At 42.6% G+C, this 72,089-nt stretch overlaps 3 protein-coding genes across 3 annotated transcripts; all 3 read right to left on the bottom strand.

Annotated features, from left to right (window-relative positions):
- Nucleotides 1-15,206: 15,206 nt before the first annotated feature.
- On the bottom strand, nucleotides 15,207-50,769 carry LOC311237917 (kinesin-like protein KIF20A; the record flags this gene model as incomplete). The annotated part of the gene is made up of 18 exons (XM_084325891.1): nucleotides 15,207-15,437; nucleotides 17,173-17,292; nucleotides 20,458-20,528; nucleotides 22,222-22,363; nucleotides 22,631-22,796; nucleotides 24,293-24,432; nucleotides 24,751-24,930; nucleotides 25,449-25,614; nucleotides 28,925-29,071; nucleotides 29,798-29,860; nucleotides 29,953-30,064; nucleotides 32,717-32,899; nucleotides 34,436-34,532; nucleotides 37,513-37,697; nucleotides 44,801-44,939; nucleotides 45,952-46,071; nucleotides 49,625-49,720; nucleotides 50,587-50,769. The coding sequence occupies 18 exons, from the start codon at nucleotides 50,767-50,769 to the stop codon at nucleotides 15,207-15,209; spliced, it is 2,541 nt and encodes an 846-aa protein (XP_084182017.1).
- Nucleotides 50,770-53,473: 2,704 nt separating this feature from the next.
- On the bottom strand, nucleotides 53,474-57,168 carry rps20 (ribosomal protein S20). Its single transcript, XM_084326034.1, has 4 exons — nucleotides 57,031-57,168; nucleotides 55,531-55,630; nucleotides 55,250-55,323; nucleotides 53,474-53,695 (listed from the first exon to the last, which is right to left on the bottom strand). Exons 1-4 carry the CDS (start codon nucleotides 57,031-57,033, stop codon nucleotides 53,513-53,515), a joined length of 360 nt encoding a protein of 119 aa, XP_084182160.1. The 5' UTR covers nucleotides 57,034-57,168; the 3' UTR covers nucleotides 53,474-53,512.
- A 2,543-nt stretch (nucleotides 57,169-59,711) lies between these two features.
- Nucleotides 59,712-60,728, bottom strand: mos (v-mos Moloney murine sarcoma viral oncogene homolog; the record flags this gene model as incomplete). The annotated part of the gene is made up of 1 exon (XM_084325890.1): nucleotides 59,712-60,728. One exon carries the CDS (start codon nucleotides 60,726-60,728, stop codon nucleotides 59,712-59,714), a length of 1,017 nt encoding a protein of 338 aa, XP_084182016.1.
- Nucleotides 60,729-72,089: the final 11,361 nt, after the last annotated feature.

Raw genomic sequence — 72,089 nt, 5'->3', positions numbered from 1 at the left:
ACGTGTTGGTATTGCTTGTAGTAGAAGTAGTAGTGTATATTGTGTATTTAGACTTTGTGTAGTATTAAGTATATTTTGTTTTGTTTATTTGTTTTCTCTTTTTCCACTTTTGTTAGATATAGTAAGTATAGGGTATTTTGGTTTACGTTACTTTCACTTTTTCACATTTTTTGTAAAACTATATCACCTCTGCACTTTGGGAGGCGGGAAATAAACACCCACCAACGAGATCTTTCGACTACGCCTGTTTATGAGAGAATCAAAGGAGTTCGGGAGAGGACCCCGTCACAGTTACACAATCAGACCTATTATATACCAAGAATAACTTCAGTATGAGTACAGGGCTGTACACATATTTTGCATATTGTTAAACGAGCCAAGGCTAGCTATTAAACTATCGATATGAATCGAAAATCTGGGACCCTGATGTAAACAAGACAAACGTCTTTCTCTGGTCTGCATCCCCTTAACAATTGTGTGTATTGAGCCGTACTGTATTGTACCCATTCTGCAATCTGTTAATAAAGTTCTCATTCATTCATTCATTCAAACATAGACGATATTGAACAAGCCATAATCCACGTATTTTCAATCCGAGAGAGCTGCAGTAGTTAAATCAATGAGCCATCGACACAGTCAGTGTGGTAACGTTATTATTGCATCCAAGATTGATACACGGCTGGCTAGGCAGTTGGTAGTCATAGTCTTGTGTTATAAAATAAATAAACAATCAGCAATGTCTCGCTTCATGAATGGCCAGCAGTAGCCTAACAGTACTGCTCCTAAAAAAAACTATTTACAAACGTTAACGTTAACCACAGAGAGAGAGAGAGAGAGAGAGAGAGAGAGAGAGAGAGAGAGAGAGAGAGAGCGAGAGAGCGAGAGACTCACTGTTTAGTTGACACGTCCAGGGCTTGCCTTGATAAAGTGTATAATCCACTGTTGATTCCAGACCACTGTCCACTGTGTCCAGACTGCATCCGCCATATAGCTTGTTAGCCAAGTGTTAGCTTGTTAGCAGCACCACACAACAGTCACAAGTACTTCATTCCTTTGTCCATTTCCGCTCGAACAGACTGCAAACTACCTGACGTTCTATCGCCATGCTCTAAGACAAACTCTAACCTTAACCAACTTTGAAAGAGTGCCTAAGCTTAACAGTCTAAAGAACTTGCAGTCACGGCACGCTATAAGACAAACAACCTAGGACCAACCTAGGAACCAACCTAGCCGGAATAAGCTAGAATTGGAACATTAGAAATTGGATTCGGCCAATCAGAGATCGTCTCTGTGAAATTCTGCTACGGAAAAAAATACTGGCGTCGGCCAATCAGAGAGCGTCTCCGCGAAATGCGGCTACAGAAATTCTTGACGCTACTGGCTAGACCGCTTCAAATCGCGCCCGGATTCCAACATAGTCATATTTCAACGCACAACGCGTTATGCACTGATTGGCTGTGACGGATACAGCAATCAAACTGTGACGCGCACTCAGAGCGCTATCGCTTCTAGCCCGGGCCGAGAAATACGAAAAAAAAAAAAAAAAAAAAAAAAAAAACGTGATGTCACTTCCTGCTCAGGAAAACGAGTGTTTTTTTATTTGAGATAATAACGTTATATTGTGCATTGGAAATACAAACATACTTAAAATGAGTAAATATTATTCATTTTAAACATGTTTATATTATTTATAGGGCTATAAAACAAAAAACTAAAAGGTTTTATTTTCTTCTTCTGTGATTTAACAGCAGCTGGCAGCAGGTGGGTCGGCGCCCTTGCGCCCCTAGTGGCAGAGCCGCCACTGTAGTAGAGACAGCTGGTCTGACCCAGACCCCAGACTTGCTCTGGAAATATATCTCAAGAATCCTAGTATTATTTATCACAACTATATCACATTCATCTGACTTATTAGATAAAAAGGGATATTTGAATGTCATTAGAATTTCAACTGTCTATGAAGATAATAGAACATGTTCTTCTACTTCTCTGTTAAAATGTTTATATATATAGTATGGAAATCTCAGTATCCATAAGTTCAGTCTGGTAAATACAGGTTTTGTGTCATCTTATATAGAATGTCTGGTATTGTATAACTATAGGTAACAAATACATTGTTTTAATTCTGGATATATATAATTCATTACACTAAAGATACACCTTAGAAATGTTTTATTATTCAAATGGTACACAAGAAATGACTGACGAATCATCCTCTCATGGGGGGAGAAGCCAGCAGAAGCCACAGACAGCAGACCCCCTCAGGTGCAGACAACACGCCTATATATGGGCAGAGAGGATTTGGAGGAAGAACCCAGAAAAAGCACAACTCTTGTTGTGTTTTGAAGACATCTCATTGGTAAAGACAATGTTTTGGATGTAACTCTGATTGGCTGAAAGTAGTCTAACCCGTGATGTCATGCTTATTATAAAAGAGAAAAACAGTATTAAATCGGGAGGCCAGGTAGAAACCCTGCGCCTCCTTCACCAACCATTCTTCAGATGACAATATGGCTATGTGTGAGTACTATTCTGCTTTGAATGTAATAGACCAGCGAATTGGAAACCATGTATTCATATTTGCTAAATGATTAATCCCTGTATGTGTGCAATCCTCTTCTCTGCTTGGGCCTCATCAAATAAAGCAATGGGTTAATTCAATATCTGTTGTGGACTGCCAACTCATTTGGGGGGAAAGCCTATTTCACCATTCTTCTCTCCATTCAGCAAACTGTGTATACTGTAACTAACCTAATATGTTTACATAAGTTACGACACAAGCTCAGACCCATTCCCAATGATAACATCAGGCTGGATGGATGAAAAATGAATGGATATCGCTAATAAAATAAATATGGATTAAAACCAGAGATATCTTTGGTTTGGCCTCCAGTGAGTTAATGAAGGTTTTTCCTTTATTTAATATCTCTATTTTCACATACTGTACATTTTACATTGACATTTAACCTCTTCCACCCGTGCGGACCGCAAATGACATCACGTCATAAATCATTCTGTCTAGACTGTCTGACATAATTATAGTTTTTCTTTTCAAACGTATTCAAGAGTAAACATCCTAACCATGTCACACCAGCAGTCATATTGTATATTTTCAGTAATACTTTTGTTTACCAATAGGTAAAAGTGTTATTAGTGAGATTTTAGTTTTTAAAATGCGTTGTATTTTTCGCTGAAATCCGCCATTTTGAATTAGCGGCCGTTGCTGAATGATGACGATTGTAGTCATTGTCATGTACGAAGGTCAAACGACCGCACCAAAGAGAATCAGGAGTAGGCTGTACATGAACAGAAACAGCCTCTCTCAGTAAATGTTTTCAAAATAGTCCCGGGCAGGTAGGTAATAACAAACACAAGACGTTTTCAAATGGTAAATTAAGGTTTTATTCAAATGTGGGGGTTTCAACCCACTGCCTTTTCCCAAAGGGAAAAGGGGATGTCGTCGGTGGGGATTTCAACCCACAACAATTAACAAACAGGGAGATATAAGGGGAGAACAAACAAGGGAAGTATAATAGTAAACAAGTCTGGACAAACACAAAGAACCACCACTCTAACCATGCTCCGGTTTAGGATGAACACCAATCCACCTCCTCTCACAGGGAGTGTGGGATGAACCACCGCTCTAACCGTACATCTCACGGCTTAGGATGAATCTAGGAAGCCAACAAGATCTACATACATATACTTAAACATACAAGCTCACCTTCTTAAACATAGAAACACCACTCTACCCATGTGCAGGATGAATCCAAGGTGGCCAACGATATATACATCTCCCACAAACATGTAAACATAATGGCAACCTCACTCTACTCAAAGACTGAGCAATTGACTGAGAATGAGGCGCCGAGATGTGTGTGTGCCGTCAGGTATTTGACTACCCATCCCGCTTGAGCTGATTGCCAATCAGCTGTCATTCATTAGCAATCAGCACTCTTCAGTAGGGATGGGCAGCACCTGACAGGGAGAGAAGAGACAGCATTAGCTCTCATGTTTACACACACACACATCATATACAAAACAACACATTAAAATATACTAACCTGATGTTCAGAAGGTGTCATAAATACAGTAATAATGGTAATGACCAACCCACGTACCCAAGGTACGTCACACCTCCCCCATAAGAGCGAACCTGTAGGGTTAGCAAAACATTATTACTTATTACCCAACATCCGATTAGTACCACCCACCAGGAAAAACCAAAACAACAACAACCTCTACTTTGACAGGCCGCACTGCCGATAACGTCCTGTCAACAGGAGACAACAAACTGGAACTTCCTGGAAAAACAAATAAACACAAAAAATCATCTCATCACGCTCAACAGGACAGCACACAGGGAAAATCTTCTCTCCTGTTGCGTCACAAAAATAACATAGTCAGGATCAAAAATGATGCCACTCAAATTAGAACCTCGGTACCGGCTGGAACAATGACTTTCCTCAGAGGTATCGCCTCCGGGAAACGGGTGGAACCACATATAATTGTCAACATGTAATGATTTTCCGCCCTTGTTTTAGGCACATGACAGACACATGTTCAAAAGGTTCCCCCATGTCCGGAATGGAGCGCAGGGGAGCCGGATGCACCCCCTGATTTGGCGTCCCCACTAGTAAAAGTTTTAGCAATACCTAAATTAGCAGACCACACACTGTCAACGTGCCACCATGTACATGTAATGTCCACATACCATCGGCAACACCATTTGACGCTTTGTATTCCAGTCTTCTCCAGACTGCAAGCCTGTCACACCTGGCCTAGCTACCCAGGTGCGCATCAACACTCCCTTTTCTATCAGAAAGGTGTGTTTCTTACTATCAGCAGTACTGGCTACTGCCGCAAAACAGCATGTTAGTGAAGAATCATTCCGCTGGGCATCAATCAACGCCTGACGTGCCAGTGGCAAGGGCACGTCAGGGAACTTTGACTCCACCCGCGTCCTCTGAACACCACTCACACTCTCCCCCATCGCGCCACTAGATGGCCACCTGTCCTGTGCCTTGGTGACAACACAAGCAGAAAAACATTGGGGTGATTATTTAATCAATACATCAGAACACAAGTCAGTTAATGGAGCGTTTTCAACCTCCAACACAGGGATCACACTCTCCCCAGCCAGTCTGGACCAAACACAAAGAACCACCACTCTAACGCTCCAGTTTAGGATGAACACCAATCCACCTCCTATCACATGGAGTGTGGGATGAACCACCGCTCTAACCGTACATCTCACGGCTTAGGATGAATCTAGGAAGCCAACAAGATCTACATACATATACTTAAACATACAAGCTCACCTTCTTAAACATAGAAACACCACTCTACCCATGTGCAGGATGAATCCAAGGTGGCCAACGATATATACATCTCCCACAAACATGTAAACATAATGGCAACCTCACTCTACTCAAAGACTGCGCAATTGACTGAGAATGAGGCGCCGAGATGTGTGTGTGCCGTCAGGTATTTGACTACCCATCCCTCTTGAGCTGATTGCCAATCAGCTGTCATTCATTAGCAATCAGCACTCTTCAGTAGGGATGGGCAGCACCTGACAGGGAGAGAAGAGACAGCATTAGCTCTCATGTTTACACACACACACATCATATACAAAACAACACATTAAAATATACTAACCTGATGTTCAGAAGGTGTCATAAATACAGTAATAATGGTAATGACCAACCCACGTACCCAAGGTACGTCACAGTCATTATGAGAAGAGGACATCCAGAGTGTTGGAATTTCGAAAAACTACACTACCCAGCGGATTCTAGCTTCCTGCAAGCAAATTACTTGTGTATGAATTATTTTAATTTATCTTATTTCTCTGGATTATATACCACAAAACTGAATGTTATTGGCATATATTGGAGCACAGTTAGTTTGTCTCCCCTATTAGGAAGGTGTAGTGGTTACATCATTGCCGTTTTTCCGTGTTCTACCCTCTGTCCAACGCAATGTATTTCCCCATTGCCCATTTCTAAATCATCTCGTTTACAATAAAGCATGGACATTTACATGGTGTACCTTTCTGTGCGTATTCATCCACAATCTATAGCTCAACATGAAAATATTTGCAATTATCGCAAAGGTAGCAAAATAACAAAGTTTATGTTTTTGTTCACTGAGAAACAGTAGGTTATGAATATAACCGTGTATATATGAGTATAGTGACGCTCAGCGTCATATTGCACATATCTCACTCCAGTGCATGTGCACTGAAATTTTTTATAAAAACTCACAATGTACCTTTACATACCAACATCCGTCTGGCCACACCCCCATCTGCTACCTATATAAGCAGGGGTGTGGCCACACACTCATCTCCTTCTCAATCTTTCACCACAAGGTAAGATCAAGGGCCGCAGTGGCGTCCTGACTCTGAGCGTCACTATACTCATAGAACACGGTTATATTCATAACCTACTGTTCTATGTCGTAGAGCTTCCGCTCAGCGTCATATTGCACAACAGGAGCTGAGCGGGAGCTGACGCTCGACAAATGTACCCCACTGAGGCCCCCCACAACCATCAGAACCGGGGAGGACCGAGCCCCCCGACCCTCCCTAATGTAGGGATACCCTCCCTATTGGAGGACGGGAGGGAGACGGATCCGACCGTGCGAAGAGGAACTCGAGCAACTTAACGCACAGGGTGAGCAGACCGTGGCTTGACCCCACGACTACGCACACGCACAACCGCATGCCACCAGGGAACGAACGGAAGGAACAAACCTCGTTACCGCCCCCAAAATCACGGGGTCAAGAGCAAAGCTCAACCCCGTGGCAAGGCCGTAGCAGCGGAGCGCGAAGGAAGACCCAGACCCAGAAGGGACTGGATCCCCCCGGAAAAAGGGGGCCCGGAGAGGCCAATGACGCCACAGCATAAAGACCTCACCAGGCGGTCACTAGTGACACCGCCCCCCACATCGCCAGCGTATTCGGACAGGGCCCATCCAAGAGCAGGCCCTTCCCCCGACTAGCACGCCACCTGGCTCACTGACCCTGGCATACTCAGGCCGTCAGCATGGCTGTAACTCGAAGCACTCAAGAGGCTACACTACAGCGGGAGCAGGCAGCGCACCGGGGAGACGACCTCCAGAAGAGGCCGATCCCTCAATCCAGGCAGCAGGCACTTGACCCGAGCCTGGAGCACTGCGGACGAGACAGGCGCCAAAGGGGTCAACTGAAAACAGCACCCCGGCGGAAGGGGCGTATGCTGGCATTGTTGAGCACCATGTCAAAGCCTCCACCAAAAATTCCAGACGCTCTAGAGGGGCCGAGGCAGAGAAGGCTGACACGATTGGCAGACGTCATGAACGTGCAGGGGCACACTCAACCGGGTAACCCGGGAGTTGACTCCGCTCCAACACACCAGGGAATCAACCACCCTCTTGGTTCAACATGCGGTGGTTGTTCCTATAACCCATCAGGAAAAAACTCCAAAACACACCTGCTATACACTGGCTATACCGCAGTACAAGGGTTTTAGTTTTCAAAAAGGGGTTATCCCAGGCCTACGGGTCGACGAAAACAACTTCGGACCGGGCCCGGCGGATCGGGACGTACACAGGGATGCGTAAGCAGGAGAAGAGAGGGGCGAAAAGAATGGAGAACGAACATCTCCATAATATCAAACCCTGTGACACCCGGGCCGACCCGGCATTTTCCCCCCTGAAAAAAGCACAAGTCCCTCAGGGTACCAGAACAGCAGATCTGCGTCCCCGGCGGACAACGGGTTAACTGACCTGGACCAGCGTGCCCTAATCACGCCGACATCCCCAACTCTAGGAGGGGGGGGTAGGTACGTGTGTTGATCTAAAACATTATAGAGGGCGCCACCCAGACGGTCCCGTTCGTACCGCGCTCAGTGGCCCACCCCAAGGGCATGAGACCCCTCTACCTATGCTTTGATCTATTCCGTTAACATCCCCCAGATATGAACGAGAATTCGTCGAGACAAACCTAGTAAACTGGCACTCGGAAGAGACAAACTCCATCCCAGTTGCCCCATAAAAACGCTGTTTTAATGATGAGCAACCAAGGCGCACAAGCCTCATGCGTGATTCCTATCAGAAACACCCAGGGCCAGCACTATGTACACGTCGAGACCCAAAACACATCAATGGATAGTCTAACAAGATGCAGATACCGCTCCTCCAAGCCGCCTGGGGGAACGACAAGAAGCCGCTTTTTTTAATTTTACATTTCTTCAGAAAAAAGAAAAAATTATACGGACATGGGTCCCATGCGACGCGGCTGAGGGAAACACCACCCCATCAACCACACTACATAAGATGGGACGGTGAGCGACGTACCCCTATGACGGGGGGAAGCCCATGACTCAACAGAAGCCCATTCCAATCAGGCTTTCGGAAATTTCATTCCACCGAAACAGCCCTTCTTAAGGTTACCAATGACATTGTAATGGCTGCAGATGATGGTAAACACTCACTGTTAGTTTTATTGGACCTCAGTGCAGCCTTTGACACGGTTGATCATGTGGTTATGGTGCGTAGGCTCAATGATGTGTTTGGGATCTCTGGGTCAGCACTGAGATGGTTCTCATCTTACCTAGCTGATAGAAGCTTTTCTGTGTCAGTGGGTCAGTTCATGTCGGACTCTACCCCACTGTCCTGTGGGGTTCTGCAGGGTTATGTGCTAGGGCCAATGCGGTTCTCCCTATATATGTTTCCCCTAAGCCAGATTATTAAACGTTTTAATGGAATATTTTATCAATTTTATGCGGATGACATCCAATTGTATTGTTCTTTTAAGCCCAGTGAGTGTAATCGTTTTTGCATTATTAATGAATGCATCGATGCCATCAAGAGCTGGATGGCTGATAATTTCCTTCAGCTTAATGCAAGTAAGACAGAAGCCCTCATTATTGCTCCCGACCACATCATCCCCATTATAAAAAATTCTATTGAACCCTTGGGTCAGTGTGTCAAACCTCATGTGAGGAACTTAGGTGTAATTTTTGATGACTCTGTCTTTTAACAGCCATGTCAACCAGCTCACACGGTTATGTTTTTATCAGCTCAGAAACATTGCCAAATTAAGATTTGTTGTTTCTAGAGCTGAAATGGAAATGATCATCCATGCTTTTATTTCATCACTCCTGGACTATTGCAATTCAATTTTTACCTGTCTGGATAAATCTGTGCTAAACCGCTTGCAAATCATTCAAAATGCAGCGGCAAGGATTTTAACTGGGACAAGTAGGCGTGGGACCAGGAACCCCCCCCCCCCTACCCTGTAACGTGCCGAACCAGCAACGTGACAGGAAGCCCGAAGGACAGGGGGTTTTAACCCCTGCCCAAACAGAAAAAGGGGGAGGAAGGGTTTACCAGTTCACCCCTTTACGACCCCTCACCCCTGATACGATGTAATGACAAAGTAGAGCCATGACACCAGTCATAGCATGCGACATGAAGCGTTTAACAGCTTCACATAGCTCATGTGCAAACCTGCTATCTGATTTTTATTAAGGAAAAACAGAACAGAGAGGGCCCCTTTAAGAGCCCTGGTAACAGACTTACACATGTGCTTCTGTGGGCCAAAACCTAACCCAGTTGTGGATCTCAACGACACACACAACCCTTCATCACAACAAAAAAGGACAAAAGTACACTCTTACTACAGAGGAACGCCGTTTTTCATAACGAGAGAGACATAAGTCATCGATTATGTATTGGCCACAGGCCTTGCTAAGCACATACGACAGTGACCAAACAACCTTTTCCCTAGGAAAAAAATCGTTTTCTCAAGCAGAAGCACAACCCCAGCAGTTTAAGCTGAGGGTTACATCGTATCCCCACAAACATAGTGACACAATATATTGTAAACAAAACATGTTTGAGAGGAGGGGGGGAAGCCCCAGGGAAAAACCGGGGGTGGGTCACCCCTACCTACCTTACCCTTGATACGACCAGGTTGAACAGGTACCCCTGTTAATATGTGAACACGCTGTTCATTGTCATCACAGGCTGAGAGAAGAATTTATTCCTCAATCACATGTCACTAAGCATAGCTTCACAGGTTAATTAACCCACCTAGTTGTGAGTTCAACCACGTTACTAACGTTACATGAACACACATATTCTCATCCCAACTAAACCAGTTAATTTTTAAACAAAGTAATTGCACGTCTTTACTTTACATTGCGCCCAATTGGCAAGCATTTGTTTTCTAGCCTATGGTATTTTCATATAACCTCATACTATGCTGTTGAGCATAGTAGACGGGTATACGGTACTAGCTACATTATTTGTAGGGCAAATTTTTACAAAATAATGCTCCATTTTGCTCAGCTTGCAAATTCGTTTGGCAAAATGTTTTGCCAAACACATTGTCCGAGGGTGCACCCAATCTTAGATTTTTGATCGAATACGATTTAGGACAGAATTGCATTGTAGGCGGGGAGATAAGAGTTGAGAGTGAAACCCATATCAAAAATAGCATTCTCGTTTCAACTTCCAGTAGAAATTTAGCTGACGCTTTTATCCAAAGAATAAATTAAATGGTGACAGTAGACTTCCTCATTTCGCTGGGGACCCCCTACAACCCAAGGGCCATTTGGAGTCCCTGGAAACACTGCTGTAGTGCAATCAGCAGTCAACAGATGCTCAAGGACCACTCCTAGACCCGACTACTCAAGGACCACTCCTAGACCTGACTACTCAAGGACCACTCCTAGACCCGACTACTCAAGGACCACTCTAGACCTCAAGGACCACTCCTAGACCTGCCTACTCAAGGACCACTCCTAGACCCGACTACTCAAGGACCACTCCTAGACCCGACTACTCAAGGACCACTCCTAGACCCGACTACTCAAGGACCACTCCTAGACCCGACTACTCAAGGACCACTCCTAGACCCGACTACTCAAGGACCACTCTAGACCTCAAGGACCACTCCTAGACCTGCCTACTCAAGGACCACTCCTAGACCCGACTACTCAAGGACCACTCCTAGACCCGACTACTCAAGGACCACTCCTAGACCTCAAGGACCACTCCTAGACCTGACTACTCAAGGACCACTCCTAGACCTCAAGGACTCCTAGAGCTCAAGGACCACTCCTAGACCTCAAGGACCACTCCTAGACCTCAAGGACCACTCCTAGACCTCAAGGACCACTCCTAGACCTGACTACTCAAGGACCACTCCTAGACCTCAAGGACGACTCCTAGAGCTCAAGGACCACTCCTAGACCTCAAGGACCACTCCTAGACCAGACACTCCTAGACCTGACTCTACTCAAGGACCACTCCTAGACCCGACTACTCAAGGACCACTCCTAGACCTCAAGGACGACTCCTAGAGCTCAAGGACCACTCCTAGACCTCAAGGACCACTCCTAGACCAGACACTCCTAGACCTGACTCTACTCAAGGACCACTCCTAGACCCGACTACTCAAGGACCACTCCTAGACCTGACTCTACTCAAGGACCACTCCTAGACCCGACTCTACTCAAGGACCACTCCTAGACCCGACTACTCAAGGACCACTCCTAGACCCGACTCTACTCAAGGACCACTCCTAGACCTGACACTACTCAAGGACCACTCCTAGACCTGACTACTCAAGGACCACTCTAGACCTGTCTACTCAAGGACCACTCCTAGACCTGACTCTACTCAAGGACCACTCCTAGACCTGACTCTACTCAAGGACCACTCCTAGACCTCAAGGACCACTCCTAGACCCGACTCTACTCAAGGACCACTCCTAGACCCGACTCTACTCAAGGACCACTCCTAGACTAGCTACATTATTTGTAGGGCAAATTTTTACAAAATAATGCTCCATTTTGCTCAGCTTGCAAATTCGTTTGGCAAAATGTTTTGCCAAACACATTGTCCGAGGGTGCACCCAATCTTAGATTTTTGATCGAATACGATTTAGGACAGAATTGCATTGTAGGCGGGGAGATAAGAGTTGAGAGTGAAACCCATATCAAAAATAGCATTCTCGTTTCAACTTCCAGTAGATTACATTTAGCTGACGCTTTTATCCAAAGAATAAATTAAATGGTGACAGTAGACTTCCTCATTTCGCTGGGGACCCCCTACAACCCAAGGGCCATTTGGAGTCCCTGGAAACACTGCTGTAGTGCAATCAGCAGTCAACAGATGCTCAAGGACCACTCCTAGACCCGACTACTCAAGGACCACTCCTAGACCTGACTACTCAAGGACCACTCCTAGACCCGACTACTCAAGGACCACTCTAGACCTCAAGGACCACTCCTAGACCTGCCTACTCAAGGACCACTCCTAGACCCGACTACTCAAGGACCACTCCTAGACCCGACTACTCAAGGACCACTCCTAGACCCGACTACTCAAGGACCACTCCTAGACCCGACTACTCAAGGACCACTCCTAGACCCGACTACTCAAGGACCACTCTAGACCTCAAGGACCACTCCTAGACCTGCCTACTCAAGGACCACTCCTAGACCCGACTACTCAAGGACCACTCCTAGACCCGACTACTCAAGGACCACTCCTAGACCTCAAGGACCACTCCTAGACCTGACTACTCAAGGACCACTCCTAGACCTCAAGGACTCCTAGAGCTCAAGGACCACTCCTAGACCTCAAGGACCACTCCTAGACCTCAAGGACCACTCCTAGACCTCAAGGACCACTCCTAGACCTGACTACTCAAGGACCACTCCTAGACCTCAAGGACGACTCCTAGAGCTCAAGGACCACTCCTAGACCTCAAGGACCACTCCTAGACCAGACACTCCTAGACCTGACTCTACTCAAGGACCACTCCTAGACCCGACTACTCAAGGACCACTCCTAGACCTCAAGGACGACTCCTAGAGCTCAAGGACCACTCCTAGACCTCAAGGACCACTCCTAGACCAGACACTCCTAGACCTGACTCTACTCAAGGACCACTCCTAGACCCGACTACTCAAGGACCACTCCTAGACCTGACTCTACTCAAGGACCACTCCTAGACCCGACTCTACTCAAGGACCACTCCTAGACCCGACTACTCAAGGACCACTCCTAGACCCGACTCTACTCAAGGACCACTCCTAGACCTGACACTACTCAAGGACCACTCCTAGACCTGACTACTCAAGGACCACTCTAGACCTGTCTACTCAAGGACCACTCCTAGACCTGACTCTACTCAAGGACCACTCCTAGACCTGACTCTACTCAAGGACCACTCCTAGACCTCAAGGACCACTCCTAGACCCGACTCTACTCAAGGACCACTCCTAGACCCGACTCTACTCAAGGACCACTCCTAGACCAGACTCTACTCAAGGACCACTCCTAGACCAGACTCTACTCAAGGACCACTCCTAGACCTGACTCTACTCAAGGACCACTCCTAGACCTGACTCTACTCAAGGACCACTCCTAGACCCGACTCTACTCAAGGACCACTCCTAGACCTGACACTACTCAAGGACCACTCCTAGACCAGACTCTACTCAAGGACCACTCCTAGACCCGACTCTACTCAAGGACCACTCCTAGACCCGACTCTACTCAAGGAACACTCCTAGACCCGACTCTACTCAAGGACCACTCCTAGACCAGACTACTCAAGGACCACTCCTAGACCCGACTCTACTCAAGGACCACTCCTAGACCCGACTCTACTCAAGGACCACTCCTAGACCAGACTCTACTCAAGGACCACTCCTAGACCCGACTCTACTCAAGGACCACTCCTAGACCCGACTCTACTCAAGGACCACTCCTAGACCAGACTCTACTCAAGGACCACTCCTAGACCAGACACTCCTAGACCCGACTACTCAAGGACCACTCCTAGACCAGACTCTACTCAAGGACCACTCCTAGACCAGACTCTACTCAAGGACCACTCCTAGACCCGACTCTACTCAAGGACCACTCCTAGACCAGACTCTACTCAAGGACCACTCCTAGACCAGACTCTACTCAAGGACCACTCCTAGACCTCAAGGACGACTCCTAGAGCTCAAGGACCACTCCTAGACCTCAAGGACCACTCCTAGACCTCAAGGACCACTCCTAGACCTCAAGGACCACTCCTAGACCAGACACTCCTAGACCTGACACTACTCAAGGACCACTCCTAGACCCGACTCTACTCAAGGACCACTCCTAGACCTGACACTACTCAAGGACCACTCCTAGACCCGACTCTACTCAAGGACCACTCCTAGACCCGACTCTACTCAAGGACCACTCCTAGACCCGACTCTACTCAAGGACCACTCCTAGACCCGACTACTCAAGGACCACTCCTAGACCAGACTCTACTCAAGGACCACTCCTAGACCAGACTCTACTCAAGGACCACTCCTAAACCCAACTCTACTCAAGGACCACTCCTAGACCAGACTACTCAAGGACCACTCCTAGACCAGACTCTACTCAAGGACCACTCCTAGACCAGACTCTACTCAAGGACCACTCCTAGACCAGACTACTCAAGGACCACTCCTAGACCTGACTCTACTCAAGGACCACTCCTAGACCTGACTACTCAAGGACCACTCCTAGACCCGACTACTCAAGGACCACTCCTAGACCCGACTCTACTCAAGGACCACTCCTAGACCCGACTACTCAAGGACCACTCTAGACCTCAAGGACCACTCCTAGACCTGACTACTCAAGGACCACTCCTAGACCCGACTCTACTCAAGGACCACTCCTAGACCAGACTCTACTCAAGGACCACTCCTAGACCCGACTCTACTCAAGGACCACTCCTAGACCCGACTCTACTCAAGGACCACTCCTAGACCCGACTCTACTCAAGGACCACTCCTAGACCCGACTCTACTCAAGGACCACTCCTAGACCCGACTCTACTCAAGGACCACTCCTAGACCTGATGGCTACATGTGAAGTAAAAAAGCTGAACATGTCCCGTTTTCAAACCCCTGAAATCATCGGTAGTTATGCAATAAAGCTTTTCCTGTCGTGTTCAATATGTTTCTGAAATTAAGATTTTAATAAACATACAAAAAATTAAAACAGGTAAAAACACAAAAGATAAAAGTACTCAAGATAAAAAAGGTGTCAACACTGGGTTTCATCTTCAGAAGACAAACATTCTAAACCGGTTGGGGGTCCCAGTTTATTTTAAAAGTAAAACAATCTCAATCCTAAAGTAGTCTCGGAAAGCCCAGCCATGACTAGATGCTGGACTTCTGCAACGCCGTGCTCCTAGTGGTCCTCCTGAGTGATCTGCCGATGGCGCTCGTCCTCGGCGACGTGACGGCCTCCCTGATATTCTCCAGAAGGCCTCGTTTGGACTTGGTCTTTACAGGGGACTTCTGGGACAACTTGGCGAGCTTTTCCTTCAGTGAAGTGATCTCCTTGTCCTTGTTCGTGTTCCCCTTCAGAAGGCCATCAAGAGCATTTGCCTTGAAGGGAAAGAGGGGAGAAACTCAAATGTCTGCAATTCAGTTGTAGACTTGAAAACAAACTAACTTGAAAACTAGAGACTATGTCAACCCTTGTCCCAGTTCAGCCATCCTTTTCACCTCAACAGGAAGTGAGTCATAAGGCAAGCTACTACAACAGATGGCAGTGGTGAGATATCTGCTTGGGCAATGTTGTCCTACAGGCGAGTTTCTTAAAACGTTTCAAGTCAAGGACTCACATTTTTAGTGGGAGCCAGGCTCATTGATACATACCACAACTACTTGTCGTCATGTGGGGACGGGCCAGATGAGGGTCCCAGCCCATAGTAACTAAGGAGTGTCACTGTCCTGACTAATGGCCCTTCTCCACTGCATGGTACCGGTCAACACGCCATTTTTGGATTTCCCATTAGGCAAAAGTTGTGGATAGTGCCCGGTACATTTTTCTTTTTACCAAAAGGTGACGTGAAAAGACAGCAGTCCACCGATTGGCTCTATGGTCACTTGTAACCATCATCTTCTTATAAACAAGGAAATGCGTTCAAATTAATATTTCATTAGAAATTGATAAATCTAGTGATCTATGCACAAACAATTGTTTTTTTCAGCAAATCTCTTAGTTACAACAACATGTGTAAGCTAAGCAGGGTTGTACTTATAGGTGAAGCATTTCCAATGTTCACTATTTGGTGAAACAAGACTACTGCTCTGACCAGACTCCGCACAATATTGATGTAACCAAGATATTTACTGGGGAATAATGTTTTTTAAAGAATGTATATTAACAACAATATGAGGTTCACTACAACAGTGGTTCTTAACTTTGGTATAGATGCATTTTTCTTGTGAAATAATGATTGATTATTTGAAGTCTACAGGAAAAGATTTCCTCAAATCATTAACCAGGTTAAATAGGCTGGAAGTGGAAATTTCACCATTGTGAAAGTGGAAGTTCACCATTATGTCTATGCTCGACTATCGAGGGGGTTGGTCACAAACAGGCATCTCTGTTTTTAGGGGTCACAAATCAAAAAGGTTGAGAACCACTGCACAACAGCATCTTATCAACCAGGAACTGATAAGAGCTATCTCTAAATTACAACAACAGTGTGTAAGCTAAGCAGAGTTGTACTTAGGTGACGTATTTACAATTTTCACCATTTGGTGAAAGAAGGCCACTACTCTGGCGAAACTCACTACACTATTCTACATGATGGTGGCCTAATGGCCAATAATAGTGAAAATTAAATAACTTGAAAACATGAGACTGGTCTGACCGCACAATATTGATGCAACTTGTAAGAGATTTGCTGGGGAAATGTCTTTTTTGAATGCATGTCACAACAATATGAGGTTTACTATGGCATTAAGCAGGTGCCAGAGAGCCGTGTGTGGAACAGAAGAAGCAGTTGGGGCGACCAATGAAATTAGTGTGGGGCATGGCAGTTGAAGGGGGGTACCATCTACTAACTATGTGTCTGGTACCAAAAGTGAGTAGAGTCGAGTCCATGCGGTGGAAAAGGCAAAAGTATTTAAATATACATTTGCGACACAGAATGTATCCCAAATATTACACAAAAATACCCTAATAAGAGTCAGATTTGATGCTGGTTGATGCTAACAATTGTGTGCCAATATACATTTTGTACATCCGCTTATTTTAGCTGTTGCACGCTTGCTCAGAGTAGCAGTGATTTGGGACGTCCCAGGCGTGGACAGTTCCGTTTCACCTCACCTGGTCTTCAGCCTCCCTCCGTGTGGCCTTCAGCTGGGTCGATTTCTCCTGTAAGCCAGAACTCACTTCCTGGAAGGTTTCAGTCAGACCCGCAAGCCTTTTCTCTAGAGACAGGATCAACTGGGAGATAAACTGTTTAGAATCAATAATTCTCAAAGTTTGATCACAAAAAAAAAGAAATCAATAATTCTCTCTTCAGTAGTACAACTGTACTGCAGTTAGGCTAGACTTCCAAACACAGCGATGCATAGAGTGAGCACTTCTGAAAAATACCGTTCCTCATGGCCCGACGCAATGTGGGTCAGATGAACTTCTTCTGCAACACCACATGTAGGGGCGGTTGACTGTTCTCATGCGTATACTGGCTCTGATTCACTCTAATGAGGTTACAGGTCCCAATCGCGTGAATATTAAAGGCAACCAACTTGTGTTCAGCTTTTCGTTCAGCGTTTCTCTGATTGGCCACACGGCCATGTGACCGCCCTAGCACACGCCCTTCGCGGCAGAGAGAGACGCGGCAGCACTGGGTTTTATCACTGGAGATACATTTCATTTCTCACTCACCATTGTATTTTGCGCCATCTGACAATATCATAATGATGTGTTTTCTATATTATATCCACAATCATTCATCTAAAAAATTGTATGGGCGTAAATACATGTTAAGATATTCAAAATAGTCACAGCAGTATAGTTTGTTTATACTTCAGAAGTGATGTACAGTGAATCTGGTAGTTGGTTGTTAAAAACACGAAATAACATAACGTTACAGTTTCTAGTTCAGTCAGCAGCCTCGCGAAATATTATACATTATGCTCCGCGAAATATTATACATTATGCTCCGCGCTTCAATTCTACATTATGCTCCGCGCCGCGCTTCATTCATTCATTTCATAATCAGTCAGCAGCCTGCGTCCTCCACTGATGCAGCAGTTTCTAGTTCAGTCAGCAGCCTCGCGAAATAACATTATACATTATGCTCCGCGAAATATTATACATTATGCTCCGCGCTTCAATTATACATTATGCTCCGCGCCGCGCTTCATTCATTCATTTCATAATCAGTCAGCAGCCTGCGTCCTCCACTGATGCAGCAGTTTCTAGTTCAGTCAGCAGCCTCGCAAAATAACATTATACATTATGCTCCGCGAAATATTATACATTATGCTCCGCGCTTCAATTATACATTATGCTCCGCGCTTCATTCATTCATTTCATAATCAGTCAGCAGCCTGCGTCCTCCGAAATAACATTATGCTCCGTGCTTCATTCATTCATTCAGTCAGCAGCCTTCATTTGGGACCGCTGCCGCTTCCTCCACTGATGGATTTCATTTGGGACGGCTGCCGCTTGCCTGCCGCGTTCGAGGCAAAATGGGGCGGGGGGTCACGGCCAATCAGAGAAAAGCTGAACACAAGTTGGTTGCCTTTAATATTCACGTGTCCCAATCGCGTGAACACTTAAGGTAACCTACTTGCGTTCAGCGTCCCACGTGACCACGCCTAGCACGCCCCCGCGGCAGAGCGCTCTCCTTCGCGAATACGCTCGTTCAGAACGCAAGCCGCCATCTTTAATGTGTGCCATACTGTAGGTCGCATAGGTAATATTAATAGGTTGCCGCGGCATTATGCATTCGTAATCCCCCCTACATAATAACCACGCAGGTTAATCAAGCAACGCTCGCGCAATACCTAGCTTAATAATAAGTAGGCAACTGGCACAAGTGTAAATTATACATTAGTCACTCAGTTTTAATATCGACCCATAGCTCAACTCGTTCGTCAGCTTGCTGTGGAGCCGCTGGTCAGTTGGTGACAAGTTCGAATCACCTCCATTTTTTTTTTTTTTTTTTTTTTTTACGTTTAATTAATTTATCATCCCTCTATATAAACGTAACTAGCTATTCATATCAATCGAAATAACGTTCATCTCCGAAATTTAAACATGGTCCCCAAAATGAATGGAAGCGAATGAGGAGTCTGACACCTGGGAGGAATGGGGGTGTTGCAGCGTTGTTAAAAAATATAATTTAATATATAATATAATAATTTGTGCTTCACCAAAAAATTTGGTCAGCAGCCTCCACTGATGTACAGTGTTGTCACGCGAAATAACATTATATAACGTTGCGTTACAATGTACAGTTTCTAGTTAATCAGTAAGAGTGTACTGTACATACAGAGTTAAGTGTGTACTGTACATACAGAGTGTAGTGTACAATACAGAGTACACTCTGCATGTACAGTACACAATTAACGCTGTATGTACAGTACACTCTGTATGTACAGTACACACTTAACTCTGTATTGTACAGTACACTCTGTATTGTACAGTACAGTACACTTAACTCTGTATGTACAGTACTCACTTAACTCTATTGTACAGTACAGTACACTTAACTCTGTATGTACAGTACACACTTAAAATTGAAGTGATTCGAACTCGTCACCGACTGACCAGCGGCTCCACAGCAAGCTGACGAACAAGTTGAGCTATCCGTCGATTTTAAAACTGAGTGACGAATGTATAATTTACACTTGTGCCAATTGCCTACTTATTATTAAACTAGGTATTGCGCGAGCGTTGCTTGATTAGCCTGCATGGTTATTATGTAGGGGGGATTACGAATGCATAATGCCGCGGCAACCTATTAATATTACCTATGCGACCTACAGTATGGCACACATTAAAGATGGCGGCCTGCGTTCTGAACGAGCGTATTCGGGAAGGAGAGCGCTCTGCCGCGGGGCGTGTGCTAGGCGTGGTCACGTCGGCATCGTGGCCAATCAGAAAACCTCGTGACGAAACAGTAGGTTACCTTAAGTGTTCACGCGTCCCAATCACTCTTTCCATGACTAGAAACCCTGTGTTAACAAAATCAAGTCCTGAAACCAGACTGTTCTCCCGGTTACTGTCTGGCAGAGGGGCTGCACGTGCCAATGACTCTACGACAGTTAACCACCAGGACATCAGGCTTCTCAACTCATGAACCAAAATATTCCATTTTGCATATCCGCTTACCTGCCATCTGCACCGTTCCCATTCCCTCGTGTCTTGTGTGCTACCACTTATGAGATACTGTTGTATACACTTCTTTACACAAAAGTCCTCATTTTCATATGTATAGCGTTATGTTTTACTCATGTTATTCCATTTTTCCTCTAATTTATTGTACCTTTATATGACCAGTGCTCTAATCCGTCTAGTGCTCCTACTGCTGAGCTGACCCATTCTCTCGTCCAACACATTTCATTGTACTGTTGACCTTGTGTCAAAAACGTTTACCTGTTGCTTATCTTCACACAATTTCACCACCGCCCATTTCTCATCGAAGAGCAGCTTGCAACGGTCTGCATCTGTGGGGGAAAAAATTTCCACAATGCCAGTCCACACTGTAAAGAGTGTAAGGGAAATTATAAGAGTATCGCTCCTTTTGCGACACTGCAATTTACCATATTTACACAGCGGCCGTTACGCTCTTAGGTCATTGCTCAGGTTATTAGGTCATTGCTCAGGTTATTAACTATTAACTTAGTTAACTAACCAAGGTTAACCATCATTATTGCATAGTTAGTAACAGCAAGTATAACATAGGGACATAGTAAAAAACTGTATATTGTAGTGTACTGTACATAGGACCCAGTGCCTTTAAGTGATTTATTAACATGTCTATTTTATCACGTCTATTCTACTTATTTTATTACTATTGTATTTTTGCACAAACGTAGCAGGCATGGCCAACCGCATTTCACTGTATGCCCTGGTATGTATGCGATGAATAAACTCTTGAAAAGGTTGGGTTCCTTTCCACCCTGTGGGTGGGAACTACCAAGAGCAAAATGGCCATGAATATATATACGAATATAATGTCAAAAGACTGAACTCCTTGAAAACGAACAATGGCCCAGGTGCCCAAACAGGTGGAGTCCTCCAGGTTTCACACCCCACGCCACAGTGTCCAAATGTCAACACTTGTTGTCAATTAGTACCAAGAGGAAGCAGAGTAGACACTGGGTGTGCATCGCATGACGACATGGGCCCGGAGGACGGCAGTGGTGGAAACTTAATTATTTTTAAGTTCAATTTCGAGCTACTTGTACTTTACGCAAGTATTTTCATTTTAGGGAACTTTATACTTTTACTCAACTACATTTCATGGGGAAAGATTGTACTTTTTACTCCACTACATTTATCTGAAACCATTAGTTACTAATTCATTTGAACAAAAAGATTTAGCATAGAATGGCAGAAATTGGGAGAAATTATGAAAGATTATATACTTTCACAGAGGACATATTCAGAGCAGCATAACTGGACCACATACCACTTTAACATAACATAAGAGGTCAATGGATCGAGAATTGAATGCTCCCAAGCACTGGAATACACAAACGCCTTGTTTGAATGCATACTTTCACTTTAGATACTTAACTACATTCAATAGAAAATACATACCATTAGTAAGGAGAATTTGAATGGAGAACTTTTACACATTTATCTGGGTATTTCTACTTTTACTTAAGTGATAGAAGGAGCATGTTCAGACTAAGACTCCCTAGATGTAACACTGAACGGCACAGGAAGTCCTTCATTCAGAGCCATTAGACTCTATAATGCATCACTGTACCTCACTGCATCACTGAGCACAGGGTGACAGTACAGCATGGCAAAGTCTTCCTACACACTTTACATTTGAACACTTATTACTGTACATTTCTGTATAGTTTATATTTAAGATTTTAGAATGTATATACAAACATACCAGAATGTATATCCCGGACCGTATTCGGAATGGAATACGTATTCCATTTTATTCTTATTTTTTTAATATTATTATTTTAGTCCTCTTGACTACCTAAATGTTTATTGTTCAATGTGAGCGATCTGTAGTGCCGAATTTCCCTCAGGATTAATAAAGGATTTCTATTATATAAAGGAACTGTGTACTTCTTCCACCACCGGAAGACTGTGTGAAAGGCTTGGGGTCAACACGGTGCAGTTGTAAATCAGCCCTGCTGAGGGACAAACACCTTCCCTAGTTGTGCCAACCTGTGATCACAGTCTGTGTACACGACTGTGCTAGTATAGCGGTGTGCGTCTGGCAGGACTGGTCCAGGGTCGGAAGTGGAGCCGGTTCTGCTTCAGTGACCGACACCTGGCTCTGCAACTCAGACAGCCTGCATCTCAGCGCCTGCATTTGCAGAAGGTTAAGAGAAAAAGATGAAGGAACAAGATATATAGGTGAAGAAGTTGCTCTATGGGAAGGGAATACACACACACCATTACATATATAAGCATTACATTAAAAAAAATAGACTTAAACGCCTTTACATATAAAGCCACCATACTGTAGCATTTTAAATTCTTGTATGAAAGGTGGCATACAAATAAAGTGTATTATTATTCCTAGGATAAATTCCTGATATGTATATATACTTGGCAGTAATCCAATATGTACCTCTACTTTCTCCTGCTCAGCAATGAACTCATCGAGGGGCACATAGTCATCTTCCACGCGTTGCATAGCACACTGGTAGGCATGCTCTTTCAGCGCATCCTTGTACATCTCAAAGGTGTGCTCCATCTGCTCTTGATGACGTTCTTTCAGCTCAGCAATCTGATGACTAAACACAAATTGAAGAAAAAACAAACAAGGTTTTTATTATAGTTTTAGTCTTGCAAACAAGATACAAATAGAGTCCGGTGAATATGAAAAGTTAAAGACGACAACAACAAAATCTGTTTAGGAGTCAGCTGTAACGTGCGCTTTAACCCGCTTAAAGTTCTCCCAATTTGAGATTCAAGTTCACCATTATTACCACTAAAAATGGTAATAATGGTGAAGACAACAGAGAAGGAATTGGGAGACATGGCAAGTACAGTGAGACAAAGAGGCCCTGGGGGTATGGGGGGTGATTTGTGCAAAAAAACAGAGACAGAGATTACAGATATGAAGATTACTGATATGTCGATGGAGGCCAATGATAAGGTGAATGATTACCTGAGGGAGGAGACTGAGATGGAGTGGGGATCTAAAGTACACATTGCTTCAAAGCGGACCGAGTCATTTCTCCAAGCCTGGTCATCTTTTTTGAACAATAGGTGCATACTATACAACTAATCTCTGTATGCAACATAGGATTTATAATGGTATTGTGAGTATTTGTGACCTGGTGGTTCCATTAAATTAATTTAAAAAAAAGATATGTGCTCTATGTAAATCCTAAATAACATGTTACTGTATTCAAATCCAGTCTCAACTTAACGATGGTTGAAAGTGATGGACGATTGCTATAACATGCAAAACATTCTTTTGAGACAATGAGTGAGTAAATGGTCATAGAAAAACGCGGTTTTATGACGTCACGCTATGTTTATATTTTTACCATAAACCGTTAGCTTTGCCATGCTAGTAGCCTCTCTCGGTCGGTCGCTTGCCTAGGCAATCCAGTTGCCTAGGTATGTGATTCGCCTGCCACGCCAGATAGATCGCGTCTCAGTCACTCGTCTAGGAATCTCAATCGCCTGCCACTCCATCTCAGTCTCCTCCCTCAGGTAATCGTTCGCCTTATCATTGGCCTCCGTTGACATATCAGTAATCTCCATTGGCCTATCGCTAGGCTTAGTTTCAGCACGAATCACCCCCCATATGGGGGCAGCGGGGCTCAGGACTGAGAACAATACCACAGAATGAAAATAGCGGTTAAGGGGTTATACCTGTTGACATCACCGTTTTGAGTATTATTCTAGATGGTTCCTGGCTTTGAGAGAGGGTTCATGTTCACAAATATTGTATCTTTTTGCCACAAGCCCTCTTCTCTTAAGGTACACTATGTCGTTTTGTGAGAGTAAGATAAGTGAATAACTTCTAAGGTATATTTTCAGAACTGAATAAACAAAGCTTAAGTTTGCTTGTAATCATCATCATCCATTATGATAATGATACCTGCGGAGTTCTTCACTCTCCATGATGAGCTGCATCATGGCGTCTCCCATCTCCTTACCTGCGGAGTTCTTCACTCTCCATGATGAGCTGCAACATGGTGTCTCCCATCTCCTTACCTGCGGAGCTCTTCACTCTCCATGATGAGCTGCATCATGGTGTCTCCCATCTCCTTACCTGCGGAGCTCTTCACTCTCCATGATGAGCTGCATCATGGCGTCTCCCATCTCCTTGCGGATCTCGACCTCCTGAACCAGGTTTTTCCTCTTCTCAGCCAGCAGCTTGGTCCGCAGGTTCTCAACGACACTCACAAGCTCCTGCGAAGGCCAACATGGAAAATCATCATTTTAGTCAAGACATTACCTTGCACACAAAAACACTAGAAACATTTGCCAAATACGATGACTGTACAGGAATTTTTCTTGGTGGTTTAAACCATAAAGAGTGAGGTTGACTAGTACAAATAACCAAAATGGTTCTCAAATTGCAACACAAATGTGTATGAGGCCTATGACTACACTTTTATAGAAGGCAACAACAAGCACAGACAAATGGCCTACTCCGAAACGTGTCACTAGTAATCACATGGATGAACAGTTTGCCAGGTATTAAGTAAAGAGTAAAAGCAGCTGTACCTCCTGGGGCAGGATGGACATGTCTGCCTCATCCCCTTCATCCATCAGCTCGTCTTCAGAAAGGTAACTCTCCAGGGCCTGGCCGTCAATCACCCCGACCTTCACCAGGAGCTTGCCATCCCGACCCACCAGGCGTGGAGTCACTGCCTCCAGAGACTTGGTCGGAATCACCTGCACCACCTGCAGAGAACAGATGTGGCATTTTTTAAACTGTTGCCATTCTGGCCTCGTCAATCACCTGGACCATGATGGGGTCTTGTGTAATGTGGCACAGTTCAGCATTTACATTTAGTCATTTAGCCGACTCTTTTATCCAAAGCGACTTACAAGTTCTGTACGACAAGTCGTCATTTTTTTTTTTTTTTTTTTTTTGCAGAATCAGGCAGCTCAGCTTTAGGTTTCTTAAAAAGGAACACGCCAACATTATGAGAACATTTGTTTACCGTTTTCTCCAGAGTCAAGACAAGAAGATGGATACCAATTTCCTCTAAGTGTTCGGTAGAAAGCTATCCGGCTTCAAACTAGCTTAGCACAAGTGAATGGAAGCGGATACAAACCACAAGCCTATATAGCCGCCCGTCGGCCAAAAGCACCTTTCCTGGAGTTTTAAGCTATAGGCTATAGTGGTCCATATATCCGCTTCCATTCATTGGAAGCGCATTTCCCATAATAATCAGCATGCCCCTCTAACTGCTAACCTGTTTGGCAATGGCAGAAAACTTCATGACGTGGAGAGTCTCATCATAGGTGGAGGCACACTGGTTAATGTTGACGATCATGGAAGCCCTCCCCTTCCCGCAGAAGATGGCTTGGAAGAGCCTGGTGAGTTTGCTCTCTCTGAAGGGGATGTAGCTGCTCTTCGACCTGGCCAAGACGGGGAGACAGACAGGGTTGGTGGTCAGATCAATCAATTCAGGCTCGAGTTCACGTGTGGAAAAACTGAGAGGGTGGTCCTATCCAGCCCACCAACAAATACTTAAAGCGACAATCTTTATTTTTTTTTAATTTTATATATCAAGTACACAGAGCAAATTGAGATCACTGGCGCTTCAACGCGGCACTCACCTTCGCTGCTCTAGCCTCAAATGGTCTGGTGAGACACACAACACTAAGCATGGCTTACTATAAATATCATGTGTTCACGTTTTTGTACAGGCCGAATAATGTAATCCAAGCTACTGAACAAACGTAGCTGCCATTTTCTGAAAAAGACATTCCCTTCACAGTGTTTTTTTTCTGTCATTTCATGGTGTGTTTTATGTGGAAGAAATTGCCTGTACATAATTTTATTTTATCTCTATAGAGACCCAGTACTTGTTATTCATCACATTGAAATAGAAAAATGAACTCTGACAACCTGTTAAGCCCTAGCCATATTGTCATAAAATTCACCTAAAAGTACCCACCAAGCAAATGGAAGATTGCTCCACTTCTACAAGGTCCATTTGCATGTTCTTGGCATCCATGGACCTCAGGGAATGTGTTCCAAGTGTCAGGAATATTGTGTTTACTATACTTGAGTAAACTTTAATGAACCAAAGGAGAATATTTTTGATGGTGAATAACACCATGCCAAGATTAACCAAAAGCAAAAATATGCTATTACCTTATTATGGCCAAGTCATACGTCTATGGATCGGCACAGATTTCCTCTTTCCAATGGCAGAGTTAAATCTGGATTTAGTACCACCAGACGCCGATAGAGGGCAGCAAAGACAGTGAATGAAATCTACTGTAAGTACAGTTACTTTTGTATAATGGCAATAGTAAAAAATCAACGGATTGAGATGCGTTTTTTTCCTAGACGTTCACAGAAAGGTAAAGAAACAATATACGTTGCATTTTATGGTAATAACGTTGAGGTTTGTTCGACCTGCGAGATATAAAACACGATATTCCAGTCAATGCTTGTAAGAAAATACAATTGTCGTCGGCTGGTGTGAGCTGGGTAGTGTAGTTTTATGAAATGTAGACATCGATCGAAAGCCCTGGGTCTCCTCTTTCTCTGGATTACAACGTTTTCATTAGTGCTTCCTGTTCTACCGTCTAAATCAGGGCTTCCCAATAGGTGGGCCAAAACTGGTAGTGTAGTTTTATGAAATGTAGATGTCCATCGAAAGCCCTTGGTCTCCTCTTTCTCTGGACTACAACGATTTCATGAGTGCTTCCTGTTCTACTGTCTAAATCAGGGCTTGCCAATAGTTGGGCCAAATCAGGCGCGCAAGGCATTTTAATTTGGCCCGGCAAAGTTCTATTAATCAAAAGCATTTTTATTATGAAACACCTCCACCAGTGCCTCCGTCTCGCCACAACATCATATCAGCTGAACTTTCAAAAACTCATTTGAGCGGAGATGCCACTTTTTGCATCGACACATTTCCATTCCATGGTTTCAGCTTGATCCGAATATTATTATTTTCTTTTTAAAAGAGCACATTGGTTGTTGAGACTTGTTTTGACATTTTCAAAAAGGTGTTTGAAATGTATGCCAATTGTTATGTTCGAAGCGGTCCTGCGTATCTAGTTTCCATTTGGTTAATAGCCTGTTTTTATTTGTGTTAAACAATAAGTGTTGCGCTTCCCTGCCATGGACAATTAATTTTTTTATTTCATTAAAGTATAGGCCTGCGTTAAAGCAAATTTGATGCTCCTCCGATAACAAAAAAACTAAAATAGTTATTGAATGTTACATTTGGACTTGCATTTTATGCAACTGAAATTACAAGCTGTTCAATAAACGCTCTCACGTAGCCCATGTCTGCATTTTGAATGAGGGAGGGGTGATGGGGTCGGGGTTGGCCTGCCAAGTCATTTGAATCCTAGAAAGTGGACTAGGCAGAACATTTATTGGGAACCCCTGGCCTAAATAATCGGATTTCTGATGAATTTTTATAATAGCACTTAAAATCATTGCTAAACAAATACACTTTTGACTGCCGTTTTGATATGGTTAGGGTTTTTACTCTTGGCTACATTTGAAACAGAAACACAACTTCACCTACATTTGAAACAGAACACAACTTCACTTAATACAGACTGCATATAAATCTTGGCCCGGGCCAATCGGGCTTACTGAGAAAAAAAGTGTTTTACTAACTAACATGCACATTTTGTATGAAATGTTTTCTCATTTGAGTATGTTAACAAAATATATAAAAGTTGTAATACAAAAGATTGTTTATTTTGTATCCAAATTCAATGTGTAAAGTTTAAGATGAAATGGTTTTTTCCCCCCTATTCCATACCTCCCCTTAACACTTTCATTGCCAACAACGCTATATGTCGTTTGTTCATGCCGACCGTTTATTGCCAACGACGCCATATAGCGTTTTTTTTTATTATTGATTTGAATTCATATTTCATCATTCTAGTATCAAGTCAGTGCTGCAAACTCTGAGCTCCATTGGGAAAATACCATCCCCTATCGTCTCCCGGATGGTAATGCCCGGAATCCACATTTTACTCCTCAGGCAAGTAATCAGAGCCCATCGGACTCATTGTGGCCCATCAGAAGAGCGTGGAATACATATTTCCAGTACACAGCGTTGGATCAATAAACGCGATCGATATTTGGAATGGCGATCAGGAATTGGAATAATCTTTTTGGGGAACATCTGATCTGAGGTAAGGAATCTATTTTACCAGTCTTGGGATAATCAGAGCTGTTTTCACCTATATCAACGTGTCCCATATGTGTGTATGTGTGTGTGTGTGCGATCAGGAAATGAGAGAATAGATTTTTCAGCCCGCTTCTCTAGCGTGCATAAGTACAAATATACTATAGATAATCTAGCGTTTATTTGAAAACTATTCATAAATAGGCTGAAAAATGACAACGTTTTTTGTGTATTACAGTAAAGGGCGTTTATCACGGAATTGTTATATTTTCCTGAAAAACTAGCTATTTTCAAAATGCTATAAAACGGAAATGAACAGATTAAAAAACAATCCGTTTCGACAATGTTGACTGAAAAACAAGTCATTGAAAAGCGACGGCCAGATTAGACGCATAGCCATAAATTAAGACATAGATTATGCGTTCACAAATATGAGAGCGCTATCATTGAAGTGGGTGGAGGCATTCAAGGGGGTAAAAAGGAAAACACGGCCAGCAATGATGGTGTTAATGAGAGCTCATCGACTCCAGTGCCTTCATGGCCAGGTCGAGACCTACCGGTCATGCCTACTGTTGCGCAGGGCAGCGATACACTTCCCCAGGATGAGCAGGGATGTGTTTATGTTGGCCGCCTCCTTCAGCCTGTCTCCAAAGGTCTTGGTTTTGTTGCATCTTTCAGAGCCAGCCAGATCACAAAGAGAGAGCCTGACAGACACAAGCCAGTGTTTATCATCTTTGTTACTTTTGGGATGCTTTCACACTCTGGTTGAAATCACAAGTGAAAATATTAGTATCGCTGTAACATTTCAGGAAGGTCAGGAGACTTTGCTCTTATTAGGAATAACTAGGAGGGATCAGAATACAAATAAATAAAACATTTAAAGTTGGGGCCAGCACCATGTGCCCAGCTTTTCTGAATTGACTAATGGCACGGGTGCAAGTTGGAGTCAGCGAGTCCACTGACCTATAGGGAACATAAAGAAGTGGATATTTACTTCCTCATGCAACTTCAAATTCTGCCAGTGTGATAGTGCCCTTAAAATCAATGCACTGCCATAGAGCATTGGGCGACAGTGGCTCAGGAGGTAGAGTGGTAATCTGAAGGTTCCCGATTCGATTCTGGCATCGAAGTGTCCTTGAGCAAGACACTTAACAAGACGCTATATAAAATGTACCATTTAGAGCTCATGGCAATGTACATGTCAATTTTGGACATGGTGATACCACAGTGCAGTTACAAAGGGCCTTGTGCCAGAGGTCCATTATGTGATCCCAAAAATAATAAAGAATTATATATATATTAAAAAAACACTCCAAATGCAGCTCCAATCAACGATGCTGGAATGAACAGCGATGCTTAATCAAATACATTTTCTTTTTTTAATTCTTTTTTTTTATGTTCATAAATGCAATACAAGCTTATCTACTCACTCAGAAATCTTTTGAATATCGAGACCATCAATCTTCAGTAGCTTCATGGTAAATATACTGTGGCTGTGGAAAGGAAAATAAATTGTAAGTATTCACCGAAAGTAAAACACACGACAAAACAAAACGACAACAAAAAAAACGAACAGATTATTTGCCTTCGGCTAGAAGACTGATTCATCTTAGTGGACACAGCACTTCGGTTTTTGTTTCCAACCCGGAGAAGTTTGCTGGCTTCTTCGAAGTTTTGAATGTTGATCCACTTGAGATCTGGAATGACGAGACACACGATACTCAATATTTTGAATTATTTTGAATGAATGCGATTAATGATAAAGATATTCAGAAACAATATGATTTGAGCAGAGATCTGCGGTCTGCTTCAAATCTAAATCTAAATCAAAGTATCAAATAAACAATTAAAACCAAGAAAAAAAGTATCAATTAAACAATTAATACCATCCAGGGCATCGGCACCCGATTCGGTTACGATTCAATATCACTTCAATCAGGCTTGATGGTGCTGGTTTCAGGTGGCCGGCACCTTCTATTATTGTCAAAAGATGTCATTTGGTCAGAGTTTCCATAGTAATTCAGCAGAAACGGAGCTAGGCAAACTAGGGCAGAAGTCATTGAGGTTCATGACGGAGGAGTGTTTCGGCACTGGCATGATGGAGGTGGTTTTAAAGCATGCTGGGAGAACTGCCTGGGCTAGTGACGGGTTGAAGATGTCTTAAAAACACGCCAACATTTTGGGAAATTAGCTTACAGTCTTCTCCAACCGGCCATGTCCGCTTCCATTCATTGTGCTAAGCTAGGCTAACGTGCAGCCAGATAGCCTTCTACTGAACGCACAGAGAGGAAAATGGTATCTATCTTCTTGTCTCTCTCTGGAGAAGACTATAAGCTTTTCCCAAAATGTTGGCGTGTTCCTTTAAGACTTTGGTCAGCTGGTCAGCTGCTCAGCGCAGTCCCTGAGCAGAGCTGTTTGGATTCCCTGCTGAGCAGGACCCTGTTCCTCGTACCTGGCTAACTGAGTTAGCCGGATAATTTTCAGGATAACTTGACACAAGTTATTTTCGGTTCCCAGACGCGCGTTTGTCTAAATCACTATGGCAACAGATCAAAAAGTTTGAACCTGCTCCAGCGCAGAGTTTAGTTCAGTTAGCTGGATAAACTGGCCAAACTGGTCATGCCCTGGCAAAAAATGCCAGCTCCCTTCCTCACAAATTCTGGATTATGTTTTTGTGCTTCGTTTTTCTAGTGGGGGCTTTTGAAATGTAAAATAATAGACCTAAAATGCTGATAATAAATCACATTCAGCCTATGGATTTACTTTGTCCTAAATAATGCACATCATAGCTATACAGCGCTCGCAAGTCGCGACACACACTATGTGGTTATTTTAATAACGGAGCATTGCTAATGTAAATCCCGCTGGGATATTTTTAATGAATGAAACCTATCGGGCGTTTGGCTCTGATTAGTTTCATATTCTCTGCTGTGGATGTATTTGCTTAACGGAGCACCCGGATTGTGTTTCATTCAAGCATAAATTAAAGCGTCTTTATGCATGGATTGTGGATGTGAATTACGACAAATCTAAATCTGTGGATTGTTGAATTGTATCACTGTCACTCACACGTTATTGTGATATTGTAACTGGGATTAAAATGTCTGAGGAGATGCGCTGTTTGGCGGATTTGATGACGTGGACGTGACTTGAGAAAAGTGAATGAGCAATTGCAAGCCTTTGACGTTTTGATGAATGAATTTGAGAAAATGCATTTATCTGTTCAAGCACTGTTATCTGATGATGAACAAGAGGGTGATGAACATGACTGGTGTCACTGGTATAAATCAAAGATTAATCAATTCAATGCATGCATGGATGATGTCCAAAACAGGTTAAAACCTGATTAATAGTGAAACTGTATAGCCTCCAAGCCTCTCGGACACGTTATTTCGGGGGTCGCGCCTTGAAAACTTTGGGAACCATGTATTTATATAGTACATGATACCTAAGCGCATACAGTACAGATATCCTCATAAGTATCTATTAATTCGTATCAATTAGATACTCTTTGGGCTTGTTTTTATCTACTTATTCTGAAAGAGTTGAACAAATTATTTTCGCTAGCAATAGATCTCATTCGATTATTCATTCCATTAAGCCTACTGCCAGCAGGCACATTTAAAGAAATATAATCCGATTGATTGGGGTAATGACTAAGGTAATGACTAATGAGGGACTTAAAATTAGCCTATAGATATGCATTTAACTTGTTGGCAAGGCTATTGAGCCGTACTGTATTGTACCCATTCTGCAATCTAAAGTTTTCAATCAATCAATCAATCAATGCCGTTAGAAAATCAGGATTTCTGCGATCGACACCTGCTGTCTTTTCAGGTGAGGCGGCCGCACGCAATTATCCTGAGTATCAAGTCTGGTTCGAATTAACGAGAGTGAATCAGCGTTCGAGGAACAGGGAAAGCCTGGTTTCAAACATCGGGTTAATTGAATCTGGCTAATGGGACTTTACTGGTACCTGGTAGGGCCCAGGGCTGTCTGGATTCCCAGGCTCAAAGACCAATAGAATATCAACGGACATCAAAATGTTTGCAGAGTACATTAAAAAAGGTATCCAATGGAGTTGTTGACCACTAGTTAATACAATTTGAAAAAAGGGCCCATGAAAATGAAAATCATGCATCACATTGTTTTCCAGCATGAGCACAGGGGCAACACAAAAAGAGTGCATTCGAGGCGTGTAAACATGCCCATGTAACCCAAATTGATTGTTCTACGATCTTCTATACTTCCTCAAACTCTTAACAAGCCAAGTGCCTGTCAATCAAAGGAGGTCGGACTTATTACCATATCTATTCTACAGTCTTACGCACACACACACACCTACCTACCTCTGACATAGGCGGTGCCACCGCTGTCCTCACACACGCGGAGAGCAGTGCGTCTCTTGGACTTTGAGAACGTCGGAGGCTGAAGGAGGTCGTAGACGTACTCGTTGTAGATTTCGTAGAAAGCCACCCATAAGGCAAACTGGCTGTTGCTGCCCGCCTCCGCCGAGCCGCCCTCCAACTGAACTGGGTCGGGAGGGAGGTAGAGAGCGTCTCAGCTGTTTATCAACAAAGACAGTACTACTACCAACAAGGACATTTGGATTGGAAAAATTACAATCCACATGAGTGACACAACATATGAAATGTTGGAACACATTTCACTAGTGTGGTTATTTAGCCCAAAGGAAGCAAATGGGCTGAATAGTACGGGCGTTTTCTCCTGTAATTTTGACTTTTAAAAAAAAAAATTCACTCCGAGGGTACTTTGCATAGAACTCCATATAAAATATTTAAATGATAAATTTATTTAGAAATAACTTAGTAGCACAATACAGAATGTATGCGCACTGGGGCTTGTTCCAAGACAACATGGTCTGAGAGAAGAATCAAGTATAGGAAATGCAGGAGGACCGCTTGTTTTCCGTAGTGGTGATGGTCTAAAGTAATTTGTCTGCAGTGTGTGGATTAAAACTGGTTTCCAGACCAGGTGCACTGCCCGTCTGAAGCTGCAAGACCCTGGGCGCTGCCCGTCTGAAGCTGCAAGACCCTGTGCGCTGCCCGTCTGAAGCTTCCCGGTTGTGGCCCGCAAGGTGTGGCCAGAACTCGTGACCGTAAGTAAGCTAATGGCATTGGCTACGCATCAATTAGTCTATTTCAAACCACTTAAAAAATAAATGTAAAAAATAAATCTGAACTATCCTTTTAAAAACGGATGTGATTCAAGACTGAATGAATATACTGACTGAAAACTGAACGATGGGGTCTCAAACTCACGGCCTGCAGGCCAATTGCGGCCCGCTGGATGATATTTTGCGGCCCCCCAGATGATCTCCACACAAAAAAAGAAGAAAATTCCCAATTATATATATATATATATATTTTTTTTTTTTTTTTTTTGCAGTCATGTCATCACAAACACTGGCATTTAAAGGGTACAAATAAAACAATTCCTGCACCAGAAAGCAGGAAATTAAGTTTTTGTAACAACTGGTGGGGGACCCCCGGCTTAAAAAGTGGCCTGACGGGCTATATTTCGCACTATATTTCCTGGCCTGAATGATTTCCCCAGTCTGGCCCTGGTTAAAAGCCTCCAATGCTTATTAGTGTGTGTGCGTTTGAACGTTTGCATGTTTCAACCATACATTTCCATAAAAAATTTTAAAAAAAATACTTGAAACCCTTTTTGTGTGGAATATTTGATGCGGCCCAGCCTCACCCAGACTCTACCTCCAGCGGCCCCCAGGTAAATTGAGTTTGAGACCCCTGATGTATACCATTATTACCATATATACACACACACAATGTATACTATTATTGATAGAATATACAGCTGTTCTAGTATTATTACTATGTTCTACTCTATTATTATTACCATTCTCTTTTTCCTGCCTGTACCTCCCCTCCCCCATACTACGATACCTGCATTTCACCAAGGGAACACTTGACTGTGTGTGTGTGCATGCGTGTGTGTGTGTGCGCATGCGTGTGTGTGTGTGTGTGTGTGTGTGTGCGTGCGTGCGTGTGTGCGTGCGTGCGTGCGTGCGTGCGCGTCCCTCCTACCAGTTTGATCATAGGCCAGTGAAGAGAAGGACAGGCTGAGGGCGGAAGAGGGCGACGACTCGGAGGAATCTCCACTTCCCCTGCGGGGTTCACTCTCCTACAGAAAGGTCAGGGATTAAACGCCTGTTAAAGGGATGGCCCAGGTTTTTATAAAGAAGGCCAACTGGTTTATGACGAACAGGGAGTTGTTTAAGTTTTTTCCTGTCCATTTCACAAGTTCAATTACCTATAGGAGACAGATTTTAAGAAATGTTTTCCTGCCTCAGTGCCAAATTAGCAGTACCGCCCAAGAAGTTGGTGTAAGTACTTTCTTTGGACTGACTGAAAGGATTCCCAGTTAAAAAACAAGCCTCGCGGTCAGGTGGCGTAGCGGAGATTGTGCTCGTCACCAATGCAAGAGGCTGCGGTCTCAACTCCCGGAGAGTCAGCATTGCCTTGGCTTGGGCTGATCGCTATACTAACTCGTTTGGCTGAGTTAGGGGGAGGGAAGCCGTGGGTGGGTCCTGGGTGTTGTGGACAGCGACCCCTACAGTTCGGTCGGGGCGCCTGCACAGCAAGGGTATGATCTGGAGAAAGGTAGTGTGACCTTCCACACGTTACACTCTCCCGGTGAGAATCTGCGCTGCCAGGCAAGCCTCTTCAAAACCTGAACTATCCCATCAATAGCCATCGATCTACATATATCTGCTTAAATCTTTTATTTATTCATATACCACACAGAATGGCATTGCAGGTGTTTTTTGCTTCCATGGTGGGACACGTCTTTGAATAAATAAAAAATTAAACATTGCATCACACGCAATTCTATAGCAATAAGGTTGGGTGAATTCGGCCATTGTATAAAAGACATTACACCACTTGTAGTCGTGTGTTATAGGAATTAGATCATGCCTAGGGGTGGTTGTTAGGCCCGACGCGCAGCGGAGGGTCGTTAGACCCCCCTTATGGTTTATGGTTTATTTACATTGAGGTTCTGGAGTCATGTGGAGTGTGTTATACGAAATACCCCCTCCACCCCACTTACCAATCTCCTACCTACCAACCTCCTCCAATGTACAGTTTCTTCATCAAATGTATATACTCTTTTTTTTAGACTTCTTGTATCACAAACAGTACTGTATTTGTAAATCTGGTATGTCATAAATGTATAGATGTAGCAGGACTGTCTATCTGTATGCCATGTATGTAATTCGTTTGTGGGAGGGATCTGGGGTCACGTGGAGTGTGTTATACTAAATAAAAACCGGCAACTTCACAGTTTCAGCCAATCAGAATCAATACATTTGCATGCCATTGTATAATTATGTTTAGGTCATAACCCCAGGAGTGATTTGAACATTAACCAAAGATAACAGCAATGGAGAGTGATGTAATGTTAACCAGCTTTATTCCATTGCTGAGGACCAATGGGAATTCAGTTTGTATATGATGGAGTTAGTGGGATCATAAAATAGATGACTACATTTAATTTTATGTACACTCCCAAAATGTGGGGGATGTGTTGCAAGGATAATGTTTTCCAGATAAATGGAATTTGGAAATAAAATGAGAAAATGCAATTGAACAAAAACTGTTGTGAAGGGCCAGATTAAAGCTGAGAATCTACATTTATTGTTTTATATACCTTGTATATTATTTATATATACACACGTTATATCCCTTTAAGCCTGCGTTTGAATCCTAGTAATATTCGCTTTCCTTATTGGATAACGCTATCGGCTATGTCGCAACATGCCCGGAGACGGCGCATTGATTCGAGACGAGAACTGAGGTTCGGCACTAGAAGCCACTTAGATATATATACGGCGGCAGGTGCGAACAGTAGTCGTTCGCTGTTCATCGTTCATCACGCAGTGTGATTCTAATGTAGTGAGAAGCAGTTCGTCTAACAGAGCGTTGAGAACCACGTGCGAAGTGAATAGTAAAAGTGTCAGATTTAATGCAGTAACGTCAAGTTCGACTTAGCTTAATGTGAAGTAAAGAGTCGTTAATTATTGTGTATCGTGCCAACAGCAGTTTGTTCGTGTGCAGCATTACCCAGCAGTTCGTTCGTTTAGCTAGTGGACCTTAGCCAGGGTGCGTGGACTAAATACATTGGTGCCAGTACCCGAGGAGGCCTAGTCGGAGAACCTACTGGACATGTGCACATTGGAACCGACGGCGGCGATTGCAGAACCAGTATTGGTTGGATTATAGTGATTGTGGAACGTACCCTTGGAGAAAAGCATCGTTAATCTCCACTGTCGTTTGGATTTAACCACCTTGAGGATCTACATTCGGGCTGGCCTCATGGACCGAGGCTAGCTGGCTATCATCATTGCTATCGTGCAATTGGATTACAGTTATTGCTTTGATGCTGAGTTTTGGATTACAAGGACTGGATTCTGTACGTGAACCCCCTTCTTCTTCAATTGATCAGACTGAGTATCCGAACATTCCTCTCTCCTCCAGAGCTTACAACTCTGGGAGGAACCCATTGTCTCCAGCGGTACCAGCGTTTCCCCCTATAATTGCCATCCTACGCCAGGCGGCGTTAGCCTAGTACCCCATCGTAGGAATTATTCTATTCCCACTGACTTCTGCTACTGACTGACTTATGCATATTCTTCGCCATACAAGCGCGACCTAATTCTCATATCTGTACATTTACTGCATAATAATAAATACCCTCAATGATATTTCTTTGTCCCGTGCCGTGTTATTATGAGTGTCTGCCATATTTAGATGTACTGTCTGGCCAGTAATACTAAGTACATAACTAGCAGTGGTTTAATCTATCACAATCTTTAATACAGTCAGGGTTTTGTAACCCCTCAGTTACAAAAACGATTTACCCATCTCAAGCCCTGCCCTTTTTTCTTGATCCTCAAAATTAAGACCGTTGCTTCCCTCAGACAAACACAGACAGACAGTTGTGATTAGAGGATCAAGAACAGAGGGCAGGGCTTAAGATAGGTCCATTGACACTTGTACTGTGGTACAGCTGTAGAACAGATCCAGGTATCTGAGGTAACAACATTAAAAGAAAGAACATGGTGCGATGACCATCCTGTGATTGGATACCAAAAGAGTCTTACCTCTTTCAGTCTAGCGAATAAGGCAGACTTGGTGCTCCTTTCTTGCCTGACCTGATCGGGGGCCAGATACTGTGCATCATTGCCCAGGTACGGTTTCAGGGCCATCTCCTCATACTGACGCCCTCCTATGTACTGGAAAATGGCATCCAGCACCCGGGGCAGAATCCCCGGCTCTTTGGGAGTTCCTGAACACACATTTAACATTTCCTTAGAAACTGCAAAAGCCGACTACCAGAAGGACTATTGGGGTAGTTAATAGATTTGAACGGGACATGGCACAATGAATAAATTGCACCAGATATACAGTAGCCATTAGTTAAGGCGAATACCACCCATTTCTAAAAGATACTCCTGATGTATTTTAGGTTTTTTTCCCACAATATTGTTAAATAAACGACTGAAAGGGTCTTAGGCGCATCTCTACCCCTTTACCCTCATTGAGAATGTAAGGATATATGAAAATGCAAATTGACAATGATCCATTGATATTTACCAGGAATTCCAAGTCAGCAGCTTATATTCTTTCAAGACATGTCAGTAGCTACTCAGCTTTCTGTCTGCTGAAGCTAAAAGGTGTCCAGTTACCATGCATTTGACCATGAGAGGTTCGACCCGTTAGTGACACAGATTTACAGTACAGAGAAGCGTTCCCTCTCGAGGGGAAGAATGTGAAAAAGGTGCTACGATGGTCTGCACAACAATCTTTTCCTATTCAACTGGGGTACAAGAACCACCCCTCAAACAAATTGTTATCACGAGTAGTACGGATATCAATCTTTATAGATATGCATCAGTAGTATGGATATTGATCTTTATAGACATGACATGCAACTGTTCATACAGACTACCTGCTCATTGTAATAATCCTGCCTAGCGAATGCCAGAGCCAATCATGACCATAGTAATAAATAGCTCTGGCTAATAGTACCACTGGTACATTTTAATACCCATGTAAGCCTACAGCTGAAATATGGCAGAGTGTATGTTCCTCTTCTGTAAGTAATTTGTTTTGTTCATTTATGTTGGAAACCATGGCAAACTGTACAGAAACCTGCAGTAAAACAAAATTTGCTCTGAAATGTACAATGAACTGATGCTGCCTCCGTTCCACACTCCCAACACTTCACACCATAACGTATCAATATGTTTTATAACCAACTAATATACAGTAGGAATAAACCATTTCATTTCAGTAGGTCTAGCCTACATAGAAATCTAATAACTACAAGACTGGTTTTGGGCAAGATGTAAAGGTTTTAAACAAGTGCAATCAGCAAAGTGTTCCACAACCTGGCTGCCCATAACCGAGATAGCCTGGCTGACCTGCATGCTTTTTTTCCGTAGCCTCTGTGAGCAAAGACGCTCTTTGATTGCAGCGAAGAAGAAAAAGACGCTCTCCGATTGGCTAACCCTAACCACGTCGAAAGAGGGCCTAAGCATAACCACTTCGAAAGAGGGCCTAAGCATAACCACTTCGAAAGAATGAATGAATGAATGAATGAAAACTTTATTTAACAGATTGCAGAATGGGTACAATACAGTACGGCTCAATACATACAATTGTTAAGGGGATGCAGACCTGAGAAAGACGTTTGTCTTGTTTCCATCAGGGTCCCCCATTTTCAATTCATATAGACATATATGACATACATGACATACAGATAGTCAGTACTGCTACATCTATACATTTATGACATACCAGATTTGCAAATACAGTACTGTTTGTGATACAGAAGGAGTCAAGAAAAGGGAGTATATACATTTGACGTAGAAACTGTACATTGGAGGTTGGGTGGGGGGGGTTGGGTACATTGGGATATTGACAACCATACTGGGTAATTTACATTGGAGGTGGTTGGGGGGGGGGGGGGGGCGGGGGGCATACTGTATAAACAAGTAACACTGTACATTGAGGGGGGGGGGAGGAGACACTGTACAAACAAACACAATTGTACATTGAACTATTGACAAAACCATACTAGGTAAATGACTGTACATTGGAGGGGGTTGGAATGATTGGGTTAGGATATTTACAGGGGCCAGTGTTGAATTGCAGTCTCCCGTAGGTGTCCCTTGAGAGAGGTTTTGAAAGTGGGTAGTGATCCACATTCCTTTACAGCTTTGGGTAGGGCGTTCCACATTGATGTGGCATAATTGCGAAACGTGTTTAGTCCCTTATTTGAGCCGAATCTGGGTTTGACATGATTTGTGGAGCTCCCTCTGGTGTTGTGATCGTGGTATTCCCTGACCTTTGGGAAGTATTTTGACATGTACATGGGTACCTTGGTCGTGTAGTGTATCTTGTAGACCAGGCCCATTGCAAGTTGTTGTACTCTGTCGTCTACTCTAAGCCATCCTAGGTTGTCGAAGTGGGCAGGGGTGAGGTGGGTTCTAGGAGTAAGGTCAAGCAGTAGTCTGACCAGTTTGTTTTGAGATGTTTGTAATTTTGTTTTTAGCGCCTTTGAGGTGCTTTGGTACCATGAGGTGCAAGCATAGTCGTAGTACCCCTGAATGAGTGCTCCTGCCAGAGTCTTCAGGGTGTTCTTGTTTACCAGAGAGGAGATCCGGTACAAGAATCGAGTTCGTTGGTTGACTTTTTTTATTACATTGGATGCCTAAGCATAACCACTTCGAAAGAATGCCTAAGCATAACCACTTCAAAAGAATGCCGAGAATATATGTACAAGGCGGAAGAGACCCTTCGGAGCTAAACCAGTCAGAGAGGGTCTTTTCTTCTTCGCTGTACGCGGCCTAGCCAATCAGAGAGCGTCGTCGCAAACAGAGGCTACGAAAGAAGATCACGCGGCTGACGTTTATGGACCAATATTTGCTGCAACAGCCCCGTCTAGTGGAGGCTTCTGTCGACCGTGTGCCAGTACTGCAGGTTCAGTTGTTCTCAAACCATCCAAGTGGTGGCGTGGAACAAAACCGTGGAAGTTATTGTACAACAAATACAGACAGTAGCCATGAAAAGGAGATTTTCAAAAGTCAGAAGATTATACTATATTGCAATTGGGGTAGGAATTAAGACGTTTTATCCCATACCTTCAGTGTTTGCTTCCAGAGATTATAGAGTGGTTGCATTGCTTGCCCCAAGATGATTCGTTTATTTTCGGTCTTTGTTTACAGATCAAAAACACTCGTGTGGACTTTCAAGAGAAAAACAAAAGAAAAATCACAAATGTACATTATTCAAAGTAAGCTCACACAAAATCCAAACTCAATGACCGAAAAAAGGAATAGGCTTTTTGCCTATCCTTTACTATTCTTAAAAACTAAATATACTTTAATATAAGAAAGAAACTTAAAATATGCTGCAAGATATAAAAATAAAAATGAAAAAAAGTACACAACTTCAACCCGTCACTAAGGCTATTCCACAATTGAACTCCCAAAATTGAAACACATCTAGCTTTTACATTAGTTCTTACCTTTTTACATGTTTTAAGAATACACAACCCTCTTAAATTATACTTTCCTTCTCTTGGTTGAAAGAGACATTGAATACAAACTGGTAGGTTCTTACTCTAAGCACGAAAAATTATCTCCAAGGTTTTTATGTACACCATATCTACACATTTTAATGTGCAGGACTTTATGAATAATGGATTTGTCGATTGAAGGTAACTAGCTTTGTTTATTATTCTAATAGCTCTTTTCTGTAGTTTAATAATAGGATCTATATTTGTTTTATAAACATTCCCCCAGACCTCAACACAATATGACATGTATGGCACAACAAGTGAAAAATACAATATATGCAAACATTTCTGATTTAACAGCTCCCTTGTTTTGTACAGAATGCCAACAGACTATATTGTGAGACGGGATAGTATCATAGAGTGCATACAATTTGGCTGCATCGGTTTTCATTTGATTTAGACATTGACCACATTGTTTGATCGTCAGAGAATTTCTCTAAGTTTTGTTTTTTTTATAGAAAAAAAAACATTAAATTGAGTTACTATTGATAATATCCAAGTATTCAACATTAACCCTAGAATGTAATTTTACTATAACCAGAGTGTTCCGACTAGAATGAAATTTTTCTACAACCGCAGTACTGTATACAGTGGTTCTCAACATGGAGAGTCCTTGAAGCAGTTCCAGGGGGTCCCCCAGAAAAATGAAGAAAGTGAAACTAGAGATTAAGAGAAAGAAGACTTATTCTGAGCATAGGTTTCACTCTTTCCATTGTAATTCCCCTAACTACAGTATAGAATCCTGGACTAAATCACATGAAAACAACTAAAATCTTCCCAGACAAGGGTCCCTGAGAGGCTGAGACTATACGTCTTATCAAATGGGGGTCCACAGTCTAATGTGCATACATTTGTGCAGTCTTGAGGAAGAGGCTTTGAGAACCACTTCTGTATGTCATGCTACTAAAACTGATTACGTACATAATAACCAAATATATGGAGAGTGATCCCGGCATGCATCGTTTGTCTCACTGTATGCAAGGTCCTGTTGTCATTATGTGTATTATACTGTGGAGCTTTGTGTTTCATTATGCTCCGTCTGTATCCCGACTGTACACAATGAAGGGTTAAAGCAGTCTTGCTTACTTGTACTTTATTCACAGTTATTATCGTTATACATAAGCTTGGTTCCACCACAAGTGAACCCTCGGTGTCACCTCTAAAACAGTCCCAAGTGCAACAGTACTTAAATAGAACAATCCTATTGTTACATCTTTCTTTTTCTTTTTCCAATTACAGATAGATATTTAACTTACAACTACTTAACCTGTGTTCTGCTTACTTACAACAGATCCAAACCTTCTCAACATTGTGTAAATGACTCGATACCTTTGTATACCTCAAACAATCAACAGATCAAAACATGTGCACACATAACCCATTTCAATCTTTTTTTCTCTCTCTCTCCCCAGTCCATTCTCTAATCACGGAGTATAGTCCTTCAGGTATTGAGGCCTGACAACCTGTCGACCAGACCTGGTAGTGACCGCACCTTGGCTCCCTACCGGGTTGACTGGCGGGCCGGCCTTCTCAGTCACTGTTGATGCAGGTGTGATTGTAGTTGGTGTGTCTGTAGTGGTGTGATTGCGTCTGAGGTGGCGACGATTCTTCTCAGAACACCTCCCGACTCTAACTCCACCTCATATGATCTGTGGCTCACTGGTTGGATCACCTTTGCCACTCTCCAAGTCTTGTGTGTGTCATCACCAGGCTGTACTCTCACACTGTCTCCTCTTTTCATAGTGTCCATGTCCTTTGCTGTGCGATTGTAGTATTTTTCCTGTCTCCGTCTGTTGTGTTTCAGTCCCTGGTCATTGTCCGTTACCTCTGGCTTCAGCAGAGTGCCTTTTGTAGGAAGCAGGGTTCTGGTCCTCCTGCTTAGGAATCTCTGTGCTGGACTTGTGTTGAGGCCCTGGCTCGGTGTGTTACGATGGTACAACATAGCCAGGTAGTCTTTGTACTCTTTTTATTTTATTAATGAAACATGGTGACAGCTGGGTACAGATCGGGAAAGTAATTTAGCTGGCGAGCTGTGGCTAACACGTACCTCGGGGAGAAAACACTTACTAGCTGTCGGCGATGGAAGCGCTAAAACCCCCTGGAAATCTGCTTTTGGACTCCTACAACTTGGCGAAGGCATGGAAAAGTTGGAAGGAGGAGTTCACATTGTATACAGACCTTAACATGCCCGATGCCGAAGAGACAAAAGTCAAGCTGTTTAAATATCTCATCGGAGAAAAGGGCAGAGAACTATGGGCAACTCTGCCGAGTCCGTCGGCGAAGACAACAGTGACAACTATTATCAAGCAGTTTGACGAGTACTGCAATCCAAAGGTAAATGAAACAGTGGAAAGATACAGATTCTTTATCAGGAACCAAGGATTGGATTAAAACGTGGACAGCTATGTAACAGACTTGAGAACGCTTGCTAGTAGTTGCAGCTTTGGGGACATTAGAGATTCCCTGATCAGAGATCGAATTGTATGTGGTACGAATAGCTCAGAACTGAGAGAGAGACTGCTCAGGGACGATAGGCTGACTCTGGAAACATGCCTGAAAATATGTAGAGCTTCGGAGCCGTCAAGGGCTAATAGCAGGACACTGCAACAAGGACAGGCAGTGGAAGAGGTACATGCGCTAAAACAGTCCTAAGTGCAACAGTACTTAAATAGAACAATCCTATTGTTACACCAAAGCACCTCAAAGGTGCTAAAAACTAAATTACAAACATCTCAAAACAAACTGGTCAGACTACTGCTTGACCTTACTCCTAGAACCCACCTCACCCCTGCCCACTTTGACAACCTAGGATGGCTTAGAGTAGATGACAGAGTACAGCAACTTGCAATGGGCCTGGTCTACAAGATGCACTACACGACCAAGGTACCCATGTACATGTCAAAATACTTCCCAAAGGTCAGTGAATACCACGATCACAACACCAGAGGGAGCTCCACAAATCATGTTAAACCCAGATTCGGCTCAAACAAGGGACTAAACACGTTTCACAATTATGCCACATCAATGTGGAACGCCCTACCCAAAGCTGTAAAGGAATGTGAATCATTACCCACTTTCAAAACCACTCTCAAAGAACACCTACGGGAGACTGCAATTCAAAACTGGCCCCTGTAAATGTCCTAACCCAACCCCCTCCAATGTACAGTAAATTACCTAGTATGGTTGTCAATATTCCAATGTACAGTTTTGCTTGTTTGTACAGTGTCCCCCCCCCAACCCCATCCAATGTACAGTAAATTACCTAGTATGGTTGTCAATATTCCAATGTACAGTTTTGCTTGTACAGTTGTACAGTGTTCCCCCCCCCCCCAACCCCTCCTACACAACCCCCCACCCAACCTCCTCCAATGTACAGTTTTTACGTCAAATGTATATACTCTCTTTTCTGGACTCTTTTTGTATCACAAACAGTACTGTATTTGCAAATCTGGTATGTCATAAATGTATAGATGTAGCAGTACTGTCTATCTGTATGTCATGCATGTCATATATGTCCTGATGAATTGAAAATGGGGGACCCTGATGTAAACAAGGCGAAAAGTCTTTCTCTGGTCTGCATCCCCTTAACAATTGTGTGTATTGAGCTGTACTGTACCCATTCTGCAATCTGTTAATAAAGTTATCAATCAATCAATCAATTGTACGGTTGATTTTGCTTCACACCAAGACATAGTCCTGTTGTTTTAGGCAAATAAAACGCTCCAGATTATATAGAGTATAAAGTAAGTTAATCCCATTAGGGATTTAAGATCAAAAACCTACCTGTGGTGTATTGCCATCCTTACCTTGGATCGTGAAGGATTTGCCAGCGTTAGTCACTCCATAGCAGAATATAAGAGCATTGCTTCCCTTCAGGTAGTCAGACACCTGGCTTTTGATAGTGCCTTCAAACAGCTCGGCCTGCTTCGCCTCAGGTCCAAAGATCTAAACGACAGACATCAAGACACAGGGTTTTGTATTGGATCTCCATTTAGTACAGTATGATCGGGACTCTTCTGTTTCAAACAAGGAAATAATCAAAACTCTGGCTGTAGAGAAATGGGGCTGCTTGCTTCTTCTCCGAGTAAAGCATCCTTCCTTTTAGCCTGGACACAAACCCATTCCTAGGTCTCCAGTCACATTAGCACAGATACATTTAGATACATTTCAACAGAATCCTCAAATTCTAGGATCTAAACAAGAGCATGGTTGATTTAACTAACCTATGGAAGCTTGGTTGGGAGCACATCTATTTCTCTATATACAAGTCCACATGTTAAAGGCTACAGTATGATTTACTGCAACATATAACATTCAAACCATCATTTCAATCTGTAGTGAATACAAAGTGAGATCCAAAAGTATTTGAACTCCCTTTTCTTACTTTTTGTTTTTACTGTACATAAGATTCAAGATCTTACTCGCCCACTTCATTATAACACAACACTGGTCCAAACAAGACGTGCTAAAATGTTTAAGTGTAATGATGTAAAAGTTAATTACTGTATAGTATACAGTCTGTAACTCATTTATCTACCTGAAAGGTAGTGGGAATATTACACCAGACTATACCATAAACCGAAGATTTTATTTTGATTCAACTTGGTAACTTTGCAACATTCATTCTAATCTGGTTGGACATAGATCCCACTGCGTCTAATATTAGCCAACAATGACTATAATGACTATGCTATCCAAGAATTCCCAGGGCTCTCTTCAAATGGTTCAGATTTCCGAGAGGCCACTGGTAATTGCTCTACTCCAGTTCAATCTTACCCTAATCTGTGTGAATTAATAATTAAACTATTTGTATACATTTTCTAAAAACTGAATTATGTGACATTTTTACAAAAAGCACATTTCTAACGAACATGAGTAATACAAAAAAAAAACGTATAATAGTAAAGAATAAAGATGAAGACAAAGGCATGTTGCCGAAACGTCATGCAGTCCTGACCTTGGAGAAAGAGAATTTGTGGAGCGACGTCCCAATGCCCTTCTCACTGCTCTTCAGGTTGGCAGAGCCCTTGGGTGCCTGTAGTGACACCGTCTGGCTGTTGTCAATCACCACACAGCCCTGGAGGAAGACGACACCCCCTAGAAATTAACTCGCCGACCACACAGCTTAACCCTTTCACTACCACACTGGTTAACCCTTTCACTGTGACAATGCAGCAGGTTAACCCTTTCTGTAACTGAGGGGTACAATTCCCTGACTGTATTAAATAAGTATGGTATCATTAAACCACTACTGTCTTATGTACATTACTACTGGCCATACAGTACACAGGTATATGATATGAACACTTCCACAATGACACGGTTCCACACAAATCTTGGTTAGAATAATATTTATTAGCAGCAATAATAGTAGATTACATTACTTTACTTAGAGTCGCACTTGTAAGGCGAAGAATGTGCGTGAGTAAGTCAAGAGCGTAAGTCCATTAGAATAGTACGCAGGAGATAATAAATACCACCTGTATCAATAGGAATTATATCTATGGTACACTAGTAGGGCAGCGGGAGATACTAGTAGGGTCCCTCCGGTTGTAGGCCAGCAGGGGGAGGAAATGTTCGAATGCAAAGTCTGGATCACCGGGGAATCAATAAGCTCCTGCTACGGGAGACGGTACATTACTCCCTTGATCGGCAGACGAAAGCAGCAGCTATAATCCAAGTATGCGTGCAGCATAGGTGAAAGCCAGCCAGCCTCTTCTAGAGACGGGCTCGAGTGATGTTCCTCACGGGTAAATCCCACACAGTAGTGGGTGTAGACGATTCTCCTCCGCTCCAACAGCCACAGGACCAAAGCAATATAATAATAATCCAGCCGGAAAGGGGCTCTGCATTCACCGGTGTAGATTCTCCGGTGCGCGGTACTTCACCTTAACTAGGTCGAACTTGACGTTATTACACTAAGCTCTGACACTTTACTATCCTATTCGCACGCGGTTATAAGTGCTCTATTTAGACGCACGGTTGCTCACTTCACTTGGTCGTTGACTCGTGATGAAGGCTTTACGTTTGAGGGTAACACGTTTCTAGGTTAACTTGACTTTAGCCTAAGTGCTGCTGTATCCACCTGCGACGTATTTATACGTACTGCGAATAATCTAGTGCCAGCCTTATTTCTGTCTCGTATTCCTGCGCAAAGCCGGGCATGTTCAGACAAGCCTTGGCGGTGACTTTGAACTAGACATTGGGGGTATGGCCGTGGCGCCTAGTGGAACGCTGTCCAGTAGGAGAACGAAATATTATGGTCTGTACTAGGTAAAAGGGATATTCCGTGTATATGTACAAAGAATACACAAGGGATATCAGACGATATACAAATACTATGCAATATATATCAAGTAATAAATATATATATTCGGTTTAATCTGATCCTTCGTAACACTTTCACTACCACATCTCGTGTGATAGTAAAGGGTTAACCGTCTGTAGTGTGGTAGTGAAAGGGTTCAAAAACAGCCGATGGCTTAAAAAAAACAATTCCAGATTAGTTTTGTTGCGATTTGCCTTTTGTTGTGAACAGTTTCATGTAGGAACAATTTTCTTACAAAGTACACCCACCATACATTATTAAGGGAGTGCACTTCGGTGGAAAATAGTTAAATAAAGAGTAAACATCAACAGTCAAGTAAGACACATCACTTTCAAAATGGACTAATCTTCAATGTTCACAGAGTAAGACCTGTGGGTCAAATTTGGCTCCATGACATTATTTCTGGCCGCCCAAAGGGTTCCAGAGAATAATCAAGATATTGTTGTTGGTCTATTTTGATACAATCCAACAGATTATTTACTTGTTGACCCACTGGCCACCACCCATGTTACATTTCGGCCCTTCATGTCAAAAGGTTTAGGCAGCCCTGGTGTAGAACATAAGACAGCCACTGAACATATGGACTCTAGATACGTCCAATAGTGGACAATAGTGATTTGGATTATAATAACACAGCCAGCATGGTTTGGCGTTTGGTGGGTTGTTCCATTATCTACGATTGCCAACCTATAATGCAACATTATCTGTGTGTAAACTGGTGTCAAATTTCACCACACATCACCAAAAGTGATTGGCCTTCCTCCTGATTCCTTGGAGATCATTATAGCCAAGCAAACTAGGACTAAATTGAACGCTATTCTATCTTTTGAAGGCCACCCTCTGTACAATGTATTTGATGCTCTGCAAAGCTCATTTAATGATTTTGTTGATGCCGCGATGCTCTACTGAGCGATTGAGAAGGTCCTTTGTTCCTGCTGCAGTTACATTCTTTAATGAACACTGCTAGCTCTGTGTTGAAAGGCTCTCTTCTTTTTACTGTGTTATGTAACTTGCAATGTATGTTATTGTTTCTCGTTTGTGTATTTGTATTCGCTTTGGTGGCAAACCATGTTTCCCCTCTGGGATTAAGAATAAAAACCATACCAACCAACCAACCAAAAGACAAGATTTCTTTTCGAGGACTATGAATCCTTTTGTTGTGTTAATTACAGTTCAATGAAATGACAAGGTAGCAGTCCCTATAAGACAGGGTATTGCTATTTTTTTCCATCTACATAATTTCATGGAGCTATAATTAAGAACACAAGGATTAAATGTCCACGATGACATCACCGGTGGCCATATTCAAACTAATGTACCCTCAACTGTCAAACTAAATGAATGTGTGCAAAACTGTTTAGCTGTAGGGTCCCCTTATGTAGGGGACCCTGCTGTTTGTATCATAAATCGATCAATACAGACCGTATTAATTAATGTTGCGTTTCTTTTTCAAACATAGCCAAGAGTAAAACCTTAACCCTATCAAAACAGCAGTGAAAGTGTATATTTTCAGCACTACGTTTGTTTACCGATGTTAAGATTTTATCGGAATTCCATCTCGTAAAAAAAAAAGTGAGGAAATGACTAAATCCAGATTTAACACTGCCATTGGAAAGAGGAGCCTTTTCCCTAACCATAGATGTATGATTTGGCCATAATAAGGTCAAGGTCAAATATAAATGTATAATTTAAATGGATTATAATTTATTACTGCATCTACAAATCCTTCTGTTTAATCATCTTCCCTTTATTCATTTGCTTAGATTTTTTGTACACTTGATCTCAAGAAGGTGCCGAATGAGCTCAGTGAGCGAAATCAAAAGAACCTCAATGTTTTCATGGTGTTATTCACCGGCACAGATGCAAGAAGAAAATCATTTATATTCTCCTTTGTTTCATCACAATTTACTCAAGCCTAGTAACAGAAATATGACACTTTCCTACCAAGAACATGCTAATTGACCTTGTAGAAGTGGAACAATCTTCCATTTACTTGGGCATGTACCTTTAGGCGGAATTTCTGAAAATAGGGCTACAGCTTAACAGGTTAAGAGTTTTTGGATGTGTGTGAGATTTGATGTGCAAAAAAATTTTGGTGAGGTGCCCCTTTAACTCAAACTGATTTGTGTAAACAATTGTTGAGACCATGACAATGTGATGGTTGCTGGAGATAGCAGCACGCTTTGGTTTCAACGAGGAATTCCAACAATACAAAAACAAAGCATTCTCTGGAAAATTAAAGATCAAATGTGTTGAAAACATTTCTCATAGTGTGACGTTTAAAAAGGGAGACATACTATACCTGGTCCTCACTGTCAGAGAGTTCGTCCTTAGAAAAGGGCCTCACTCTCAAGTAGACCCGGAGATGCTGCTGCTCTGCGACATCCAGCGTTTCACTCTAAAAAACAAGTAGGCAGAAGTGTCTTTCAGTGTAAAAAGAGTGTCGATAAGCGTTTAGTCTGCTCAGTGGCCCTAGATCAGCTCTCCTATCTTGAGATGCATGATGGGGGAAACAAATGACAAATGCCATCGGGGCTATTTGATGAAACGTTAAAGAATTCAGGAACTGGAAACTTAGAGAAGACTATTTGATAGAAATCACTGCACAAATCACAGATGACAATGACGTTATTTATCTGGGTAAAAAGACTGCAAACAAGATGCTTTGAATGGTTCTAATTAATCATCAGACACAAAGGGTAAAACGCCTAAATCTTTCACAACTATACAGGGTAAAAGGTCAATTACCTTGGTTTGAATAAGGAATCTTAAATGGCAATAGCCCATTTGGGGGAATCTGTGTTCTCCCCTGTGACAACTGTACTGAATATAATACCAACAAACTACTTTGCACATAATCTCACACATCCAAAAGCCATAAAGAGTTTTGCACACATTTAGTTTGATAGTTATATGGCCACAAGTGATGTCTTTTATGGGGACATTGAATCCTTGTGTTGCGTTTATTACAGCACCACACAATTATGTAGATTAAAACATAACAATACCTTGTCTTATATAGGGACTGATACCTTATCATTTCATTGGGCTGTAATTAACACAACAAGGATTCAATGTCTCCGATGACATCACGGGTGGTGGCCATATTCAAACAAATTTAGCCTCAATAACTGTCAAAGTAAATGAATGTGCAAAACGGTTTAGAGTTTTTGAATGTGTGATGAGATTATGGGCAGAATTAATCAGCATCGTCAAAATGCCCCATATAATATTTCAATATAAGGAAGCATCTTTGAAGCATACCTGGGCTGAGACTGTGGCAGATATTCTGGAGAGTTCTGGTTGGGCCTGTTGGTGGAAGGTACTGGTAGGCAGATCATTACACGTTGACTCCATTGTCTCAGGGGGCTCAGGGCTCGAGTCCCCAATGAATGTGTCCTCCTCAATGAATGTGTCCTCATGGTTCACATCTGTTAGCAAACTCATATCTACACGAGGAAAGGACTGTGTCCAGTTCCCTAAGACTGTGAATCAACTGTGTTCAGAAAATATGTTGGTTTAAGTTACTTAGAAATATTAAGTCTATCAAATCAAGTTAGGTTTATCTTGTAAACTACTCCACTAAAAGCCAGAGGGCAAACACAGATCACTGCTTAATTGACAGCAGGTGAAAGGTCTGGCAAATCATCAGAGAATGTACCAGGATTAACCAATCGGCTTGGAGAGGGGGAGGGAGTAAGTATGAGAATGAGAATGAGAATGTTTCATTTTTTTACCCAACCTCAAAAAGTGTTTTGACTGCGTAGCACATTTTCATGTAACAAGATTGTGTCCCAGTGGACTGTAAAAAAGATATATTGGTACATACTTTAATTAAAATTATGGTATTGGTACATACATCCTTATTAAAATTATGGTATTGATATACACTCTTACATTGTGGTATTGATATTCTTATTTAAATGGTATAGGGCTGTACCAAATGCTTCGATCATAATGTTGACATTCGAATACTAAATCAACATTCGAATTTTTTATACAAATTCTTTTTTTCCCCAGTTTAAACCAATAAGACGTCACCATCACTTTCATACCAACCGTGCCCTTATTGGATTATTTATGCTGACGAAATTGATGAGTTATATTCATTAAAGAAAGTTGATTTAATAAAAGAAAAACTCATTTAATCAGATTAATCACTTTATTAAAATTGAGGATTTAGTTTGAGGGGGAAAAAAAAAATGTAAGCAAAATTTTTTTTATAGACATTCAAAGCTTCGTTCGAATACTTCAATCGAAGCTTCGAATGTTAAAAAATGACATTGGGTACAGCCCTAAAATGGTATTGGAACATACGCTCTTTATTTTATTAGTTCTGCCAGAGTTGGTAACTATGGGCAGGTCATTTGACGTAAAAAAAATAAAAATAAAAATACCTGTGCAGAGCGGTAGAACTGGAGCAAACAATGTAAATCGATAGGCAAGAATGACCAAGCGATGTACATCTAGGAGGCACCGTATTTATGCACCCGGTACATCGTAATGCAACACCCAAAATAATCTAGGTAACCATTGTCTAGTCAAATGGACTAAATTCCAATAATTTCTTCAGACTATGGGCAGTGTTGTACGTGGCCCTCTAGTGTCTCAAAGAAAAAGTGGGACATGGTGATGTAAAGATAAATAAACATAATGGGTTAGCCTCAGGACACGGGCTTTGACCTTGTTGGGTCCAACTCACTAGTAGAAACACTGGTGTAAAAAAATAAAACATGCCACTTAACAGCCTGGTCATATGCTGCCCAGTTACAGGAACTTTATGAGAATACAACCCGGTCATGAACTGTCACTTAAAATAACCCAACCTCGCCACGATGATTCGTAAATATTCAATGGCATTATTTTGGGGGATCTTGCTGTAGTGCTTGCCAACCAAGCTGTTATTGGGGTTTATTACATGGCGTTTTAACATTCGCCAAAATGCTTGATTGTGATTGTGGGGGATCTTGCTGTAGTGCTTGCCAACCAAGCTGTTATTGGGGTTTATTACATGGCGTTTTAACATTCGCCAAAATGCTTGATTGTGATTGGTCAATAGCGCTCGGTTGCCCCCGACATCGGTTAGTTACTTCTCGATAACGGACCGCTGCTATGGGCAACAATAACCGCTGATACAGGTAACAGCGCTATTGATCAATCACAATCAAGCATTTTGGTCGCAGTCACGAAAGCTAAACTCAGCATATGCACAGCTGCACTCATCAGACCACACACCTGCCGGCGATGACAGGAGCCACAGAACAACTGCGTCTGCATTTGATCTTGTCATGTCGATTGTGTAAAATGAATTAGGTATATCGTTAGTTAGCCATGTAATAAGGGGGACCATGTATAGCTATACTCTGTCATTGTCGCAAAATAATTGACCTTCACTGTGTTTAGAATACCTCGGCGCGGCGCCTCAGTGTTCTAAACTCCATGTCGGTCAATTATTTGACAATGGCCTCGTAGCTATACATTATCCCTTACTTCGTGTTCAGTGACTTAGGTCACTTGACATCAATATAAAAATAAATGCAATGAATCTCAAATTGGCCTCTCGGTCTCCTTGTAGTTTTAAACTAAAACATCAGAAATCCTTTCCACCCACTTGAATTTGGGTCGATTTTGACTTTATTTAAAATGGTAAGTCTGTGTATCGTCTCATTATGCATGTCATAATTTGTGCTTGCCTTCTTAGTCAGATCACCATTGAAAGAGACTGGTCTCGATGGGTTTTTATTTTCTGGTTAAATACAGGTTTGATTGAGTCTTACAAATATAAACCCAATGGAAATGTTAAATAAAGTCTAGGGAAATTTTTATTCCAGACAAATGCAGTCAAACCAATTTGTATGCCTATTGCAATTAGTTTAGATTCCTCACCTGTGAAAGTTCAATGAATACATAGATTCTCATAAATAAATCTCAATACTCTATTCTACTCTACGTGATAAAGACTGATGCAAACTTGATAACGTTTATCAAAACGATTTACAAGTTCTGTACAACAGGTCAGAGGGAAGGGTTCAACTGGAAAGAAGATTATCCAATAGCAAAAGTGCACTATAGTAAAAGACAGTACATTTCCAAACTTTTATGTTTAGTTTTTAGGACCCCATCGAACCCACCAACAAGACAAGACACGTAATTCTCAGTTCCATCTCCTTTATTGAATCCTCAGCCCATTTTATGCGTCTGCGATGGTGACCTCGACCTCTACACCGGGTTCGATGCTGATGCTGGTGATCTGCTTGACGATTTCAGACGGGCTGTGCAGATCGATCAGACGCTTGTGGATCCTCATCTGAAAACGGTCCCAGGTCTTGGAGCCCTCACCGCAAGGAGTCTTCCTGGTGGTGATACGCAGAGTCTGGAAAGGGAGACACAAGATCGAGGTTTTAAGAGTGCAAATTTATAAAAATTAGATTGAGGGCTTCAGATTGCTGGATAATGTAGCATACATCCACATCAATCACAACTGTGGTTGCAGTAATTTGTCATTACAGGCTTGAGTACTAATGGTAAATAGCCGTTTTTTTTTTATATAGCGCTTTACTATTCGTTAGTCACATTTTACCCATTCACAAACAGACTGCAATCACCTGCTCATCGAGAGCAATTAGGGGTTAAGTGTCTTGCTCAAGGACACATCGACAAGCTGCCTGGGAATCGAACTGGGAACCTCCGGATTGCCAGACAACAGCTCTACCTCCCGAGCCACACGCTTCAAGAAGTTTTGAAGATGAACACTATTTTTAATAGTTTGTTCTGTAGCATCGGTGTTGATTAACCATCACCATGGCAATACAGTAAATTGCTGTGGAAGACTAGGGAAGCGCCAATATGGGGGGGCAAACAAAAGCACGTCTGTCCCGTTAGAACAGGCATTTGACTTTTATAGATCTGCGGAGTGGCATGATAGTTCCCAAGACCTGCCTGGTGCCAGATGAGTTTTTTTAGTCTACCAGTTTTTCAAGGTAGTGGTTTTAATGTTTTCACGAGGATTGCAGTTTACACAAACTTTTACCATTTTAACACATCCATGTTTCCCTGTGTGCCGTCATCACAATCATGAGTCATCACCAGCCAAGGCCTTTATCGGCCTGGCAATGAGCTGCAAACCAACCGTTTGGATGCAGCTACCGAAGAGGGATGGTATGGATGAGTATACAAGTCGTATACGACGCATCCAAACAAAAAAAGATATGCAAGTCTCAATTATGGGGTGGGCAATACTCACAATATCGCCATTCCAGTAATAAGGACAGGAACATGCAACATTTCAGAGCCCACACCGCTCTATCAAATACTTTAATGTGAACAGTCAGAGATAGAACATGTGACCATTACTTTACAGGATCGCACAACAGGCAACATCCAAAGACTTTGCATATTAAAAGCAACTAGGTGGTTAATGGTAGACATTCATCCAGAGCTTAAACAACTCAAAATTAGAAATCCAATGTGTAACCAGTCACCTAGTGAGCATGCGAGGAATCAGCACGCTCATATATATATATATACACAGAAAAAGTACTATATTGGAGGTTCAGTCTCTAGATATCACACTCATCTCATACCAAAACAAATTGTATCCAATCAATGCATTTCAATTGGGGATTTTACTAATATGCATGCTCAGCCACCAAATCAAAGCACACAAGCTGGAATAACGACAGGGAGTGAACATCATTTCTCTTGGGCTCAGAATAGCGTATAACATCGTCATGTTTAATCACGACAAAAGTTTGTATCCTCATGGCCCATGCTTCTATGACAGCTGAATTTCCCCAATTGGATCAAATCTCATCATTATCTGCTCAGGACACCATTACTCCATCTTTACATAGTAAATAGTTTGTTTGCTGCTATATTAGTGTAAAAAATATACATAATATAGCATCTTTAGGACCAATGACCGTACCTTGGTGGGCATGCGGACTGGGCCCTTGACCTTTAGGTTCTTCTCCTTGGCACCACGGATCAAGTCTGCGCACACTGAGCAGAAACAAATGCATACACGGAATGTCAAAAGACTTGACAGTAAGCTAGCAATTGGGACCAGTCTTTCTGAAACCAAGGCTCAGAATAGCGTATAACGTCGTCATGTTTAATCACGAACAAAAGTTTGTATCCTCATGGCTCAGTTTTATGTTCTCAGTTGGGGTTTCCATAATCTATTTTCACAAATCAACAAGATCTTACCCTTTTCCAGAGACTTGACGTTGCGGCTGGTGAGTGTGATGCGGATGCGGTGGATGGCAACCTCCGCCTCGACGGGCGCTTTACCAGTGTCCTTGAAAGCCTGCATAGAAAGAAACTATTATAAAATACATTCTGAAAGGGAATGCATCCATCAAGTACAGCCTCTTGGGGCAGGATGTGGTAATAATTTGGATAGTTTAACGTTGACAATGTTACTCCCATCACTTAGGTATAGTAAACCTAAACGTAAAGTGACTTCTTTGACACAAGTATAAAAAAATAAAACTCCAATCACGAGTTTAGTATTTTAAACCCAGGCCATAACATATACAATGTTTTACTCATGCGGTGCTCAGTAGTCACAGATCAGTTCAGTTACAGTTTAGTTATAATGGTCTAGTTTACACCATATGAACTACCGTGGCACAATACTTGGCTGGGAGTTCATATGATGAAAGATGTGAGAAGGCAGTGTCAAAAGTAAAAGCTCTGTGCGGTGAGTTAGTCTTGGAAGCACACCACTTTTAGACCTTTCCCGCCCTGATTAGAGTCGAGTAGAATTGAAAATGGGGGACCCTGATGTAAACAAGACGAGTCTTTCCCGCCCTGATGAACTTTATTAATAGATTGCAGAATGGGTACAGTACAGTTCAATACATACAATTGTTAAGGGGATGCAGACCAGAGAAAAACTTTAGTCTTGTTTACATCAGGGTCCCCCATTTTCAAAACATAACATATGACACACACGACATACAGATAAGACAGTACTGCTACTACATCTGTACATTTATGACTGATTAGAGTCGAGCCGTGGTTTTAAACGTAGTTATGGCCAGTTTCCAAATTAGTAATGTCAATATAACCAGATGAGTCTTCCATGTGTTCAAATGAGGAAATGGTTGCCAACTGTGTAGTGTCAAACGTTGCGGGTTCCGTCATGCCAGTTACGCAGCACGACATTGGATTGGGCAACTTCAAAATCATTACAAGGCACGGGTTGTGACCATTTCCTCCGTTACCGTAGAACACATGACAATATTCTACAATTAGCATTTAGGAATTGATCGATCTCGCCCAATTAGAGTCAGGATGAAGCACGGTGGTTAAATTACCAATACTAAGGTCAGTGACCAAAACTAAGACTCAACAGTAAGCTAGCAATTGGGACCAGTCTTTCTTAAACCAAGCTCAGAATAGCGTATATAACGTCGTCATGTTTAATCAGACAAAAGTTTGTATCCTCATCGCTCAGTTGTATGTTCTCAGTTTGAGTTTCCATAATCTTATTTTCACAATCCTGTACAAGTCAACATAATTCGCCAGACGTTAAGCGCCCGGTTCACCACAGCACGTGCATAGCAACAGGCTAGGATAGCATTTAGCTACTGGGGGCCGTTGTATATTTTATAGAAATAACCCCGTTTTCCATACTAACAATTGTCGAGTTAATAATAGCAAGTCGGTTAGACGGAAGCTTAATCTTTAAGTAACACTTACCATAGCTATGATTCCTGACCGACTTATTCGGAAGACTTTCAAGCGAATAGCGGTGAGCCAGGAACGGACGACAACAAGCTGCGATAACGCTTCACGAAAAAAGATCGCTCTCAGGCCCGTTTCGCTTTATATGCTGTCCAGCATCCGGGGTCTTGGTTGTCTTCTTCACTGCTCTGCTGTTCCGCGTGCACACTGGGGCTAGGAGCTGAGAAACAGCGCCATCTATGTACTGGAGTTAAGTGGTGCTACTGTGGGTATATTGGGCAAAGTCAGTTTTGTAGCCGTGTGTGTGTGTGTGTGTGTCAGTGTGTGTGTGTATACTATACTAGCATAGTATACTGTTGTACATACATTGGACAGTAGACTATGCCAAGACATACTTTAGACAGTACACAAATATATTTAGCCTTAGAGGTCAATATTGGCAGTGTGGTCTAATAGGTCTATATTGCGGCTGTGTAGAGAAGTCACACTAGTGACACTGACACTGTACATGATGTACAGCATGTCTTACCAGGTAGATGCATAAACAGGTATAGTGTATACCTTATATCCAGTAAATGGTGCATTTATATAGCGCTTTTTATCTAAAGCGCTTTACAAATTTTGTTCCTCACATTCACCACTCACATGCATTCACACACAGATGGCGTCAACCATGCAAGGTGCCAACCTGCCCATCGGGAGCAATTAGGGGTTAGGTGTCTTGCTCAAGGACACATCGACATGCTGTCCGGGAGGAGCGGTTATCGAACAGGGAACCTTCAGCCATGTCGCCCCTGTATGTATGGAGCGTATGGAAAAGTATAGTGGTAGTTTGGTGGTAATTTCATGACATTGCATCACCATGGTGCCACAAAAAATATGGAAATACCATTTAACTTTTTTTTAGAAATGCCATACTTTATCATAAGGGAAGTGACTCTTGACTACATGGCATTTGAAATGTGTTGTCCTCCCATATCCTATGGCATCAAGTCAACACAAGCCAAAACGTATATGACCCCCAGATCCAATAAAAAGTGCCCATAAAATGTTGAGTACTGTGTATACTTAATGACAGTGATGAGATTGTTTGTTAGGCCTTGGTGGGGGGCTGTGTTTTATAGTTGTGTATTGTAGTTATATTAGTGAACATAACTAAACTAAAAATATACACACATATATATGGCTCATTGCACAGTAGGGAGCTATCCACACGTAACCGCGCATGCAGTTTATAGATGACAGCTCATTTGATCAGCGACAGCTCTATGGACCGTGAAAAAGGTAGGTGACAGTGAGTGCGTGGTTTCTGCAGGGGTCAATACTTTGGAGGAATAACAGAACGGACTACCTGCAGGGCTCCGAGCTGGGGGAGGGCCCTCGGAGGGTTTAGACAAGGGGTCAGCAACCTTGGCACGCGGTATCTAAACCAATGGCACACTAGCAAGTGTGTAAGAGAGAAACCTTTATAAGTGTCCACTCATCCCCATGCCGAGTTACCTCTTTCACAGCCATTGGCAGTTGCACAGCCTGTTATTTATGGTATAGTTTGACTGATATATTTCAGGGTCAGTCTTGTTTTTTGCCGAACATTGAGTGTTACAATTTTGAGACCAACCATGAGACAACTTTAAAGGATGAAGCAGACAAGGCTGAATGTGTCCAGGTATAAGCAAGCATCTCATATAGACGGCAGCATTCTTTATAGCGCTCTAATTATGAGAGGAAAATGGTTATTAAAACTGTTGCTATGCACGTTGCCTATGGATGGAATATAATTACAGATATGTTGATATATCTGAGATTAACATTTTGATGTAGTGTCATAATTTGTTAACCTTAATGTTGATATGGCACACTGGTTAAGAACATTTTAAAATGGCACTTCGTATCAAAAAGGTTGCTGACCTCTATAGTTTAGAGTCAACTTTCAATGACCACAATTACAGCAAGATCGTCTGCCCACCATGGAAATAGATTTTAATGAACAAAATAACATGCAATTATTTACAGCACAACAATACATTTTACTATTGCTTCTAAGCACAGTATGCATAATTACAAATAATTGTATATTCTTATAACCACAGGAAGCTTTGAAAAATAAAATAAAAAAGACAAACAAAGCCAAAATATGTTTAATGACATTTCATCTGACATCGAAAACACTGGGCTGAATTTCAGATTGTAAACACTATCACCAAACAATAAAATGTATCTCACTGAGGCATTTATTCCCATTTTAAAAGACAAAACTTGTTAAAACAAAAATGTTGGCCTTTAAAATATAGGGGGACATCTTTAAAACATGAATCGAAATGGTTCTCACCAAGAAAATGGCCCAATAAGACTAATATAATGCTATAATACAATTAATATTTATAATACAGGAAGCTAATCATTCACCCCTTAGGAAAACGTACATTTCCAATAGTAATGGTAGAAGCCTACCATGCTAAAGTATGTATACAATGGCCAGTACCATTGTGAAACTGCAATTACCACCACACTCGATACTACCATAATCGATTTTCGTAAGGGATTAATTTGAGTGGTGCTTTATACAATCATAAACCCAACCTGTCGGACGTTCGCTTTGTGTACACTGCTGGCAAATGCGTAAAGTTGCTGAAAATTATAAAATATTAAAAACTGGTACTGTAGGTGATGGAAATAATTTCAGTCTAATAAAAGTGTCAGCTCTGGGAGGATCGCACTCTCTCAAGACGAGCGAGCAGGTCCTGGGCGCTCGGCCGGCAGCGCGCCCCGCCGCTCCAGCACTGGCACACCAGAGTCTTGCACAGGAGCCCCAGGCTGGACTGGAAGAACGGATCGTCTTGGACCGACGGCCGCAAATTATAAGCGACGACCGCATACAGAATGTGCTCCCTGTCGCCCGTGTAGGGCGCCTCTCTGGTGATCAGCTGCCAGAGCGTGATGCCGAACGAGAAGACGTCCGCTTTGGGGGACACAGTCTCCCCCCTCAGCAGCTCCGGCGCTCGGTGCGTATAGGTGCCTCCGACGTGACTCAAACACGGCGTTAAAGTCTCCTCGTCACTGCCGGTGTCCAGCTGCAGTGAACAGCCAAAATCCACGATCTTACAGACGTCCTCGTTGGAGACCAACACGTTGGCGGGCTTGATATCTAAATGCAGAATGCCGTGAGAGTGGAGGAACTGCAGGCCGCGCGCAATGTCAATGGAGTACCCGAGCCACCGGTCCACTCCGACGGCGACGTCCGCGCAGCCATAGATCACCTGGTGGAGATTCCGGCTCCCGACGTACTCCATCAATATAGTGCCGATGTTTTCCGTTTCGAAGTTAGCCGGTATACAAGTCGTCGCCGCTATGATGCGGACGATGTTCTTGTGTCGCAGGTGAGCCGCGTTCAACTCGGCCCAGAAGCTTTGCCTGGACGCCAGCTTGTTCTTGGAAGACCTCTTGACCTTCTTGACCGCGACGACCTCTCCGAAGTAGCCCGCCTTGTACACGGAGCCGAAGCCGCCGGAGCCGATGGGCTGCATGGACTGCAGCTCTTTCCAGTGGACCACGGAGGACCACAATCTCGTGGCGACTTTCCCGTGGAACCTCTGAGCGGGTACTCTCAAAGTCGTGTCGCCACTGAATTTGGTTAACGGACTACTGCATGCGCCGAAATCTAGGAATGGATAGTCTTTCGGTAGTAGGCGAGTCGCGGGGACTGGAGATGGCATTTTAGCTGACTCTCTGAAGCCTTCTCTACACACACAGGTCCACCGACATGGCGCTCTGGGAAGACTTCGCACCGCAGGTTCCACAGGTGACCGCCACTCAGAGGTAATTAATTGCAGAGGGACGTCAGGACACTCTGCCCGACTGCCCTTTTAAAGGGGAACTACGCCCATACAAAAAAATAATCATAGATGTTATTCCTGTGGTGGTCTATGAAAGACAGTAATAATATTACTAATTAAAAATAAATGATTAATAATACTATATTAAATAATATTAGTTGTTGTTAGCCTGCACTGACAATGGTATATGTGGCACTCATGCACTGAACATCCAGGTGAATGTTCTTTTGAGTATATTGGTGCATTTCTGTTTCAGTACCGAGAACACTACTATAGAATAAAGATAGAATGGGTATAAAAAAAGAAAACAAACATTCTGTTGGACCGCAAAATCAGAGAGAGAGAGAGGCTCATGTTCACAAACATTGATTTAATTGTCCTAGGGCCCTAGGCCATGGAAATAACATCGGTATTCGTAATTTAGGTGGTGTTCCCCTTTTACTTCACCGAAAAACAAAGGCCTATACTTACCATGCACTTAATCCGACATGGTTATTGGTTACAGCCAGGGCCGGACTGGGGAAATAATTCATACCGGGAGATATAGCGCGAAATATAGCCCCAATCAGGCCACTTTTTAAGCGGGGGGGTCTGGGGGTCCCCCACCAGGAAATCTTTTGTTACAAAGACTTAATTTCCTGCATTCTGGTGAATTTTAGTGCATGTGAATCACAAACTAATGAGCCAACAATTGCTTAGTACAATGTACTGTTATGGACCTCAAATAAAACTGTTGTGGCACTAGCAATGCTACTCTCTCCACCTTCAAAAAGAAAAAAGCAAGAGCACAACATATGTACTATTATAATACAGTTAACCACTCTCTCCTGTAAGGGCCTTTCTTTTTCTTTGTTTTATCCCTCTCTCCTCCACCCTTTCTCTTTCTTCCACTGTCCATCTTGACATCAACGTTAATTGACTTTCGCTCTACTGTATCTCTCCCGAGTCCCTCACTACCTGGCTCACTGCCTGGCTGTTATTCTGCATCTGAGTGCCGTCTGCCATTCCATTCGCCACCTGCGCTGTCAATCAGTTGTATCGCCTGGTCCCGCCTCCACCAATCACAAGCGGCAGCACGGCTCCATTGTGTGTGTGAGGTTGCGACCCCCTCTGTGTGCCCCCCTGTCTCCGGAGGTCTCGTAGTGGTGACTGGAGTGCCGGACGTCCCGCGATGATGTCGGGGAGTTCGCGACCCTCTCTGCGCCGCCCCCTATCTCCCTGTCTCCGGCTGTCCCTGAGCAATGACCGGAGTGTTGAATGTCCCGTGACTAAGACGGGGAGGACGTGACCCTCTTTGCGCCGCCCCTGTGCCTCAAATAGATCCGCTATCAGCTTTATATTTAATCTTTCAAAATGTTCAGTTGCTATCGCTATTAGCTTTATATTTAATCTTTCAAAATGTTCAGTTGCTATTGCATGCACTCATCTGTGTTTCACTACACACATGAGTGCATGCTTACCAACTGTCCGTCTGCAACACTACTATCACCAACATCTAAGAAGGGAGATCCCCCCTTGAATGGCCCTTCTAAGGTTTCTCTCCTCCACACTGCCTGTGGAGCTTTTTTCCCTATTGTTAGGTTTTAGTGAGTTTTTCCTTACCTTCGCGTGGGGTATGTCTGGGAGTGCTTGCATTCTTTAATTTTTAATTTTTTTTTGCATTCATCTAAAAATGTTTGGACCTTATGGTGTTCTTGTTCTGTTCTTGACTTATTGTTATGTTTTCTTCTTGACTTGTTTAAAGAAGACCTGTACGGCCCATGGGGACATTAACGTGTGTTGTCGGGCCTTATAAATAAATTTGATTTGATTTGATTTGTGTGTGCGTCAGCGTGAGGGAGAGAGTCAGATAGTTCTCCAACTCTGTCGCAGACAGTGAAATCCTGGTTGTTCCCCACCCACCTAGGTTATCTAACTATCGCGCCGCGCCGCCGCCACAACTAGAAACAATGGCCTGACAAAAAAAAATAAAAAATTATTATTATAAATTTTTTTTAATTATTATTATTATTTTTTTATATATATAATTTTTTTTTTAATCTGTGCAGGCCAGGCCACCGGGAAAACTCCCGGTGCTCCCGATGGCCAGTCCGGGCCTGGTTACAGCCTAATCCAGTATAGACGAAGAACCATATACGTCTGTTTGATGTTTTTGTTTTCAAACTTTATTATCCAAAGAAAAACAACACTGATTTATTTTGCACATAATCCCACACACATCCAAAAACTCTAAACCGTTTTGCACACATGCATTTAGTTTGACATTGAGAGTAAATTAGTTTGAATATGACCACCAGTGATGTCATCAGGGACATTGAATCCTTGTGTTGTTTATTACAGCACCATGAAATGATGTAGATGAAAAATAGCAATACATTGTCTTATAGGGACTGCTACCTTATCATTTCATTGAGCTCTCTCACTCTCACCAGACTATATCCACCCCCCACCCTGATACAAACACACTGCAATACTATGAATATGGTCAATTTAAACGGTTATTCCTGAATGGAAGCGGACATGGCCGGTTAGCCTTCGGGAGAGGTGTTAGTTGGACAATGCCTATGCTAACCGGCCATGTCCGCTTCCATTCATTGTGCTAAGCTAGGCTAACATGCAGCCAGATAGCTTTCTACTGAATGCACAGAGAGAAAACTGGTATCTATCTTCTTGTCTCTCTCTGTAGAAGACGATAAGCTAATTTCCCAAACTGTTGGTGTGTTCTTTTAAGCGAGATGGCGCTGGGTCATGCCAGGTGAACCCTGTCCTCACATACTTGCAAAAGATGTTCAACGATGGTCTCACACTCGACACTCCTGTCATTTCCTCATGAGGGATTTGGTTACAGTTATAAATCTGTATTAAAAAAATTATGATTGTTGTGTTACATAGTATTGCATATTGTTCAGGATTATGACTCTTTTGATCAGATGGAAGCCTTACCCCAGCTTCACGGGGCACCCACAGGCACATTCACATATAGATGGGTCTCTATAGTATAAGGGTTTCATAGATTGTATCCTGTAACCTGATGAAGTCCTTCCTGGGCTAAATGTTTGTTTGAATTGGGGTTAATAAAACAGGGGACAACAGTGTGGCTACTGTGTCTTTCTTCTGTATATCAATGACCTGAAAGCAGCTTGCTCATGTGACCTTTTTTTTTATACACGGAGGACTCCGCCTTACTAGTGTGATTGATTGATTGATTGAAAACGTTATTAACCGATTGCAGAATGGGTACAATACATACAGCTCAATACTAACAACTGCTAAGAGGATGCAGACCAGACAAATACTTTTGTCTTGTTCGTGTCTCATACAGATAAACAAGTGGTTGAGGAGACAGTGAGTGCAGAACTAGAGAAGGTTAGTGACTGGCTAGGCTACAACAAGCTGCCCCTCCATGTGGGGAAGACTGAGTCCATCTGATTTGGGTCAAAGGTCAGGGTCAGAAAATCGCCAGGTTTTAGCGTTAGAATAGGAGATACTGTTCTCACCGACAAGAAATCAGTGAGATATCTTGGTTGTGTCCTGGAAAACAGCTTATCAGGGGAAAGCATGGCTCAACAAGTACTTTCAAAGTTCAACAACAGGACTAGACAGGCACGTGCACACATAGAGGCTAAGGGGTGCCTGAGCACCTGCCTTTTTGAGCCTCATCAAAAAAGTGCCCTTTTTGAAAAAGAATTAATACATTTTTTTTTATCGTTAAGCTATAGACTGCCCTTCAAACTGAAAAATGTCAGGATAGAATCAAAATATTAGGTAAAGCGAGAGAGATGCCCCATATTCCATTGCAGTTTGCACGGCCTCCTCAACGTGCCTCTCCGCGGACCTATATATTTTATGCATAGCGTGGGTGGTGGTGATGATGATGATAGAAACCGCTGTTGAATGCTGGTATTTCACTCATTGAGGGACACGAAGAAGTCAAGTCCGATGGGATTTGGGAATCTCAAATACAAATCGGGATTGGAATAAAAAATGCATTTATATTAAACAATACAGAATATACAGCACTTCTTGGGGTCTGTAGGGTAAGCACTTATTCCCTCCCCCCTGAACATTTATGGAGATGTATGGGCCTTTTAAGTCAGTGATAAAAGTGTCTTTCAAGGATAAGTGAGCTCCTGCACTGATTATTATAGTTCAATATTCAATATTTTATCACCATAACCCCCCAAAAAGCATAAAAAGGGGGCCCCCGCCCGAAAAGGGCCCTTAAAAATTGTGCTCGGTTAATATATACACACAAGTGTGGTGCCCTTTTCAGCCTTTGAGCACCTGCCCCTCTAAAGTCCTGTGCACGTCCCTGGGACTAGATACCTAGCCAGAATCTCCCAGTTTATAGATCAGTCTGTGGTGAAAATACTTGCTGGAGCACTCATACAGTGTCACTATGACTATGCGTGTGGCTCCTGGTTCAACAGCGCCCCCAAACGTCAGAAAATAAATCTACAGAATCACAAAACAAGCTACTCAGGGTAATACTAAGGCTACCTGCCAGAACCCACCTTGACTTATTACATTTTGAGAGCATGAGATGGCTAAAGGTGGAAGACAGAGTCAACCAAATAGGGATGTGCCTAGTTCACCGAATCGTGCACGAATCGGGTAGTGCCAACTGCCAATGTACTTCAATGACTACTTCAACCGTGTCAGGGACACCCATGCTTATTCAACTAGCTCAACTGACTTCGTGCCAGTCAGATTCAGGAGTTGTATGGGGAAGGAGTCATTTTTATATTCTGCAGCTGTCTTTTGGAACAGTCTGCCCAGTGATCTGAAAATAGTGAACAGTGCTGTTAGATTCAAGTCCAGCCTAAAGACATGGCTCAAAAGGGACTATAATTAACCTAGATATTCAGCTGAAGGCACCTTTACATGTTTTTATGTGTATATGTTATGTCTATGTGATGTCATGTGTCTTTACGATGTCTGTAGTTGCATGTCTGAACACTTGTTCCCCTGTCCCCCTACAAGGACCACAATGGAAATAAGCTCTGAGCTTTTTTGTGTTTATCCTTGGCAGTATTTCCAGACTGTGCTTCGGTCACATGTTATTTATATATTGTCAAATAAAGTCATTCATTCACCTTTCTTCACAAGTCCAGTTTTTATTAACAGTTGTGTGGGATGTGCATACATTACACCTTACTCCTCTTCCTGCAGGAGAAAAGGCTTTGAAATCTGATCCGTTATGTGCACACAGTTACGTTTATGGGGAAATGTGGGGACTAGGGCTGTCACAATGAGTTTCTGACAGTATGATAACCTTCAACTAAAACTTTATGGTTATCACGGTATAATGTACATGTCAAAATACTTCCCAAAGGTCAGTGAATACCACGATCACAACACCAGAGGGAGCTCCACAAATCATGTTAAACCCAGATTCGGCTCAAACAAGGGACTAAACACGTTTCGCAATTATGCCACATCAATGTGGTACGCCCTACCCAAAGCTGTAAAGGAATGTGAATCACTACCCACTTTCAAAAACACTCTCAAAAAACACCTACGGGAGACTGCAATTCTAAACTGGCCCCTGTAAATGTCCTAACACAGTAAATGTCCAATGTACAGTAAATTACCAAGTATGGTCTTGTCAATATTCCAATGTACAGTTTTGCTTGTTCAGTTGTACAGTGTCCCCCACCCACTCCTCCTACCCAACCCCCCCCCAACCTCCTCCAATGTACAGTTTCTATGTCAAATGTATATACTCTCTTTTCTGGACTCTTTTCGTATCACAAACAGTACTGTATTTGCAAATCTGGTATGTCATAAATGTATAGATGTAGCAGTACTGTCTATCTGTATGTCATGTATGTCATATATGTTATGATGAATTGAAAATGGGGGACCCTGATGTAAGACGAAAGTCTTTCTCTGGTCTGCATCCCCCTAACAATTGTATGTATTGAGCTGTATATATACTGTACCCATTCTGCAATCTGTTAATACAAATTTCAATCAATCAATAACGATTTAGACCTAATTCTTCTAAACAAAATAATCCAAGTTATAATATATACAATGCAATTAACTTGTTTATTATCTGCACAGGTATAAGTACACATATCCTATAATGAAATAAACCTGTTCCACCCCTTAGGGTCGGTACCGACCCCAAAATGACATTATGGTAATAGATCAATATTTTTCAGTGTTGCATATTTTTTGCGATTTTTTAATCAAACGTTTTCAAGTATTAACATCACTGACATGTCACAAAAGCATGTAGAATGTATATTATCATCAATACGTTAGTTTAGGAATAGGTTAAAAGTGCCATTAGATAGTTTTAAGTTTTCGATTTTCAATCGTCTAGCCAAGCCGGAAACGGAAATGGAAATTTTGAACCATGGCGACCAGCATTGGAATTTTTCCGAACTACACTTCCTGTCACATACTGTGGGGGTTCAAAGTTCAGCGTTCTGAATTAATCATATCAATAACGGTTATGATTTGCGATAATAAGCCACAAAAGGCAAAGTTTTTGACAAATATTGAAACACAGTTAGTTTCTCCTCCCTATTGTTAGCATGTAGGAACAATTAGATCTGAAATTAGTTTCAAAACGGTTGCACTGTGGGGGAAATAAAAAAAGTACACTAGATTACAGTAGATATCATTATCTGTTCTTATGCACGCCTGGTGATACTAAATCCAAATTGAACTCGGCATTTGAAAGATAATATATGTATATATATATATATATATATATATATATATATATATATATATATATATATATATATATATATATATATATATGTGCGAATTGGCTATAATAAGGTAATGTATAAGCATCTATTCTATATTCTATAATAATATTTCAAATTGCATTGGTCCGGATGGGAGAATTCAGTACTGTATCTATAGAACCTTCGGTTTTATCATCTTCCCTTTATTAATTTCCTTAAGATTTTGTGTACACATGATCTCAAGAAGGTACTGAACGAGATCAGTGGCCGTTTTTAAGTTTGGTCATTATTATCATGGTGTTATTCACTGTCAAAGATGCAAAGAAAAATCATAATTCATATTCTCCTTTGTTTCATCACAATTTAAGCAAGCCTAGTAATAGACACAATATTCCTGACACTGCAATACATTCACTGAGGTCCATAGTAGGGATGCACGATAATTATCGGGCCGATATCAGCAATTATGACGTCATCCCGATAAACTCGATAACGTTATTGATAGCTCCGATAACATATAATACATTTTTTGGTTAAAAGAAATCCGGTGTGGGTGGATTTGGATGAAGGGCGCTTGTTTTTATTATAGCCTCCTCCCGTTTTGCCAGTACTGTGGTAAAACTGATAGCGTGTGGTTTAGGAACAGGGAGTTTTTCACAAATCGAGCGCTCCCTTTCTTGGCTGTGACGTAGTCACGTTACATTCGGAGACAGACAGTCGATCTGCCAATTAAGTCCCACGGCTTGCACCCACCTCTTCTTCTTACCACCAATCAGAAGCTCTCGTTCGTTTATTTACCTCCGGATTGTCAGCCATTACTCTACTCGGAGCTAACGTTATCTCCCCGCCAGCCACATTGACAAGTACCAGCGCTTATACATTACTGGCAAATGTCTTGTTGCACCGAGCGTTGTCAGCATCGACTTTAGTAAAATAGACCCAGACTTTTGAACATTTCGTTCTCTCCGCCATTATGAGAGCAGAGCTGTCTGTACTGAGTCGGCAGCGCAGCACCCGTGTGAGTGAGTGTGTGTGTGTGTGTGTGTGTGAGTGAGTGTGTGTGTGTGGGAGGGAGCCCGCTCGCAGGCAGAGACAGAGGCAGGAGAGATAATAGACAACGGCCAACAAGATTAGTTTGCGACGTTTAAATTCCTCAAAAAAAACCTCCATAATTTCTCGAGTACCGATAGCAGTACCGATGACGTCGGAGCTTATATATATCAGTGCATGTGAGCGGATCGGAGCGTGAGCGGCGCGGGGCGCGGAGCGGCCGGTTTTGACGTGAGCGAGGAGTGGGTTTTAAAATGAGTCGGCGCGACGTCCGGAGCGAGAGTTCTCCTCCGCTCCAATCCACTCCAGGCCGCTCACAGTGGTTTAACACTGATGTAATATATACATGCAGTACAATGCCAAAGCAACAGATGGCGATGTACAAACATGAAGGCCATTTTCAACCAATGAGAAGGGTGAACCTGTGATAGGCTAGCCTGTTCAGGCTTTGTCACTGTAGAGACGCCCACACTCACTCCGATAGAAAAAGTATCGACGCCATTGTTGTTGACGTTAGCTTACATGCTAACGTTAATGGCAGCGACCATAGCATTGTGGCTCGGCTAGCCTATCATCGCTTAATAGAACTAGTGAATGGATAAACAACGTTATTTAACATTGCAGAATGGCTACAATTACAATGCGGCTCAATACAAACAATTGTTAAGGGGCCCAGGGGGTGTAGACTGTTGTAGTTTGAGCTAATTTACACCATGCTCCAAAAAAAAAAAAAAAAAACTGCTGAGCGATCTGGCGCGGGGAGTGGGGAGCGCTCGATTCAAGGTGAGCGGGGAGCGAGCGGAGAGCGACTTGGGGGCGGGGTCAACATGAGCGATTAGCGGAGCGGACCAAGCTTTAAAGAGCGAAGAGCGGATTTCTCGGCCGCGCCGATCCGCTCACGTGGCCTGATATATATATATATACAGTTAAAAAAAAATATTATAATACAATAAATATCGGTTATCGGTATCGGCTTGAGGAGCATAAAGATATCGGTATCGGTATCGGTGTCAAAAAATCAATATCGTGCATCCCTAGTCCATAGATGTACCTAGATACCAAGAATATGCAAATAGCCCTTGTAGAATTTCTTTATTTCTTTATTAAAAGAAGTGTAGAAGTGTAGAAGTGTAGAAGTGGAGCAATATTCCATTTACCTAGGTATATATTTTATGCGGATTTTCACATCGCGTGGAACATGTAAGTCTATATATTAGACAATATAGACAATCATGAAAAATATTTATTTGCAGGTGTACTCAAACTTTTGACTGGTAGTGAGTAATGCTATCAAATTATCCAGACTAATTCTATTCAGTTCTATTAAGTTGTGTAGTGCTAATCTTTTTTATTTACTGTACCATGGGGTCTTTCACATGGGACTTATTTTTTAATCTTTCTTTTATCCACTTTTTCTCCTCTTTCTATTTTTCTCCCATATGCCCCCCACTGGCCGGTTGTAGGGAGGATAGAAGCCTTGCATCACGTGTCCCCTCCGATACACGAGGAGGCAGCCTGTCACATCTTTTCACCTGACAGCGCGGACTCTCATTGGCGAGGTGTAACGTGTGGGAGGCTCACACTACCCCCGCCATTTCCTGTCTCTGCTGTGTGCAGGCGTCCCCAACCGACCTGTAGGAGTCGCTGTCCACAACGTCCAGATTACCACCCATCGACTTCCACCCGCTAACTCTGCCAATTGAGTTAGTATGACGGCTGGCCCAAGCCGGAGGCAACGCCGACAGCCGGAGTCGAACCCGGTGTCTCTTGCGTTGGTGACAAGTGCAATGTCCGCTGCGCCACCCAGCCGCCAGATGGGACTTACTTTCTTATAACCTAGAGATGAACATTTGTGATTAATGAACGCACATCTAGATTTCAGATTTGGCTCAATCAGACAATTATACAGAATTTACAGTTTAACGTTACACAGAACTCTATGGAGAATGTAATTTATGGCGTGAAACCACACTGTCCGGTCAAACCTGGAATCTGGTAGCTAACTAACTGGTCAGCTCTCACCTTGATGAAGTGGATCTTCCTTCACACTCTTACCACACCACTGCTAGCTAGCCATGTAACTTGGAATGTATCTCGTTTATCAGCTAACTAACCTATCGATACACAGCGAACGGGCAATCTAAACACATGCTAGCAATAGAAGAAGTATTTGGCTTGCTTGCTAACGTTAGCTAGTTAGCTCAAACTAACTACTGTAATAACAGCACAGATATGACAGGCAACGGGTTAGCTAGATTATCACCTCTGGTGGCAGATATTCTTTCTACATGTTTTGCAGGTCGGAGACCCATCAAAATATAGGAGTCTGTTTGATTCTTTTGAATCAAGTGTTCCCATACCTTTAACTTTAGACATTTATCCGTAACGTTAATCAGAGTTGTTTGCGTGCTGTGTCCTCATACTCAGCATGCAAACAACAACAGACAGCTGACTTATTTCATTAGTAGGCTGTCAGTTGTGTAACATTACATTGTATCGGTGGAGAAATCTTCAAATACATCTTATCTGACTGAAACTGGCTTGCGATCGGATTTAAAAAATCTATTAAAAAGATTTTGTACGCAAACCACCGGCCATTACCGTAAAGAATGTAAATTATTTTGGTGTGAAAACCAATAGTTTTGACACCGCGGTTTACCTTGAAACCGGTCCACTGTGACATCCCTTGTGGGGACATTACATACACCTACTGTACATTAATCCATGTTTAAATGAGAGCTTGCTCTCAGTGATCTTTCAAGATTAAATAAAGATTTAATTAATTTACATACATTTTATAACCCTAACACTAAAGTAGTTTGTAAAACCAGAAAAAGGTTGTTAACAGAATTCGACTATAGGGCGACAATAATGTGGTCAAGAGGCATGGATTCTATCTTGAGCCTTAACGTGGCGTGGTTTATTATTCACATGGAAAGCAGCAGATCTACAGTTCTTCTCTCTCTCTGAGAGACATGGGGGCAAATAACGAAGTGGGAGTATACCTTTGCTTTTATACTCGCCACAAGGTGGTGTACCTGGGTGGCTCTGCCTAGAGCGCCCTCTAGTGGGAACAGATATATATGCAACTAGACAGTCACTGGTGGAGACAGTTATATATGCAGGTAAAGAGTTACTAGTGTAAACAGCCATATGTACAGTTAGACAGTTACTAACAATCCTACACAGAACCTCTGATCTCAACAGAGCCTGTCCTGATTTCGAGATGTGTATTAACTCATTGGGCGCCAGACCTGAGTAAAATCGGGTTATCTCGCCAGCGGTTGAGCGCCATACCCGAGATAGTCGGGTTTTCATCGTTTTTTCTTTTATTCGATTTCTTTATTCTATGGAATGTCACGGACCTCGGTGTTACCATAGGAAATCATTCTGAGATCCCTAGAGTGTAATACCGGCCGCATCCTGCTAGGTGGCAGTATCGCCCACCCTTTGAAACCTTATTTCACACTGTGTGTCACAT

This window comes from Notolepis coatsorum (assembly GCF_963971535.1).
Source record: "Notolepis coatsorum genome assembly, chromosome: 12".
In the NCBI taxonomy this organism is placed as follows: Eukaryota; Metazoa; Chordata; class Actinopteri; order Aulopiformes; family Paralepididae; genus Notolepis; species Notolepis coatsorum.
This window is presented reverse-complemented; position numbering and strand designations above follow the sequence as displayed.

Bases quoted from the DNA above. Each gene is read 5' to 3' on its own strand.
- rps20 (XM_084326034.1), bottom strand. The intron at 55,324-55,530 runs GTAAGATCTTGT...GTTTCTGCTCAG, and splicing joins CGTCAAGTCTCTGGAAAAGG to TGTGCGCAGACTTGATCCGT. The intron at 53,696-55,249 runs GTACGGTCATTG...CTCCCTTTCCAG, and splicing joins CAGTCCGCATGCCCACCAAG to ACTCTGCGTATCACCACCAG.